This window comes from Lacerta agilis, chromosome 2 (assembly GCF_009819535.1).
Source record: "Lacerta agilis isolate rLacAgi1 chromosome 2, rLacAgi1.pri, whole genome shotgun sequence".
NCBI classification, from domain to species: Eukaryota; Metazoa; Chordata; class Lepidosauria; order Squamata; family Lacertidae; genus Lacerta; species Lacerta agilis.
Window position 1 is genome coordinate 47,264,213 of NC_046313.1, and position 69,863 is coordinate 47,334,075.

Here is a 69,863-nt window from a genome sequence, read left to right on the forward strand (position 1 = left end):
GGAGGTTAATAGGCAAAGGTCAGTCCTGACAGTTCCTCCGGCTAACAAAGAAGCCAGTACAGCAGATATGGTTTCTGGTCGCCTGCCCCTGTTGCATTTGAGGAGAGAAACACAAAACTCAGTCATGTACGGATGGGAAACATGAACCCATGTATGGTAGGGTTTGCACTCAGGATGATTTAATTACCAGCCAACTGAAAACCCATGAAAGGCATTAAGGTTATAGGAACTCTGGATCAGCAGTTCCTTGTGCTTTCGTTCACCTTGTTCTTCTGATCACAGGAATGTCTGTGAAAATCCCACATATAGGAATCGGCTGCTCCCCCTAGTGCTGTTGCCTCCCTTTCCTCAAAGCACTCACAGTGCTGTCACAGAAGAGCGCGGCTTATGCATGAGGAATAAGACAAAGAGAGGAAGAAGAAATGATTTCTAGTATAGTTCAGGGCACAGATTTTCCACCTCCGTTTTATAACTTGGCTAAGTTATGTGTTGATCTGGGTTGCCTTTGCACTGCAGCACTGGGCTTATTTTTGTCTTCCTGGCGCTCCCTAGCAGGTAATGAGGCACATATGTCAATGGGTTAATCATCTGTTTTTAGTTACCGCTCTCCAGGTAGCTGATGCATTTTCCAGAGATGTGTTGCTAAAAATAGGTGTGATTATTGACCCCCTGCCCTCCACACACCTTGTATGGCTTTGGCTTGCAAGGTGGGGAGCATCATGAAGACAAATATAGCCCCTTTCCCCAAGGCGGCAACCTTAGGGGTCTAGAACAAAATACCTGATGTCTTGAGCTGATGCCTTTTGCACAGCCATTCCAAAAGCACATTTTCACATTCAAGGGAACCTTAGCAATTCTGTACCTAGAGATGAGGGTCTTTGCTCCTCAACTGCAATGCAAAGGTAGCTGGGGGAAATAATGTGCTTGATTTTCAAATCCTAAGCCTGATATTAGGAGCACACATGGTGTGTGATAGCCTAGCATGATGCATGCAGGGCTGGGCAGTTAATCCGCTGAGATCCACAAGGATCTCTGTTCCAGCTAATAACAACTTGCCATGAGTTCGTAGCACTGATACTGGAACGGTCTGCAGCTCCTTTGAAGGCATGAGACTATTTCACACAGTGGAATCTCAGGAATTAGGGATGGATTATTACGGCCAGGGCTACATTTTTCTTGGAAATACAGGCCTTTTAAAACAGCCAATATCCTTTAGAGAAATCCCACCAGTCCAAGGGTGAAGGCAGCCTGTTCCAAAAAAACAGCTTGTTTACACCCTTCCCAATACCTTCAGGAATCCTTAACATACTTCCCTGGGCATTATGGAGTCCAGAAAAAAGCCCTTAAGGGCTTCTCTTAGATGACTTATTTGCTGAGCATTCTTGCTGATTGGTTTGCACAAAGTTTACAAGGATTTTAAATTATATCCAGGCTTTGCTGAGCATTTACTCTGATTAATTTGCAGAGTGTTTACATGTTCATCCCACGTGTTTCAATGCATGATAACGTCAAGGTTGTAGGTTCAATCCCTGTATGAGATGGCTGCGTATTCTTGTATTGCAGGGCGTTAACTAGATGATCCTCAGGGTCCCTTACAACTCTACGATTCTATGATTTCACCTTCACTTTCCTAACTTCAAAAAGTCTGTTTCTTTTTTAAAGGTGACTTGTTGTGCAAGGGCATCAGAGCACTTTAATCCACTTTAATTGCTCAAACCTGAATTTCCTGGTATGGGCTCCTCTTATCAGTTTTTCTGGAATGCCAGGGGGTTCATAGATCCAATGCTTTACTCTACCATTCATGCTAGCTCTTGAAAATAACTGTAAAACATCTCTATTGCCCCAAATAGTCAAGGATTGAGGAATTGCCCCCTCCGTGCTCCGAAATCTGCAACCATGTTAATTGCTGCCGTGGTGTTTTGGTTGAAAGTACCAAGCAGCCCATTATTAGACCAAATTTGATGCTTCGTGTGACACATCCATCTACGTTTCTACCAGTCAGTCATTGTACTGGAAAAAGTATATCTACAACTGCCAGAGAAATTGCTGGCTCTAAGTCACAATTCCCTTTGCGCGTGCTCTCTCTCTCTCTCTCTCTCTCTCTCTCTCTCTCTCTCTCTCTCTCTCTCTCTCTCATCTGCATGTGGCATACAATGATACAAAAATGTGGTCAGGCAAGGTTTTGCAGGAGTCAGACATCTTGCTTCTTTGGGGTTTGGTTCAGGCACTTGTCTCAGGGCTCTTCCAGACTGTCTTCTGTGCTATTTTTCTAGGCACACCTCTGGCCTTTAAAGTGCCCTGTCCGCCCACCACTGGTATCTCACTCCTTCCAGACTTTCAAAAATGTACAAAAGCTTAGCAAATGTATGCTGGAGATGTGGAGCGAATAATGGGGACATGATTCACATGTGGTGGCGGTGCGGAAAAATCAAGGTTTTTTTGGGGGGGGGCACTATATGAGGAATTAAAAAAGATGATGGGGGGTATCTTTTACTAAAAGACCCGAGATATTTCTATTGAGTATGGTGGACAAAGAAATCCCAAACAAATCAAGAGAAGTGTTTCTGTATGCAATAGCAGCGCCCGAATATTGGTAGCAAAAGGTTGGAAAGATCAGGAACTACCAAAAATTTCAGAATGGCAGAGTAAATTACAAGAATTCACTGAGATGGCCCTATTTACTAATAATCTTAGAGGAAATTCCAAGCAGAAATTTGTGGGAAAATGGGATATATACACGAGATATGTGCAAAAATGTAATAACAGCTTTGCTTCCATGCCAGCATTTGAGTGCTAAATGAAGGATAATGAGTTGGAAATTTACGGATGTATAATGTTTTAAGAATGTACTGGAATATATATATATATATATATATATATATATATATATATATATATATATATATATATGAAGGTTTATTGTTTGGACTACATTCTGAATTAAGAAAGGTAGATGCAAATGGATTTGACAGGAAGTCGGATTTGTGGACTTATTTTTGTGGAAATATAAATTAAGCTTTTACATAAATATGGTTGTTGTTGTTGTTGTTTTGATAGGGGACCATTCAAGATAGTAAAAACAAAACACAGACAAGATAATGCTGTATGTAAATTTTAATTTTATTTTGTAACGTTATACAATAACAGTTGGATTAAGATGTTCTTTTTCGTTAAACAAAATTACTCAATAAAATTATTATTAAAAAATAATAATAAAGTGTCCTGTCCAAGCATTTTACTGCTGAATCAGAGCAAATGGCAATTAGGTTGCCATTTGCTCCAATTCAGTGGTAAAATGCAGATTTTTTTCCCAGGGAAAGCACTGGGGCCAAAAAAAACAAAAGCCGCTCGGACACAGAGTTTTAAACCATGGGCCTGTGCCTGGAGAGTGCAGTGCAAAAGGAAGTCTGGATAAGCCCTCAATCAATACCAGGTCTTATTAGCGCCGCCAAATGGATGAGGGGCATAAATGAAAGCAGCCGAGCAAAAGGAACATAGGAAAGTGTGTGACAAGAGCACAGAGTCAGCAAAGAAGTGCAATGAACCTAGATGGCGAATCCAAACAACAGTTGAACACTCTCTTTACTTTTGCTTAAGCTATGCCCATTCTGCTCAAAAACTTCACAATTCATGCTATCATGGTTGTTGCAAAGTAGGAGATGTCAGTCTCAGGGAGGTAAAGCCTTCCAAGAGCATTGGCCCGCTGTCATCACATAAGTGGGTGGCAAATGGAGGAACGCAGGAAGCTGCTTTGTATGTACTGAAAGCATTCATCCATCTAGATCGATATTGACAGGAGCCACTTCTCTAAGGCTCCAGACATTGGGACATTCCCAGCCCTACCTAGAGATGCCAGCAGTTGAACCTGGGACCTGCAAGGCTGAGGCTCTGCGACTGAGCTACAGCCAATTTCAGGCAGAGTCTTTAAAATCTCCAAGTAGCTCTTTTCTGTTCTTTACAACACGCTTCTCTGCAGAGGAGGTTTCTGTTCCCATCTCGTTCTTGTGTCTGCCCTGTTTCACCTACTCAAGTTACCCAGTTAGACCACTTCTTACAGTGATGGGCTGGTGCTAGCAGAAACACAAATATACTCTGCCATTAAATACCTTCTATAATTAGTAACTCGATTTCTAAAATGAAGTGAAAAATGTAATGTTCCCTCTTGTTTGCTCACTAGATGCTAAAATCTTGTTCCATGACCCGACAGGGCCATGCCCTCTATTTTCAAGAAGACTTAATAAGGTAATGTTTAGGATGTTACTATCTTTACAGCCCTTGTCTTATTGCAACTGTGTAAAATAAAACAAAACATTCTGAGTGAAGAAGAATTTCAACAGAGTTCATTTTTTTAAAAAAAATTGTTTCTACACAAATGTACCAGAACAAAACTCCATTGTAATCCATCTGGGCTTGGTGTCTCCATCAACCGTGATTGCCTCTCCTCCTGCCTCCATAACCATTAATCTTCCTGACTTGATTGTGGTTGCCTACGAACAGCTTTCAGTTTGAAATTCAGGCATGTTTTATCACTCCCAGTTCCTGGATCCCATAAGAAGCTGTTTGGTTTTTTCAACCAAAAGTCTTGCAGCAATTGATGTGGACGCAGGCTTTGGAACAGGGAGAGAGGGGTCCTAAATTTTTTGACCATTTTGGGCAATGGAGATGGTTGTACAGCCATTTTTAAGAGTTAGGGTCTCTGAAGACATCCCTTTTTATTGTGCATTCATGATTTTTGGTGCTCATGATGTTATCAGGACAGTCACATATGATTCTACTTTCAATACTATTTGCAAAAGTTTTGTGGCTGTCATATTGCTTCATTTCCAGTCAGTGTATATCCTATAACATCCTGCTGTGGTCCTGTAACTTTTCATACCACAAATGTCCAGGGTTGTGTGTTTATGCGTGTCCCACTTTTGTTGCACTCTAGCCCCTCCAGACAACAATGATGTGGTAGCATTGGGAAAACATCACAGAACAACCAAAGAAGCAGAGTAAACCTACCACTGATGCACTATTATTGTGTCAATAGCATAGTTGCAGAATATACCTGAAATAATACTTGCCTTCAGAAAGGTGGAATGGCAGAGTAGAGCTTGGGATCTGTGAAGCCCCTGGCTTTCTGTTGGTTCCCACCATTCACCATGATGTCTCCATCATTCAGCATGGCTGACGAGGAGCTGTGTGACCTGTTCAGTCCCTTAAGTCTGCACAGCTGGTTTACTAGGCTTCCCATGGAAGGGAGAGATCTGGGGGGAAATGTGTCTGTGTTTCCTGGTGATGCCTTCCAGTTCTGTACCAGGAAGACAAGAAGCTGCCATCTACATAAAACCAAGGTGGACCATGTTTGCTCTTTATGGATCTGGTTTAAGTCAGTCTCCTTTGGCTTTCCTCTCCAGTCCTGTCAAAGTGAAGCATTACTCCTAACGATAAGCTTCTCAAATGGTTGTGTATCTTGAGGGGCGCTGCTACTGCTGCTGGAATGTCAAGCGCTCATGCTCAGACAGTCTGCTCCTGCTGTGAGTTGGCTCAGAAGCTGTAATGCAAAAAGCCTGCTAGTTGCTCCTGCCCAGTGCTGGAGAGCCATATGCATCTGATTCTGACCTCCTCAGCTATTGATGTCTGAACATGCTTCAGTGCATTAGGACAGGGCCAATCAGAAACTGTGAAGGTGCCTGGCTGTCTGCCTTCATGATATAGCTCTGCCAGTTAACACCTGTCCTTTCATCTACCACCTTGACAACATACTTAATTATTCCAAACTTAAAATGGCACGGCATTATTTTAATATGATTTTGGGCGGAAAGTTTGTTTTGCATCCTTTTCCAAGTTGTGCTTGTGGCAGGTGCCCTATCATCATCCTTCCTAAGTTATATTACTGGGTAGCTTTGGAGCTTGGCTACATGTTAGAGAACTGCTATGCATTCCCCTAAGGGTGAATAGACTTTCCCTATAGCCTAGCAAAGAAATGGTACCTTCTTAAGCCAGTGGTGGAGAAACTGGCCTTCCAGATGTTGGCTGGCTCCAACTCCCACCAACCACAGGCAGCATGGCCAATGGTCAGTCCAAAAGCATCTGGAGGGCCACAAGTTCCCCATCACTGTTCCAGGTAGATCATACAACTAGCACTTAGAGAAGATTCTACTGGAGGAAGTGCTTCCATTCACTTAAATTTACACACACAGGCCTAATAAGGAAGTATAGTCAATGCTGCTTTATAAAGACTGAAACACAGTTATCTTATTTTGGACAGGTCACTGAATACAAGGCAAGTTATTCTTATTGTGCCCACCTTGCTATTTAATTTAGTGTACATCTGTCTCCAGAGCTGCTGGTTCAGAATTTCCCCCCAGCATACTATATTCAACAGCAGTTACAAAATGTGAAATGTTATTCCTTCTCCAACATGTTTTTGTGTATGAGCAGACATAGGCAGTAGGCTTGTTTTCAATGTACCAGGGCAAGCTTCTGAGAGAGGAGAACCAAGCACAGGATACGTCTGTGTCTGTGCACGCACATTGGTCCTGTGAACCCAGACAGAAACCGCTGGCCCTGATAAGGAAAGCCTCCCTCTTGTAACTCCGAGTCATTGTACAAACACATTACACTTGCAGCGCCTGAACCAGCCACGTAACACCAGCTGAGGGTGGATTGTTTAGCGATAAGCTGGAGTTTCTTGGCCCATATATTACCTGAAGCAGCTGAAACAAGAATCTGGCTTCCCTTTTAAAATAATAGCAATAATAATAATACTTGCATGAGCTGCCAAGATTAAATGAGTGGCGAGTGGCATGATTAATGAGTGCAGCAAGGTCAACACACCCTTGCAAGGTCACATTCAGAACATGGCTGTGGCTGAGTTTTATGCTAAATTGAATCTGCACACGCACACACACAACTAGAGTTTTAAGTCGGCTTAAAAAGTATTCCTGTTTGGTCATCTCTTTATTGCAGCACAAACATGGGTGGTGGGTGAGGTTTGCCCGTGTCAATTTCCTATAGGTCTTTCACACCACTGTTATTGACTACAAGCCTTAAGTACCATAGAATCATAGAACTGTAGAGTTGCAAGGGACCTCCAGGGTCATCTAGTCCAACCCTCTGCAATGCGGGAATCTCAACTAAAGCATCCATGACAGACGGCTGTCTGACCTCTGCATAAAAACCTCAAATGAAAAAGAGTCCACCAGCTTCTGAGGAAGTCTGTTCCACTATCAAACAGCTCTTACTGTCAGAAAGTTCCTCCAGATGTTTCGTCGGAATCTCCTTTTTTGTTTTTTGAATTCATTGGTTTTTTTCCTACCCTCTGTAGTAGGAGAAAACAAGCTTGCCAGCCCAACTGCTGGACAGGATAGCAAGGCTCACCTTAGTAATGAGAATACTCAGTTTATCCTTCTCTGAAAGGCATTGCTGCTTTTGAGCCAATATGATCCTCCTCATATGCATAGTCACAGTCATGCACAGAAAGAGCTTCTTGCACTAGTGTTGAGACCGCCAGTCAATAGGACTGCTCCGGAGGAAGATTCCTTGAGGGGTTTGCCTAATAGGGCAGTTGTCAAACATTGCCCTCTAGTTCTTTGAAATGGCTGGGCAAGTTGGGTGCAGAGTGTGTCTAGGTCCATTAGCTGCAACCTGTTCCTCAAGAGACAGTGTGATTTGTTTTGGCTGAAGATGACTAAGAGGGGAGCTTAACAATCCATCTCAGAAATCCCTGGGTGACAACTTAATGGTTTGAAGTGAGTGCCAGGTACAGGCATAGAAGTAAATGTTAGGGTTTTGGGAGCCGTAAAATCTTTCTGCAGTCGGAGTCTTGGCTGGCCTTGCTCAGGGTGTGGCCAAGCTCCACTGGGCAGACAGGACCAATTAGGGAAGGATCTGGGGGCTTTGTTTAGACTAGTTTGAAAGCAAAGCTTGAAATGCCCACAAGGCCTACAAGAAACATGTGTAACTTGTGAGTTGACCCATCCAGCCAAAGGTGTCCCATGAGAAAAGGATGGTATTTTTCTGTTGTGAACCACCCTGGGTCTTTGGATAAAGGGTGGTATACAGATTTAAATAAAAACAGACAACGACAACGACGGCAACAACAACAACAACAAAAACGTGTCTTCATAACTTTCCTGTTTTACTCATTTCTTTTGAACAAAGACATGGGGATTGCCAAGTCCTTGGAAGGTGAGATGGCATCACTGGTGGTGTGCCTGGGACATGGCAGACAGTCCAAAAGAAAGGCTCTGAGGTGGGTCAAGTCTGGTTGAGCCATCATGATAAATGGGAACCATGTTTCCATGATATTGTCTTTCTTGCTTAAACCTCTGATCAAATGACTATATGAAGTTAGTGCAATCTGCCAAGTCCTGTTGATTTGGCCTGAAGTTTCCCATCCCTGACTTAAGGAGAGGAAACTGTTGGTGTGACAAATGGGTAGTATCTAAATGAGAAGGATGGTAAATGTATGACAAAGCCAGACCAACATTGCAGCTGAGTGCTCCAGACCTTAAGCACAGCCATGGCTAGTATTTGGCACACTCTAGGACCCATGTGTCTGATGCACATCACAGCACTCTCAAGCACAGCACTACTGTGCACAGATCTGCAAAGGGCAGAACTAGCTTGACTGTCATGCTTCTCAATAACTTGTCCATCCATCTGATCCAATTTGCCTTCCCTCAAATTGCACGTTAGCTTGTCTGTCCAGTCTTTACTGTCACAAAATTACGCTGCCCCCTGAACTGCACTTGAGCAACACTTTTGTAGACAAGTCTACAGCTGTGCATGCTTGCTTGTGTCCTCGTCTATTTGATCTTTGATAAAGATCATCAAAGGAAGTCCAACCCCCATCCTGTATTTCTGCAGCGACAGTGATAATTCACAGGCTTCCAAGCCATTATTTCTGAACAAATCAAACTGCAACTTCAAAAGGAGAAGGGAGACATAGTCTGGACCATTTCCCTATGTGCACACAAAACAAATACCTATGGACCAGGTTTCACAATATTGCTTGCCAGCCTAATTTGTTTCAGGAACATCATGGAGATTGGCAAAGAATTTTGAAATCTTCCAGCTGTCTGAACATCAAGTTCTAGTCAACTCTGATTCCTGTGGCAGCTGGATTTCAGGATGTCACACATATCCCTTTTAATTGTATTTTATTGCTGAGTGATGTAGGTGGTGCCTATCTTCCTTTGGAAACAAATGTTAAACCACACAGGGACCACTGGCATGGAAAGGATGCTCTGGAAGGGTTAGGTGAGATGGTTGAATTTAGCCCAGTGTCCCCCGGGAATGCTGCAGCTGCATGGCCATGACACTCTGCAGTACCTTTGCCCCAAAAGGGAATATCTGCAAAGGAGTAGCAGCTGTTATATACTATTGGATCCAGGGAGGGTTTCCCCACTATCATCTTCTTCAAGGCAGCCGGCACCACCACCTCATGGAAAGATGCATTAACCACACCTTGAATCCACCCAGGCATGCCCCCAACCCAGCTAGTTTTCATCAGTCATGAAGGGCAAGGGTCAAGCGGAGAAATCATTGGATGCATGCATCATCTGCAAAAATTGCAAAAACTGAAACTGATTCCAAAAAGCATGACTTGATAGGGCATTGAATGATCCCTGCCTGAACCTCTGGAGAGCTGCTGCCCGACACAGAGTAGACCAGAGGTACCCAATGCGGTGCCCTCCAGATGTTGCTGGACTACAACTCCCAGCATCCCTAACCATTGGCTATGAAAGCTGGGGCTAATGGAAACTGGAGCCCATGAAAACCTGGAGGACATTGTGTTGGCTACCCAGTAAACAATACAGGCGTAGATGGTACGAGGCAGCATATTACGAATTTAGACATGGGTTGTGTGCAAGGCGCCCCCATTATTGGTGCTCGCTTATGCACATCTTATGCTTCCTACAAGCAAGCATTGTATCACAATTTTCCTTGGCAGCTGTGAGTAACATGGGGTGTGGTTGGGGACAGGAGGCCAGGAGATGCAGGAAGCAGGACGGAAGTTTCTGTGTGCAATCATTCACACTGGCTAATTTCCCACCAGGTGCTTGGGATCAAGGAACTAGAAACAAAGACACACAGAAAGGAAGAACAAAATGGCTGTTAGCAAGAAACCTGTGCATCTGGAACATGTAAGGGGATAGGTGATGTAAACAGCAGTGATAAATGTGCTCAGGCCGCAGCAGCAGGATATACACGACGCCTGGATTCACCATTTCTCTCCCCCAATCCCCACTTCACTAATACATTGTTTATTGACAAGGAACATCATATTTCTTCCAAGAGCTTCATACGCAGATTTGTGTGTTCTTAATGCATTGCCAGGTGTGAGGAGGAATGGGTCATGTCAAGAAGACCAAGGACAGCTGGGGGTGCACAGCAGAGCAGAGAGACTGAGATTGCCTCATAAGGCTCCAACACACCCCTTGGTGGTGTCCACAGCCTTTTGGTTCAGTGGTTAGCATGCCAGGCTTATTTATTGTTGTATATCAATCACCATGTGCTACTCAAGGCAGCTGACAGCAATTTAAAATCCTCTGTGTCCTAAAAACCCATTACACCATAAAACTGCATCAGAAATGCAGCATTAAAAATACAACAAAGGCAGAGGCCACAGATAAAACATGGCCTTAAATACAGCCCATGCTTAGCTGGCAAAATCTGTCAGAATAAAAACGTTTTTACCAATCAGCAAAGCACCTTTGGGGGGGGGGTGTGAGTGTGTGTCTGTACTTCACAGGACAAGGAGTCCTGCAATAGTAGTGAAGACAGTGAGAAGTATTGAGAAATGTGGAAATTCTGCAAAGACCATTGGCATAGCGTGGGTTGCCAGTGCCTAGAGTTGTGTGGGAGGGAGAGAAATGGATGGAGTACGCATGCACATTCAACTGCCTAATGGCATCTGCATCACCCAGGAGATTGCAGCTGCAGAAATAAGAAAAGTATAGTCATTCCATTGCCTGAAGAAGTCACTTCCTGGCTCTCATGGGGTGGGGAAGCTGTTTTCAACAGAGCCCAGCAATGGAAGTGCACAGCTGAATCGAGGCAACAATGGGTGTTGAAATTTTGTGCCCCTAACAATTTTGCACCCGCGGCAACCACCCCTATGTCCCTACCACCATACTATGCCACTGGTATAAACATAAGAAGAGTCCTGCTAGAACAGGCACCCGCGGCAACCACCCCTATGTCCCTACCACCATACTATGCCACTGGTATAAACTATGCCACTATGCCACTGGTATAAACATAAGAAGAGTCCTGCTAGAACAGGCAAAAGTTCCTCCAGTTCAGCATCCTGTTTTCACAGTGGCCAACAAGATGCCTATGGGACGTCCACAAGCAGAACAACACTCTCTCAAGTTCCCAGCAACTGGTATTTGGAGGCATCCTGCCTCCATCATTGGAGGTAGAGCATAGACATCCTGGCTAGTCGCCATCCTCTCTTAAGAACATCCAAGCTGGGGGCCACCATCACTACAACTTTTAGGAGTCAGTTCCATAGTTTAACTCCATGCTGGGTGAAGAAGTACTTTATTTTGTCTCTCCCAAATCTTCCAACATTCAGCTTCATTGGATGTCCCCAAGTTCTAGTATTATGAGAGAGGCAGAAAAACCTTTCTCCGCTGCCCACCACCCAAGACATCATGTTCACTTCTCGGATGAGTGCTGTGTCTGATGATGACATAGTACTTCTATGACAAATGTTATCTGGCTCCAGCCACAGAGCAAGAGGGCTGGTGGAACTCACAAGTCTTGCTTGCTATTCACCCAGACACTAGTTGCTGGGCTGCTTGCACAGGGAAAGAACAAATGTGCAGGTTCCATGCTACAATGAAAGAATGCTTACAGTTCTGTCAGCATTCATTATTTTATGCATTAAAGAGGCACAGAAATTCTAAATCCCACTGGAAATCACATGGGAGAAGCCATCCAGGGATTGGGAACTGGCCTCCTTTCCTGTCCTACTGACACTCCTGATGAATGTCCAAGAGAGGACATTGACCTCTGCTGGGTGCCAGCAAGAAATTCTCCCCTGCCCTCTCTCCAGATGGGACTCGTCTCCATGTTTATGCAACCCAAGGAGTCAGTAGAATTAGTCCCTTTTCATTTTGCCCTTTTTTGAGAACCGAGAGTTTAATTCCCACCAAACAATGTTCTTTTCCAACGAGCTTAAAATAAGCCCTTTAGGCTGCAGTGGCCTGTGAGTTGCTAGCATTGTGCAAATATGGACTTGTGCAGAGAGTGCCTATGACACAATGAGAAGGCTATTTACTGGTTGGGGGGCAGGGAGGAGGAGGAGGAGGAACGGAGGGGGGGGGAGGCCAGGAAGTTGAAGGGAGGGGCAGCAGGAAAGCTTGCGATCTTCATGCCCCCATATGGCCATTCTCTAAACAGCAAGAGCTTTGTTCCAGCGGACACAGGAGGGTGGTGAAATGTAACTGGATTTAGTGCATGGGAACTTGTATATTGAACATGGGGCGGAGGTTATGCTGCGCTGGCTCTGCAGCTTCATAAACTGCATTCCCATGGTGAAAGGGCAGGGCATAGGTTCACATGTTATACCTCCACATTGGGGGAACTCAGGCACACCTATCCATGCACAAACATTCACAAACACAGGCACGGTCTTCTAATTTGGACTGTAACATCTCATGTGAATCAATTACTATCTCAGAGACAGGAGTTGTTTGGCCTTTCCCAAGCTGTTGCCCTATGGATGCTCTTCAATTCGCATCAGCCAAAGCCAGTATGGCCAAAGATCAAGACCTGTAGGGACTGGAGTCTGGAGGGTAGCTGGTTGGGGAAGGCTACTTGGATGGATGGTGGCAAAAGGCAGAGTGGAAAGAAAACAAGGGGGCCATTGGCATTTAAACGTGTGTTCAGTGGATGGGGCGTGTGCAGCTGTCTTCAGAGTGTTCCATTTATTTAGCTGGCTATTGACATACCGATCAAGTCTCAGTCTAATCCTCTTCACTGAATCAAATAGATTTACAAATGTTTTCATGTGAAGCGATTAAGACTGCTACATGTGCATGTGATTAAACACTGGAAAAAGGATCCCCGACCCGCCCTCCAGCCATGAAAACAAGCCTCTTCTTTTCCACTCTGAGGCAATTATCTGAAAATCACAACCACTGCCCTGCACTACAGCCCCCATACGACATCCTTCACAGTCCTTTCCAGTCTCATACACTTTTGAGGATTTGCCGCTATTGGTCGATTGAACACACTCGGCGGTTGCCATGTGCAGTTGTGCACTATGCGGTTAGAGTTTGCTTAAACTTTCTTTCCCTAGATGGAATTGCCAAGACAGCTGGAGCATGTTGAGAGTATAAGCTGGCTGGTGGCAGGCCAACTGATAGAGCAGGCTGGGTGGGCTTGCTCTCCTATGAAAGTTACTGAAACAATGCACAGAAAGCCAAGTGCCCAAATTCGGTAGGAGTTGGCTGTAAGCTCATTTGTAATTATGTGGCTGCAGGCTCCCCGCACAGTCCAAATAATGAGACGATTCAGAGTAAGCCCTACCTGGGTTTGGTTTCCTTTGGAAATGGATTGAGGTGTGGGTTTTTTTTGTAATATTTGTTTGATTTATACGGTAATCATTCAAGCAGAACAAACAGCAGGCTGCCCTACATGGCAGCAAATCCATTACCCATCATGCATCAGATCTTCAGAGACCCCCCCTCACACACACACCCTATTCCCTTCCCTTAGCTTAAGGTGGGATGCCATCATCCTCAATCTGTTACGACTGTATTTTTGTAAACGAGAGAGAGAGAGAGAGAGAGAGAGAGAGAGAGAGAGAGATCTCCAGTTCCAGAAGATCATCTCCTACCACTCAGCTGTCCATCAGCCAGGCATTCTGTACTATTAACAAGCAATTTCCACCCAAAAGGTGTGGTTGGCCCATAGCTGTAACCACTGTAATATTTCCCAGTAAAAACTGTCAAATTGTACTGAGTATGCAGTATGTTAGCCACTGTATAACTGGGACAGTGTCTCCCCTGCCCTTACTTTTCTTGAGACCGATCCTGAAGAACCACATAAGATTAATTTGTGCATCGGTATGATGTTGGAAATCAGACCTGGTGCCAACAGTCAGCCAGGTTGGGCAACGGCTAAGGCTTCAAAGGGCTTCTCACTTGCCTGGCCCCACACCATTCAGAACTCTCTCTGCTGGGAATCAGGATGCTTTTCAGTAGCAGGCAGTGGTGACGCTGTTGAATGGGGGGGCAATCTCAGCTCCCACCCATGGTGGCCACCCACCATTTTAAATTACCCAAAATGAAATGCCCAAGGCTCCATTGTGTACTGATTTCATAGATCCATGGGGCTGGGGCATTGGATTCTGGAATGGTGGGTGGCTGCCACATACTGCAACTGAGCTTAGCTCCCATTCAAAAACACCACTGCTCATCCACCACTGAAGTGGGTTTGGGAGCCAAGTGGAGGAAGGGGATAGTGCCACTGCCATCAAAGCAGCAGTGGCAGTGAAGAAAGCATGCGGCAGCCACCACTGTCACAAACAGTGATGACTCCCACTCAGATTGGGTGGATGTTGAAAGGGCCCATAGTCAGCACTGAGCTGAAGGTCTCTTGAAATCTGGAGCCAGGCCTGGGGGGAATGTTGGTGGCTAGAGGCAAAAACTTCTGCTCTTACAATTCAGTACTAGATGAATTTCTTTCTATGAAAATACTGAACTTCGTTTTTCTACCATCAAATTTTAAGCATCAGAAAGGCTGGTGAGACTTTTTTTTGCAGATTCTAGCCAAATTACAAGGAACTGTGACCCTGGTGTAAATTGTACCTTTGTATGCCACTCCATAAGGCGATCCATTTTTAAACAGAATAGATCCTATTGTGCAAGTATGTAGGCAGACTTGCTCACTGAACTGCACGTCCTTCCCTAAAGTTGATGTTTGTGGATGAGAACATTGTTTCTGTCTTTCAAGAAAGCTGGTCCTGAGCACAGATAATTTACCTGTGATGAAAGAGGTATTTCACATTTCTCTCTCCCCGAAAGAGCAAAACTCCAAGGTTCAAGCAGAGCTGAAGACTCAAGTCAAGTGTAAATAGCATTTTCAGCTGTTGGCAAAACAAAGGCTGCTGCGAAGAATCTCATACACTTCTGTAATACAGACTAGGACAAACTGGACCAATGTCCCAGAGCCTGTTGAGTGGAGGAGGGGAGGCAAGATTATGCCTGTTCAGGGAAAGGGGAACAGTGTGAACTTCTACTGGGTTGAAGAATACGAGAAGGCATTTGTTCTTTTAATTAAACAATATGCTAAGGGAAAACACACACAAACACATGTTCTACAATCTGTTACCAACAGTTCAAAATGTGCCTCACCAGCATGTGAAATGGCAGCATCTACACACAGTACCCTCATTATAAATGTATATAAATGTACAGGGATGCAGGTGGCGCTGTGGTCTAAACCACTGAGCTTCTTGGGCTTGCCAATCAGAAGGTAGGTGGTTTGAATCCCCACCATGGGGTGAGCTCCTGTTGCTCTGTCCCAGCTCCTGCCAACCTAACAGTTCGAAAGCACACCAGAGCAAGTAGATAAATAGGTACCGCTGTGGTGGGAAACGGCGTTTCCATGCACTCTGGTTTCTGCCACAGTGTCCTGTTGTGCCAGAAGCAGTTTAGTCATGCTGGCCACATGACCTGGAAAGCTGTCTGTGGACAAACACCGGCTCCCCTGGCCTGAAAGCGAAATGAGCGCCACAACCCCATAGTCGCCTTTGACTGGACTTAACCATCCAGGAGTCCTATACAGTACCTTTACCTTTCTGCCTTGTACATGCCTGTGCATTTATATACAGTGGTACCTCGCAAGACGAATGCCTCGCTAGACGAAAAACTCGCAAGACGAAAGGCATTCGCTAACGAAAGGGTGACTCGCAAGACGAATTTCCCTATGGGCGCGACTCGCAAGACGAAAAATTTTCGCGATCCCCCCCCCGTCAAACCGCTCTTCCCCCGTCCGTGCTTCGCAAGACGAAATTTTCGCTAGACGACAGCACTCGCAGAACGAATTAATTTCGTCTTGCGAGGCACCACTGTACATGTATATTAGAGATCAGGCAGATCTACCTCCATCCCATTCAAAGAGTTACTTTTTAGAGACCCTGGGAGTGAAGGAGGTAAGAATCCCGAACTCCAGGAAGCAAGAGTAACGAGATGTTACAAATACATTCCCAAAAGGCAAAGCTGATTTCCCAGAAAATAGGAATGACTGGAGAATATGCAATCAATCTGATGATCATCTTTGCAAGGGATGAGGCCAGGCTGAACAGAGAACAGGGCAATTTCATTCTCATTTGCTTTATGCTTATCTCTGTAAGCAGTGGGGCATTTGCCAATAAGCTTGTCAAGTCTTCCTTCCTCCTCAGCTGAGGCTTCCCTGCCAGGTTGGCTGCCATGCTGTGAACCATTCCTTCCAAGCTCTCCTATAGGCAGCTGCCTCATCTCTCATCCGCCCAGGGAACGGGAAAGGAATTTTTAAAGTTAAGTACTGGAGCCTCTGCTTTTAAGAACAGTGTTTGGTATCCCTGGTGAGGCATTTCTGGACACATCCCTTTGTTTTCTGCCATGCCTGACTAGTCGTGGTTTAAAACGGTTTTAAATGACGACATGTTTTGCAATGAGTTTCTAGAGCTTGAGAAGACTGAAATACCAAGACCATCCATGGCGGTGTTGTGTGAGTGGGGGGTGGGGTGGGGGGTCACAATGGTGACAGTCATTTGCCTTTACTCTAGCACCACCCTGTGGCAGCTTTCTGGAAAGGCAGGAGTGACTGATCCAGTCCCACCCCAGCTGTTACGTCAGGCCAAGCTAAGCCAAAGATCCCAGAGAGTTGCAGATTTAGAATGTTTTGAGGCAAGACTTAAATCACCTTTGAACCTCTAGGGTGTACTATTTGTATGGATGTGTGGCTGTTTTTAATGTAGAAGTGAAAGCAGGCTTCAGAAATTAAGACACATTTCGTGACCAATATAGGTTTAATGTTCAGATTATCAACCACTTTAAGCGACAGCAAAAGCTGACAAGACTCTAAGCTTACATGTGAAAAGAACTGCTATTTTTCAATGCCCCCCTGGAATAGCAGCTACAGAAGTATTAGCTAAGATGATTACATGAATAAAGTTCAGGCAGTTCATCACATGATACAGGGTCAGGAAGGCAGCTTTGATCTATTCAAACCAGCTGGTCCAGAATGCCACAGCCAGAATATCAAGTGGGGCAGTTCTGGGATGCATGTGACTCCTATGTTACAACAACTCCACTGCTTACTGGTCTGTTTCGATGCACAGTTCTTGTGGGATATAGCCAGCTTAACTCTAATGCATGAAGGGGTTAATACCATAGAGTAAGCTGTCCTGTCAGGCTTAACTAGGTCACACCCACTCACCTTGGAAGGATGGGCTATCAAACTCTTTGTTCTCCCACTTTCCACCATTCTGTTTCTTCCACCATGTGAACTCAACCCAATAAGGACATCTATATTGGATGCTCCAATCTTAGGACTCAACTACATTACTCCAAAAAATAATTTGAAATGCGTTATTATAACACTGTGATAGCAGATGGCGCTGTAGAGTTCAATCCTTTGGCAATGTGATTCCCCATTATGAGCTTTACAACGCATTTTCCTGAAACATTTTTTTTATGTGTCTAGATCCAGCCTTAGACTTCGTTGGCTTTAGCAAGCCATCTTTGTGTTTCTATACAAATAATTTAGACTCATTTCACCACCTTTTGAAACTAAGTTGTACTGCTGGTCTTTTCTTGCTGCTGCACATGAATGCGACCTTTGAAGAGTTTGTAAGTAAACCATTTTTAACTTACCAAAGATGTGGTCTCTTTCTATGCCAAGGGAAAGCGGGGAGCTTTTGGAAGAAACTTAGAAGGGGTATTTTAAAGGTCTAACAGCCTTTATTTCCTTGTTTTACTTTGCTGCATGTTTTGTGATTTTAAATCTCTGCCAGGTCTCACTCACCAAAGAGAACTTGCCCCAAACATGCATCTAGGCACCCAGGGAATTCTTCTTTCATTCTTTAACCAAATTACTAAAAGCACCAGCAATTCTAAATGCTAACAATGACCAGGCCTACAGCTGACAAGACTTCAGAGAATACAGCACAACTAGAGAGCAGCAACTAGACAGAGAAGCTGTAGTTCAACAACAGCTGATGTGTCTGGTCGATGGCGGAGGAACCCTCTCCGGCACCCGGGGCGGGGCAGCCCATACGGAGTGTGCATGCGCAGCAGCCTGTACGGTCGCCATGTGAGAGGTAGCCCATATGGACGTTGTGCAAGTGGCACCCATATGGACTGCGCACATCCTCAGCCACTCTACAGCTGGGGGGAAGCAGAGGCCATCTTGTCATCTCCCCCTAGAGTGGCACATGGGGAGGACCGCCCCCTCCACCCCCCACTTCGTATGCCCCTGTGTCTGGTTCCCAATCACTTTGCTAGTTAGCTAGGCTGCATTTGTTGAGCCACTGATTTATTGATGTGCAATGCATTAGTACACCACCTTTATTAATAAAAGCTAGTGGGTCAGATGACCATCAACTATCTCAAGCCTTTGTCAACTTGGTGCCCTCCAGATGTTTTGGACTACAGCTCCCATCAGCCCTAGCGAGTCTATGCTGGGGATTGTAGTCTAAATCATCTGGATGGCTCCAGGCTGGTGAAGCTTGAGCTAACTCATCCACCATACTGTATATAAACAGTTAAAATGGGTTTATTTCCCTTCCACTGATGTCGAACCTGAAATAGAGGCAAAAAGGAGAGGAACAAGAATTGCAAGCCACAGTTGGATCATTTCAAGTTACTCTACAGCATTCAAATGTTAAACCCATCCCTTAGGTATAATTTAAACTGAGCTTAGAAAGCAAACAAACTTTTTGGCCAGGTTGCTGTAAGGCTGCCTAGCTTGTGTGAGAGATAGAAGAACTCTGTGTGTGTACTCCAGAGAAAAGAGAGTGAGTGTAGGCAAATATAACTCGCTATTTTATATAAAAAAGCAAACACATTTGTGAAAGATTATGACTTGTTTTCATTTGACTGTGTGTGTCTTGTGGCTCTGGGACCTGTGGAGTTTTTGGTATGCAGACTGCAGCACTGGGGAATGTGGTCATACACACAACCCATCCCAATGTCTTACTTGAGCATTTAAAAAAATAAAAAGACACAAATTTTAGTTATTTAAGGAGGAGGGGGTCTTGTATTTCATCAAGAGGCTTTCCTTGCTTAATATATTGCTTGATTACGCACTTCTTAACCTAATACACTAACTGATGAAACCAAGGCAGAAGTATTCAGCAGGGCCTGAATGCAATCTGTTGCGGGGTGTGTGTGTGTGTGTGTGTGTGTGTGTGTGTGTGTGTGGCAATGTTAGCATTCATTTGGCTTTTGTTGCTGTTGCCTTTTTGTGTGCAGAAGCAAATCATTAGACATTTCCTAAGAAAGATTGAGGATGGAGACAATGTATATGTACTCCATGCAAGATAAATTAAAGCCTGGCTTCATGGGATGGTGATTTTCCCTCAGAGAAATATTGGAAAAGCAGGAGAAAGAAAGAAATGAGATCTGTATTCAAGGTCAAGCAATGGGACCTATAAACCTGGTCACTTCTTGCTTCTATCTTGGTCCATCCAAAGCCCAGACTTACACTCATTCATTCATTCATTCATTCATCCCCCCCTCCCCAACAATTCTATATACTTGGGTTCTCCATTAATAAATAAGCAAGCAAAAGGGAGACTTCGTTCTTCTTCTTCTTCGGCGATCACTCGTAGCCGAGTAAGATTGTTTTCCATAAACACAGTTTTAACAATGAGTCCGTAAGTGACTGTGGAGGCCAATTCTGGATCCACACGTCCTTCCACAGTGGGGACATTGGTTTCCAGGAGGGAGTTGATCACTGTGTGGATTTGCCAAGCGTGCCTTCCTCTTAGCCCGTTTCTCCCTTACGTCCTGAGTTTGAGTGTATTCAAAGCCCATGACACCTTTGGCAAAGGCTGTTCTCCTACAACAGCAAGTCAGTTTATTATGGCGTAAACTTTAATGGATTACAATACACTTCATCAGATGCATGAAGTCTTATCCTGCATTATGGGTGTTACACACACATACACAGAGAGAGAGAGAGAAAGAGAGAGAGAGAGAAATAGTAAACAGTGATGTCAGAAAGAAATGAAATGCAAAAAAAAGTGCAAGTAGTGAGATTTTTCTGCATTTCATTTCTTTCGGATAACACTGTTTACAATCCTCTAAAACTCACCATTTTTACTTGCAACTCAGGGTAACACTTCACGCATCTGATGAGATAGACTGTAGTCCACGGAAGCTTATGCCATAATAAATTTGCTAGCCTTTGAGGTGCCACAACACTCTCTGCAGTTTTCATTGCAGACCAACACAGCTGCCCCTCTGGAAAATCATTGTCCTAGGTGCTCAGTATATAAATAAGCAAGCAAAGGGAGACTTCACTGACTTTCTATTCCTGCTCCTTCACCACACCACATGCTCCTGTGTTTCTAAACTGGAGTGCAACCTTTCCATTTTGTCCTTGTCCCTAAGTGGCCTTTGCGCTGCCCCAAAGTCCCTTCTGGGATGCTGGCTATGCTAATTGCTTGACTTTGGGGGATGGGGTGGGATCTATACCTTCCAGCCCTTGGACAAGCCCTGCATTCAACAACCCACCCACTCAAAGCCAGGCCTCCCAGGTAGCACAGAAGGCCCTGCTCTCATTCCTTCAGCCTGGAGAAATGCTCTTCACCACTTTCCAAGATCAACATTCAATGGTCGTTCCTCTTGCCTGAGAAATTTGGAAGTCTTTACAATGGAATAATACCTGGCTACCCCCAGCCTTGGGGAAGTCTGCCTTCAGAAAGCTCCTTTTCGCTACCCACCCTGGAGTCCTCTAAGCAGGTGCTTGAAGCCAGCCAGCCTGTGGCCACGGTTTGCGCTGTCCCTGGGGGAAACCTACATGCCTGCTAGGAAGTAGCATGCAGCATTGAGGGCTGTCCCTCCTGGCTGTCAACAACCTAGCTGGCACCCTGAGGAAGTTTCTTGGTGCCAGACAGGCCCACCTCCCTGGCGATGAAGCAATTAGGGGCTGTTGCTTCTCTTTTAAAAGCACCCAGCCCAACTCGCTCCCTTCATTCAACGCAGAGGGAGGGCATCTGCGGAGTCCTCGCTCACCCACCCGCACTGCTATGGAGTGGGCTTCAAAACTGGTAGGTACTTGGATTTCTTTTTGCCTCTTTTTATTTACTTTCTATTTATTAATGGCCTGTCGGCCTTGTTTGCTTTGGGAAGCATAAACTTTGCCTGGGTGAACTATTGCTTTCAGGGCCTGGCACTGAGGAGACAAAAATGACCTCCCAGAGGGGGGGGGGGCAGGAGAAAGAAAGGATCCCATAGAAGGAAGCACAGATGGGGACAAAATGGAGAGCAGTTAAGAATGTCGTGGGAATGGTTGACTTGTGTATATAAAGTTCTTCCGCTTATGGTGAGGCACGGGGGAGAAATTCAGTTCACTGCACGTTAAAAGGTGAACCGACTTAATCCACACATCCCAAGACAATATGCAAACCAAAACACAGCCATCCTACAAAATTCGGACTTCTCTGAATTTTGCAGTGCAGTTGTCCAGCCAGGTAAGTAATGTGTATAAAGCTGCATATATAGGGTAACACACCCACAGGAATGCATATTCTATTGGAAATAGAATAGAAAAATGCATTGTATTAGGGGAGATTGCTTTGCAAAATGTCCATTAGGCAAGATCTCGTATAAAAAAGACTGTGTCTATGAGGAGAAATTTCCACTGAAAGTGCTGATGAGGATGATATTGAAGAACAATTTGCAAACTGAGATCACCTTGATGCGGGAGCATCCTCTCTCTGGGCTCTTCCACTCTGGTCTTCATTCATTTGTTGCTAGGGAGGTTATATGACAACAAGCATTCGTCCGTATTTGCTGATGGGCATTTATACATCTTCCTAATAATCATTTGTTAATTCCACACTTTTCAATGTTTCTCCTTGCCACTTTCCTAATAGCAAAATAATTGCAGCTGCACTAGGGTGACAGAGTGCACTAATCCACTTTAACTATGTAAACCTCAATTTCCTCATAGACAATTTCATCCCGCCTACAAAATACCGACAGTCTGGGAGCTCCCTCTCTCTCCCAGCTTTGACTAAATTACTTGAAAGGGGACACGTGCTAGTGCAGGCTTCCTCAAACTCAGCCCTCCAGATGTTTTTGGCCTACAACTCCCATGATCTCTAGCTAGCAGGACCAGTGGTCAGGGATGATGGGAAATGTAGTCCCAAAACATCTGGAGGGCTGAGTTTAAGGAAGCCTGTGCTAGTCACTAGCTATACAAGGGGTGGTGAACCTTTTGCCCTCCCAGATGTTGCTGAACTACAACTCCCATAAGTCTTGGCAAACATGGCCAATGGCTAGGGAAGATGGGAGTTGCAGTTCAGTAACCTCTGGAGAGCCAAAGCTCCCCCTGAGCTTTATGATGAAAAGTACCCAGTGTGCTTTCTTTTCTTCCTCTCTAGATGGTTTTCTGTGCTATCTGCCTTTCCTTCACACTTGATGCCTCCAGAGAAACAAAAGAGCAAAGCAAGGGAGCTAAAGGAAAGAAGAGAGGATCAGCAAAAGCCAAGGTTCAGCACCTGAAGGCTCAGGAATCCTCACCTGACCCGGTGCTGAGAGTAAACCCAGAGGCTTCCACAGACTACACCCTTGTGGAGGATTACGAGCGGAGCATCCATGAGATGGTTAGCCAGCTGAGGAACAGCTCCGAGCCCCCGGAGAGCAAATGCCAGGTCAACCTGAGGCTCTGGATGTCCAACAAAAGGAGTCTGTCTCCGTGGGCCTACAGGTGAGATAGAGCAGGTCTCAAGGCACTGTGGTTGCCCCACACAGGTCTTCTTGCAAGCCTATCTGTAAAAGACAAAAAATTGTGCTCCGGCTGCATTTTGCTTTCTATGTGGTATCCAACCAATCTGTGGCCTAGAGCAGTGGTTCCCAATAGGTGGTCCGTGGACCCCCTCTGTGGCACCATTAATATAACAAAAACTACCACAGAGATCCCAAAATTGTCAAAAGTAGGGGGTCCATGGCTTGGCTTTTGAAAACCTAGCTAATTGGGAACGACTGTCATAGTGCCAACAGCATGATAACTGATTTCTCTGTTATTTGTCTGTGTGGTGGTGTGTGTTGGGGGGGGCATATTTGCTTCTCCTTTGAATGCAGACCCTTCTGCTGGAGACAGAAGGAAGTGGGTTGGCAACAAGTGCCCCCCACCCGTCCCATGCAGGCTACATCCTGCTTCAACACTTGCGATGCCATTACCCATGGTCAAGAGGCACCTTGGATCTCTTAGCAAGGAGCACCACTGGCACGCTAGGATTTATTTGTAATTGGTTTAAAAACAATTATGTTATCTAATCAGCCGTTTCCCACCCTATTGTGGCCTATCCAAGGGTTGTAGCATTCCCATGTCACTCATTAGCATATGCTAATTAATTCCTATATTTAATACTGCCCTAGCTTAAGACTCAGCCAAGAAAATGCTAGCGAGGTAGCAGAAAAACTTGGTAGCATTGGCCCAATTTTGTGGCACTCTATCACCGCCTTGTGGTGCTCTTGAAAGTGCATGAATGTGTCGCTTTTCTGAAGGTCTCAACCGAGACATTTCACTCACCTTTTTAAGAACCAGAGAACACATAACTCTGATGGATTCAGCACTGCATAAATCAATTCCTTTCTGGGCCTTGTGCTTGTAGTTTGATCATGATAGGAGGAACAAGTTGGACTGATGCAGTTTACCACATCATGTTACCTGGGACCTTTGGCACATGAAGCCACTGTTGTTTCAACGACAACATCTGGTTTCACCAGCTCAATGAACTGCCCTCTGCATGGAGTGACTGAGCAGTTTTCTTGAATAAAGCTATGTTTGTGTCAGTGGGCAGCACCAGTCTGAGGCCTACATTCAGACAGAACCATCTGAAGCAGTAAAGACTTCCAAGTTCTTCTGAATATGCCTCTGGCACAGGGACTTAAAAACAGTAGCATGCATTACAGTTAGGACCACATGTGTCTCTGTTTTCGGATGGGAAACAGATTCTACTACCTCATTTCCAAGCTATGCAGAGTGGGGCTTGGCCCAAACAACACAGCAGAGGCAGTTAAAGAAATCTACCCCTGGGGCACAGCATTCTGATTATTTCTGAGGCCGCACTAAATGGTCTTCTGCAAGCCTATGACCACAATGTTCGTCAGGACATGCCTGCAAACATCACTTCAAAGGTGGGTGTCGCAGGACACCCCTCCATTTCTCTCTGTTCACAGATGTTTTGCTCTGCAGGCACCATTCCTTTCTTGCTATTGTCGTGGCATGAATGCCTACCATTGTATGACCATTAGAAACTGGAGCGTGAGCATGCACCATGGTGCTTGGTGCCAAGGTCTCCTATCAAGTAGGGCCTCCTACATTTTATGGGCCTCTCTGGGAGGATTCAGCAAGTCACCTCCTGTCATACCTTCCAGTGCATATCCAAGTTAACTTGACTGAGCTAACTTACACATGCACTGGAAGGTGCTACAGTAGACGGTTGTTGTTACCCCCAAATTCTGGGGCACCTCTAGGTATGTATGTGACTTGCCTTCCTATCCTCGGTAGCCCCACCCCCGATGCCCCCCAAATGAATGCGCTTGTTCTGATGTCAGCATGTTTCCTTTCCAGGATCAACCACGACGCAGCACGAATCCCAGCCAACATCCCAGAGGCACACTGCCTGTGTGCTGGGTGCATCAATCCCTTCACCATGCAGGAAGACCGCACCATGGTCAGCATCCCCATTCACAGCAAAATCCCAGTGCGCCGACTGCTGTGTGAGCCAAGCAACCCCAGCCGGAAGAAGAAGAGGTGCCGCAAGGAGTACAAGACCGTGATGGAGACCGTTGCTGTGGGCTGCACTTGCATCTTCTGAGAACCCCCAGAAAGCAGAGCAGCTATTCCTGCTTCAGGTTTTCTAAGGGTTAATAGCGCTCCCGTCTTCCTAGCCTCATCTCCCCCTTCCGTTCTCCCAGAACGTGCTCTTTCTCCTGCCAAGATGAGGGAAGACCCATGCGCTTCCAGAGGCCAAAGCTGCTTTCATTGAACTCCTTCTCTCCCATAACCTGCAGAGAGGTTGACAACACCACATGCACACAGCAAGAAATTAGAATTGTAGAGCTGGAACAGACCCTGAGGATCATCTGGTCCAACTCTCTGTAATGCAGGAATATGCAGCTGACCCAAATGCGGATCAAACCCACAATCTTGAGTGCTTTCTGTGTTGCACAAATGGTAATTAACTGTATCCGACCCGGACCCAGAGCAAATTGCTTCATTTCACCCGAATAGCTCTGAATCTACAGTCACTGGTGCCAGTTTTTACTCTTTGCAAGGCACGCCTGCTCAGTCAGGAGTTCAGCAGAAAGGGAAGCTGCTGCGTGGCTGCTGCTGCGGAGGAAGGAGATCCAACGAAAGTGGAGCGGCTTCAACCATCTTGCCCTCCATCTAGGGCTCAAAGGCCTTTAACACTGGCTTGACGGCTACTCAGTTTGCAAGCTTACTCTGCAGCCCATAGAATGGAGTTGCTCAGGGCTTAGGCTAGGATGACGTTACCATGCAAAGAGGCCCTTCCATGTCCTCCTTCCTACTGGGTTGCACTACCAAAATGGAGGCTTTGATAGGAAACATCTTCTGTGTCAACTGAAGGCCCAAAGCTAGGCCACGGCTCTTTTGACAGTGCCCTGCTGCCTTCTGTGTGGGAGCGGGAGAGTCTGTACTTGCAGTGCTTGGTGGAGAAGGAGAGGCCTTTCAGTCCAAGGCCACTTGGCAGGCTCTTGTACACCTCAAACAAAACTAACAGGGATATGTCTTACCAAGCAGTTCTAAGAGTCCTGTGCTGGCAGCCCTACTAACAGGGCCTGGGTATCAGCAAAATGCTTGGCCGGGGAACAAGCACCGGGCTTTGGCACATGTACCAAAGACTAAATAGACTCAGGAGGCAGCAAGAGAGCCTCAGGCAACCCATTATTAGTGACAACCCCGAGACAAGGACAATAGCCGTTTTGGGAACCCACAACCCTTCTGCACATATCAGAGGCAGCATCCCTTGGCGCAGAGCCACAGCTCGCTGACAAGAACCCAGGACTTTTTTTGTATGCTCAAAGGTGCCAGGTTCAACCACAGGCAGCTCCGTTAAAATGGTCCTCAGGCAGCAGGGCTGCAAAAAGATCCCTGTCCGAGACTTTTGGGAAAGTGCAGTCAGTGAACACAGACAAGGCTGGTTCTGATGGGCCAGTGGTCTGCCTTCGTGCAAGGCAGCATCACAGGCTACGAAGTCCAGGATTAGGAAGAGTGGCGGTGGAGACAGTTCTGGCTTGTGGAAGGCGAGACCTTTAAGCAAAACAGTGCAAGAGAGAGGGAGCCACATGCTAAGGTCAACCTGCAGCCCTCCAGAGGTTGGTGGACTACAACTCCCATCCTCCCTGACCACTGGCTCTTCTGGCTGGGGCTGATGGGAGTGTGAGTCCAGCAACACCTGAAAGCCACTCCTGAATCTAGGCGGGGGTTGCCTTTGTGCCAGAATGCCGCAGCACCGGGGAGAAAAAAACAGGCAGCTTTCCTTTCAGTTTGCTCCAGTTTCCCAGCATTTCAGAGCAGCCCCATGCAGGCGCTCAGCTCAGCTCTGCAGGACTTGATTAGAGAACGATATCAGCTCCTAGTATCCTTGCCCTTTCTAGGAAATGGCAGAACTCACTGTCTGGTAATTTTGCTCAAGAGGAAGCTTTGCTCTTGACAACTCAGCAAGCTATCCCTTGACCATAGAAAGGAATTTGGGGTGAGCAGGGCTCTAGATCAGCAGCACGGCAAGGAGTACATTAGTCACCATTTCGGGAGCTACAGAATCAGCTCAAGGAAACAGCATACAGTACCAAATCAGGAAAGGTTCCAGGTGTTTATACAGCAATTCCTTCTGGTTTGGAAACAATGGAAACCATCTTCTTTTTTTGCCATTAAGGGGGTTATACCCGTCCCCCGTCCCCCAATCATACGCAGGGCAAGGCAACATCAGCCATTAGCTGCAAGGATTTGAGGCGATCAGGGCAGTGGTTTATGCAGTTTCACATATGTACAGGCAGTCAGAGTCAAAAGGGTGTTAGAACCTGAGCTTTAGCCAATACCAGGAGACCCATCTCAAGGCTCTCTAGCTGACTACAATTAGAGGCAAGTTCATGAAGCTTGGCAACAAAGCAAAAGGAACAACATTGTTTTGGATGGCAAAACACACACACACAAAGACACAAGAATGAGTCACATCAGAGACAGCGATCTGCCTGTTCCCTTGAGTATAGAGGCCTATAAGAAAAAGGCCAACACAAATAAATTTGGGGGTCAGGACTGCAGTGGCTTAGGAGGCAATCCATCCATTCTAGGACAGGGTTTAGTTTTGCCCTGAACAGTCATGGACAGTGGCAGTGCATGGATATGGGACAGCAGGTAAGGAGCACTTAGCCTGAAGCAGAAAACCAGCCCATTGAGGCTGGAATCAGTATATGATGCTCCCCATTAACCAGCTCAGGTCCCTTCCAATGTTATCTCAAGAGGAAACCTTACTAGCTGGGCACATGTAGATATTGGCTCACACTCTCTGAAACATAGCAGGAAGGGGGATGCACTTATTGTAGACAACAGACGGATGGGGATGTATGCCAAGTCTTCTGTTTCTCTCCTTGCTAAACCTCCAGTGTAATCCTTTAACACCCCCCCACCCCAATTCCCACCCTGCATGCACTAAAGGAGAGTTTCTTAGAAAGTCTTCTCTATCAGCAACTGCTATAAAGTCACAGCTCGGTCTTCACTTTGTGCATCAGGTCCTTCTGGTCTATTTTCTCTAGGTCACGATTCCAGAAGTTGTAGGCTAAGAGGGCCACGTTTTTGGCCGCCACAGCAGCCATTTCCATTGAGCTAGCTGCCCACTCCATGCTGTTGAGGTAGTAGAGGTTATTGTGGAGGACAATGGGCGGGAGGCTCTTGGAAGACCCATAGTCAGGATAGGCCTGCCATTCTGTCACCTGGACAGAGTAGTAGGAACGGAACAGAGTCTTCAGCTCTTGCTTCTCCAAGGGGTGCTGGGAGTGGACTCGCCATATGGCTGCCTCTTGGGGCTGCTTCCGCCTGAAGGTACTGGATATGTTGATGGGGCAAATGTTGTCCATGGAACTGAAGAAGAGGACAGGAGCATCTGTGGTGAGGATGCTGGCAAAAGGGAAGAGCTTTGGATCTGGGAAGCCAAAATAAGAGGAGTTGAGGTAGCCATGGATGACGGAAGTGACCGTGGTGTGGAAGGTCCCTGGGAACTCAGCAACGGGAGGGTCGAAGTTCTGGAAGCTGATGTTACTCTTGCTATTATGCAGTGGAGTAGCAATGACCACAATGTCATAGAAGCTAGAGCCTTGGCCTTCCTCATCCTCATAGTGCACCTGGTAGAAGGTTTTTCCATCTGGAAAGAGTGGAGAGAGAGAGAGCACTCAAAACAGCAACTCAAATACTCAACAACTACCCTCACATCCTGCTGAAGGTTTTCACAAGATGAATGGGGTAAGACCTAGTAGTTGGAAAGCTTCTCCAACAATCTGCTAAGGCTCTGTGTTTCTCCATGTTCCTTAGTTAACCCCCCCCCTCTGTTTCTTATTATTTTCTTGCTGCTGCTGGCTTAAGCTTACAGACCCTGCCTGGTGAGCTAGACCAGACACATAGAGTCAATATACATTTTGCACAAGTGACAGATATAAGAGTAAAGAGCGACTTTATTTCTGACTGTCCACTAGTAAACAGGTGGGGAATCTTCTCACCTTCTGTGTGCACAGATGCAAATGATACTAGGCAAAGCCAAAATATTGGAGCATATGAAAGCGAGGGTGTGTACGTCTACGGATGTCTCAGCCGTGGATACACCATGAAAAGGAGCACTGTTAACCATGAGGTACACCAGATCTGGCTGATAAGCTGCAAGAAGGGGTGGCCAAGGTGGTACTTCTCCAGATGTTGTTGGACTCCAATTCCCATCAGCCCCAGCCAGCATGGCCAATGGTCAAGGATCATGGGAGTTTGTAGTCAAGCAGCATCTGGAGGTACTCAATAGCTTGGGGGATAGCAAGCATGAGACTGTAAAATGAAAGCATGTGAATGCAGCAGCAGCAGAACAATTGTGTTTTTTTATACTGTAATTTTATGTTGCGAACTATCCTGAGATCTATGGATATATGGTGGCATACAAATTTAATAAATAAAATAAATATAACAATGATGTGTTTCAGCAAACTCTATTGGGCTAAGGCCAACTAAGTCACACTCAAGAGTATACCCACTGATGTCAATGGATTTAAACAAGTTGTCCACTGATGTCAATGGATATTCTCTGAGTATGGCTAATGCTGGATATTACCTACTGCCTATATAATTAACAAAAATAATGAAATATAGGAAGGGATGCAGACAAGATGAAAAGGGTGAGAGTTAGCCTATTGTAAGTGCTCAAAGAGAAATATATTTTGATAAAGATTCCTACTGTGAAGAAAACATTTTTTTAAAAAAACGATTCAATGCTAAATGATCCAGGTACATAAGGAGAGAGTTTTGCTGCTCCTCATTGACTGCATCACAAAAGAATTCAACTTGTCACACCTGCCTGGCCACATCTACATAAAGCAATCACAATAGTAATGAACGCACAACCGAGAGAGAACACTGGATTTTCCCAAGTATAAATTTTGCACTTTTTAGTGTTCAGAAAACATGACGTCCCTGCAACAGAACAGTGGAGAAATGCAGAATCTGTGCAGTAAATATGCATTGTTTATAATTTCTTGTGCAACCAGCTGATCATCTGGAAAGGCACTGAGACAAGTGAACGGCCAAAAAGGTCCCAAGACCCACTTCCTGCAGATCCTTGTCTGCAGGCATGTTCTGGCTCCTTCTTTGCAAGCATTTTCAAGACACAAGTAGAGAAATGTAAAGTTAAAGTGATCCCTCAACTTTGCCCCTGCCATGCAAGGCCAGTGGTGGTATACCAGCTGCTGTCCATAATAAGGTCTCTTAAGAGAAGTACATCTGAATTGGAAAGTTTTAGTTCATGGGTAGGCAAACTAAGGCCCAGGGACAGGATCTGGCCCAATCACCTTCTAAATCCGGCCCGCAGATGGTCCGGGAATCTTTGTGTTTTTACATGAGTAGAATGTGCCCTTTTATTTAACCCATCTCTGGGTTATTTGTGGGGCATAGGAATTCATTCATTTCCAAAAAAAAATATAGTCGGCCCCCCACAAGCTCTGAGGGACAGTGGGCCAGCACCCTGCTTAAAAAGTTTGCTGATCCCTGTTTTAGTTCCTTAGGAGATCTGAGCTGGTCTCCTTCTCATCATTGTTTGCCAAACCCTGTCCTTGCCCAGCCGGCTTGGCCAATGGCCAGTGATGGATGGGAGTTATGCTCCAGCAACATTTGGAGGGCACCAGGTTGGTGACCCCTGATCTAGCTAACTTGATCTTCAAGGTCTCAAGCAAAGGTAGTTACCCAAGATCTCCTGGTTTTGCTTCAGCTCCGGGCAGCTTACCTGAGTTGTGCAGAGAAATGGCTGTCACAGTGGCCTCAATTATGTTGGCTTTCGTCAGCTTCAGCAAGCCTGAACACACCAGGTTGTTGCCACCTTCCACAGACCACATGTTGCCCTGTGCCCCTGCTAGGGACATGGCCCCTGAAGATAGAAATAGAGAGGGGTTATGTGTCAGAATAATAATAATGAAGACACCACTCCGTCTGGCAACATGCCTCGGTCTATCGAGATCAGTCAGTGTTCCACTGGAAAGAGACACCTTTGGCCTTGCTTGGTAAGTATGCAGCAAGATAGCAAAAGGTGGCACTCACCTGCAAACGCAGGCACCAGTGCTGACTGGCCATAGCTGGCACGGAGAACGGCCACAATGACCTCGTCAATGAAGCGCTGTGTGATGCCCACCTCCAGCAGGGAGTCTGCCACAGAGCGCTGTGTCATGTTGACAAACGTGTCCCCACCCAGCGAATGCAGGAGCTCCTCAAGGCGAGAAAACGCATAGCCGTGGGCCTGGTATTTGTAGATCCTACAGGACACAAAAAAGGAGGAGACAAATCTGGAGCAGTCAGATCCTTATGCCAGGAGATCTAAAGGTAGTTCAGTGCATCTCTTCTGCCTAGCTGGACACTTTCTGGGCTTAAAGGAGAAGGAAGACCACCCTCTTTTCCTCTCCAGAGGTCCCACCACCTCTGTCACATACCTCATGAACTTCTCCATTACCTCCTCCACCCACATCTGTAGGCGCAGGAAGCTCATGCCGTAGTGCCACCAAAGTCGGAAGAGGTTCAGCAGGTACCAGTCTGTCTCCTCTAGGGCAAACTGCTCCCCGCTAAAGATGGCGCTCTTCCCGGCCAATTCTCGACGGTGCTTCAGCCCTAGGACAAGGGGACAATGAGGTAGAAGAGTAAGGCTACTTTCTGTCCTCCTTCATGAGCCAGGGAGCGCAGGCAATGCAGCCTTCTGCTTTTACAGTACTGTTTTTGCAGATTTTGTATGGGCTACAAAACTTGGCCCAAATGCAATTGTTTCCAGTGTGATTGTACCCACACTCACCCAGCAGCTTAACAAAGTCCTGCATGTGTAGATTGAGGGAGTGAATGGAGGCACCACCGATTTCATACTGCTGTTTGTTGACAGTGACTGTGGCCAGGCGGCCCCCAACGGTGTCCTTCTCGTACACGTCCAGTTGCACCTGTGGCCCAAAGTGCTGCTGCAGGAAGTGGGCCACCGAAGAGCCACCAATCCCAGCTCCCACTACAGCTGCCAAGGCAAAAGCAGAGGGGCGAGGATAAGGAAGAACAGATGCACGCCCACCTCCGACCACCTGTCCCACTCCCCAAAGGACCAGCAGGTTGCTCATCTTACACACAAAGACCCTTAAACAATCCTTTGTCCTGCAGGGAGGAAGCAGCACAGTGAAGAGGAAGGTTTTCCAACCCAGTCATTTGGCCTAATTTTTTACCCATGTTCTTCGCCAAATGAAAACAGTTGCTATGAAGCAAGGGAAAGTTCTGCAGAAGGCCACAGCAAGCTTTCATCTGAATCTCTCAACATGGTTAACTCATGTGTGTGTGAGAGAGAGAGGGGGGGGGGTGTACCAAGCTGCTGCTTTATGCCAAATATCACATTAATTACTTTACAAGGCAAGTTGCTGCTGTCTTCATATGCTCAAAAAATGTAGTAGTATTTTCTTTTAATAAAAAAACCCCACAGAGCAAGAAAAATCCCATCATGAATGATTTTAAGATATTGATTAGTTCCAAAATGGTAGCCATGGAAGCATCTAGCAAAGTCACCCAAGTCCTGTGGACCAACAAATGCTCTCATGATCTTGTGCTCATTAAGTACAGGAAATCTTCATCCAAGTGGTCAGGTACACGTTTCCTGGCTACGGAGTTAAGGCACCTCAAGGGTATAATAATGATAATGATAATAATTTATACCTTGCCCATCTGGCTGGGTTTCCTCAGCCAATCTGGGCGGCTCTCAACAGAATATTATTATTAATAATGAAGTGATAAAAACACCTTGTCCAAGCCCTGGTCCATGCAGGAAACCTGCTGCCACAGCATTCCTCATACATGGCCAACCAGCCTTTGCTTAAAAATGTATACTGAAGGAGAGGCCACCATTTTCCAAGGCTTCCTGTTCTGCTCTGTTCCACTGGCAAACAGCCCCTACCACCAGGAGATCCTTCCTAATACTGTCTTAGCTGAAGCCCCCTTTCCCATTATCTAAACTCACTCAAGTACAGACGTCAGGGGTCATGAGTGGCTATAGAAGGAACTACCGTATAAATTAGCCCCACATTCCTCTGGCTACACCTGAAAAACTTGCCGTCTTATTCTTGTCAACAAAGGCTTTGTGTGCCTTTGTTATGGTGGCTGATATTATTATGAACAACTGCAATAATGACGAATCCTGGGACAAATGTCACACTGGAGAATTTGTGACTAGCAGGCAAACACGATCTGTGCTTAAGGGGAAAAGGCCACCACTCAGCTGCAGAGCAGGTTCAATCCCTGGCATATCCAGGTAGGGCTGGGAGATGTCCTTGTCTGGAAGCTTGAAGAGCTGCTGCCAGTCCGTGCAGACAATCCTGAGCTAAATGGACCAACAGTCTGGTTCAGCAGAAGGCAGCTTCCTATTTCGCCACTACAGAAGCATCCTTAATGCCAATTATTCAGCCCTAGCCTCCTGCATGCCCTGACACGTCCGTGCAGCCTCATCCTCGTGACTATTTGTTTCGTATCTTAAACACTTGTCTTCCGATCCCGCCGCCCAGGAGGCCTCGCTTAAACCCAGGCGTCCCGAGCTTACGCGCCCGTGATTTCGACAGCAGCAGCGCCTACCTATTTTGCCGGGCGGAGCATCCCCTGCCGCAGCGATGGGGGGCTGTATCACCCCTACAGCTATCGCGGTGAGAAACAAAAGGAGCCGGGGCGCCCATGGCAGCCGAGGCGAGGCTGCCATCATGGTGGCAGCGGCGGCGGCAAGCGGCAACGCAAAGCGCGACGTGCGCAGTTTACATCTCCGCGCAGCCGAGCTCCGGCTCGCTCGCCTGCCCGACGGATTCTCGGCCGGCGGGGGAGCCTCTCGCCTCCGCCCACTCGCACGCAGCGCTTCCCGAAGGAGCGAGGAGGGAGCAAGGCATTGGCTGCGCCTCTCGCAGCGCCGCCTTCGTCGTGGAGAGCAAGGGGCGAGAGGCGGCCTCCTTCAAGAGACGCCCCTTCTGAGCCGAGGATGCAACCTCGAACGGAGAACCCGCGGCTCGGCAGGCTTTCGGACTACAACTCCCGTCATCCCCGACCGTCGGTCATGAAGTGCAAGGGCTGACGGGAGTTGAAGGCGAAGCGCACCTGGAGGGCCGCGGGTTCCCTTTGCCTGCAGCACGCAATGGCCTCGAGGGCTCCCGCGATAGGCTTTTTTTTTTCGCGAAGCGCGCAAATGCTTAAACAAATGCTTTTAGCTCTAAGTCTTGCTCTGATTCCCCTCGCCCCGTTCTTCATTTGCCATGCGGCCTCCCCGCTTCTGAACTACCATTCATCATTTGCTGTTTTTCGAAGCTTAAAACTGGGAATGGTACAGCCAGCCGCAAGCACGAGCTCTTGCCTTCCTTTGTGGTCGGCCGTGGATCGGCGTCTTTCCTAGGAATACACTGGTTCTTTTGAACTCAGCTTGCAAGGAGAAGGGCCCCACTCTGCTGTCCGTCTCCATCTCTGCATCTCCTGCAGCATTAAGAGGATTGGGCCACCGAGATGCCATTTTTGTCAGCCCTGTCTTGGGTGTAACTTGGAAGGGTTGGTTTGCTTTTCACACTCTTTGAAGCTTCCCGTGCAGGCATCACTGAATAAATATAGGATTTTGACATTCGGGTTGCAAGTGTAAAAAGCACGGCCCTGCCGAGTTCAGCAAATGCTGCTGGCGCAATTACACCTGACGGCGAAGCAGCGAGAACTGGCTTCAGGCACCTGGACCTTTGGCAGACCAACTCAAGCGTCTGAAAACGTGACATGAATGCTGGCAACATCAACCTCGCCCTGTGGGAATCCCTTGACAACCACAGTGCCTGGTGGCAGTCAGTCAGGTCATGTATTCACAGCAGTAACCAGATGAGGCATTATATCAGCAACAAATGGACTCCTCATAGCATGATCTTTCACATGCAAAAAGCGAATAATAATTCAAAGCATTCAGCCAGAGTGCATTTTAGGCTAGTGTGGTCTTTTATTTAATACTGCAGAAATTAAACACTGTATAGTGACTGTCGTCACGGTGCCTGCAGAAAATAACCCCTCTAGCATGTGTGCTAAATCAAAGCACACACAATTAAATTACCTTTCCCCCCAAAATTCTGGCTGATTTCAAAATGGCAAGAAATCAAAACATTTCTAAATTTCTGACTGGGCACGTCCTCTTTAGGAGGTATTCAAAGTCAGTACACATGTTTCAGTCTTGTAAAGGTAACTTTTATTTGTAAGAATATGGTGCAGAGTGATTTCAAGACATTGTTGTGTTCCGAACAACTTGAGTTTTCTTCCTTACCCTGCAAAAGCCAAAACTGTTGGCTTAATAAATGCAGCATTCAACTGTACAGATTTGTATTGTACACATAAATAGCTCACCACTTTTTTGAGCAATTCAACAACTGGAAGACAAACACTGTAATCTCTGTGTTTTCTTGGAAATAAGCCCATTGTACTCAGCGGGTATTGCTCAGGGTAATTGTTCACAGGATTGCAGTTCAAGATGCAATTTAAATCTTATTTCCTATGGAACTTCTGAACAAACATGCGTGACTGTGCTAGAAATTTTTTGTTCTTTTGCCCGGGGGGGGGGGGAATACACATCTTAAATGTATTTTAAATTAGAAATGTGCTCTAACAATCTCTTATATTGCTCTAAGGATCATTCACTTGTAGCCCAAAGTTGCCCCCCCCCAATTTGGTACTGCAGATAACCCTTTGTGGATTAATTCAGTTCATGTACATCTGCCTGAGAATATGCCAGAGGTGGGTGGTTTTAGGGTAGCGTGCCTGGTTTGGCTGCATTGGCTGCCACCCTGCAGGGGGCGCCACACCAATGCTGTAGAATGAAGCGCAAGGAGTGAGAGGGGGCACTGAATTTTAGCATTGCCGCTGAAAGCTGAGAGCCCAAAGCCCACCGCTGAATATGCTCGTATGAAACACCACTTCTTTCTGACTAACAAACACAAGAATGCATATGGTAGGGAGGAAATCCTGGAAATAAATACCGACTTGAATCTTTCATTTTTATAATTTCAGAGTCAAGAGATCTCTCTCTGGACAGTACAGACAAAGCTAACACAAATAACACGGGAGCCAGCAGAGTCTGGAACTTTCAGCTGACAAGATAGCAAGACAGGACAAAATTCCTCTGAAATAGAAAGTGGGTGTGAGTCTAAAATAAGGCCACCCCCACTGAGATTCATTTTTTGAACTTTCAACTAGGATTCAGAATGAAGCCAACATGTTGGGTCACCTCAATCATCTCTCAAATAGTTAGGATTTTTCACGCTTGCATGTTTAGCTTACCTGTCGCACAAAAACTGATCAGAACCAAGCACCCACTTGTTTACCAAATGATACCAATTTATTCTCTAGCTGGAAGTCACCTCATAACTTTGGCTAAAACTCTGATCTGATATTTTCCCTGCTATTTTTACTGAAATTAGCTGAAGTGCACTTCGTTTAGACACTTTCATATGCATATATATTTATTTTAAAAAACTAAATATAAAACAAAACATATATTTTGATATCTAATCTAGTAGTCTCTGAATCCAGATTTTTCACAGTGCCATTTGCATAGCAATTACTTGTGAGCTCAAACTCAAAAGACTACACTTCCCTTTTGGAGTACAAGACTATTCCATCTCTTCCAGTTTCGATAACATAGCAAATTGTACTTGAAAACTGTGGTACATAATTTGAGGGAGAATTTATGGCCAATAAACCTGAATCTTCACAAAAAGTCTATTTCGTTCCCTTAAACTGTTGAGCTACTGGCCCATTTTGTCCAGTATTTTAAATGGCAATGAGAAAGGACTCATCCATACCCTTATACGTACCACAGTGGAGATTTCACAGGGTTGAAATAGCCAAGTAGCCTGAGGAAGATCTCCAACTGCAGAAAGAATTTACAAATTAACACCTCCAGACATACTTCTGCTGGGTATCAAAGCCCCTTCACACTACTCATCACTCGTTTTCAAAACGCTTTACAGCTGATAAATAATAATTGTAGCATTTCTGGGAGGTAGGCAAATATATTCCCACTTTACATATAGAAAAGTAGAGGTCCAGCAGCTGAACCAAAATTCAAGGAAAGCAGAGTGCATTTGTAAGAACACAGGAAGTTCTAATTTAATCACTTCTTATACCAATTCAGACCACTGGTCAGTATTATCTACACCATGGGTAGTCAACATTCTGGACTACAGCTCCCATCAGCCCTGATCATTAGTCATGTTGGCTGGGGCTGATGGGAGCTGTATTCCACAGCATCCTGGAGGACTACCCCTTTGTCTACCCTGATTATTTTGAATCCTGCCTTGAGATCCCAGGGACCAAAATGGTACCTTCTGCATACAATATGTGGTCTACAACTGAGCTACTTCCCTTCCCTTCTTGGAATTATGGCCTTTCCCTTATCATTAGGAATTATTAGGAGTCCTCCTTCCCCTCAAAACCCACAACAGAATTTAATGGAAAACCAAAACCAGAAAAGTCACAGCACTACCTCTGACTGAGAAACAGCTGGGGGGGGGGGGAGAAAACAAACACCATTTATGACAAAGAACAAGTAATATTAAATTAGCTGTACATCTTGGAAGTGAAGATCAGGCCATTGCACCCCATCCTGAGAGGCCAGCAGGTAACAAATTTGGGTTAATAAATAAAAATCCATGCTATAGCAGCAACAGTCACATGGACAGAGAAATCAGTCCATTAAGGTCTCAAGTATTTATAAAACGTGTCCACCTCATTCGTGTGATTCTACTGCCACACCCACATGTGCATGTCTAATAGTGCGGCCGTGAAGTTTATAACCATCCAGAGTCACTAATGCCACAGTGCCTGGCTCCATTTCCTCTGCTGGCACATGACAGACTATTTCATGATCGTAGGGGTCATATTTGCCACCAATGGGGTGCATTTTCTGCAGGCCATGCTTCACAAATATGGTTTGCAGTTTGGACTCTAGGAGAGACAAGCCTTCACATATATTCTTGAGAGTCAGGGTTGGGTCGTTGTGTTCTCCACCTGTGGTACTCTCAGTGGTCTTCTCCAAGATATCTGCCACTTCTACCAGGTCTCTACAGAAACTCTGGATGCCTGTAGATACATAGATCAGAAAGGTGAGGATGACTGTTCAAAGGGCAGGCACAATGCATTAGAGTCCCAGTCCTTATAACATTCTCTGTATAAAAGAATCAAGGTCCAGCAAATACTGACAAACCTTTTTTATATATACATATAGTCCCTGATAGATGTACTGCTATTTTAATTAACGTTTGTGTTATTTGCTCATTGATTTTATTTGCAACATAAACCACCCTAAGATAAACATTTTGAAGGGAGGTACCTGTATATAAATGCCTTAAAGAAACAAATAAAGCAGAGCACATGGGGTGGTAGGTAGAGCTTGTAGCAAGCTCTGCACAATACCAGCACCCTTTTTACTCACCAAATATCTTAGCATCCTCAACAAACTTCTGTGTCCTCCGCCTAACATTTTCAGAATCTGTCAGGGCTCTTTGGTACCGTTCCTGCACACACAGTAAGAAGCAGAGTCGGACAAGAACACCACCCAAAGCAACAGGGCAATGAGCCATCTATAATGCAAGAGGGTTGAGCGCAGCTTTGCTTGACAGGCACACCCTTCAGTTGCTGCTCTTAGCTAAAACACATTGCCTGTGTGGCTTCCTGCTGAAATGAATGGGCCATATTGAAAAAGACGTAAAGCTCTCCTCACCCCACTTCATTACCCTCTTCTTCTAACAAACAATGGCAAGGAATAGCTGCAGCAGATGTACATGCATGCACACTTACGTAGCAGAAAGATATTGGGAAAATGTGAAAGCAGCATCTCCTAACATCAACAATGCCTTATTTATTACATTTATTTCACAAAATGTATATACAGCTTGATGGTAATAAAACCTCAAAGCAGTGAACAAAAAGACAAAAACCCTAAGGTTATCAGTAAAAACACAGCTAAAAGCAACTACTTAAAACATTCAAAAAATACTAATAACTAAAATCAGCTGAGAATTAGATTAAACACACGTATCAACACACTGCTGGTCTGGATAGGCTTGCCTAAGCAAAAATGGTCTGCTGCCATTTCCCCTCCTTATGCTGAGCACGGGACAAAGTCTAGTGACAGTCTCTAGACACTGTTGCTCATGCTATTCGGAGGGTATGCAGGTAGACTTCCCCCTTGCTTACTGAATACTGATTGACTGTGAGTGCACAAACTCATCCCATCACAGTGAGCATTTAGTGGATGACAGGAAGGACAGGCACTGCTACACAGAACGGTGCTTTCCCCCTGTGTGGAAAACAACAGTTTAGAGTTGTTCCTTCTGCCTGGTCCCTCTTTAAAGAGCCCAGGCAGGCAGCAGTGATGGTCACTAGAGATGTCACCAGCTGGGTATCTGCTGTTCTGGAATGTTTTGACTATTGTCCTGTGAGGACAGCTCTACGTTTGGAAAAGTGACGGATACACAATAAATAGCCTGGGTATAAAATGCTTAAGAGTAAATTCAGTGCATGTAATGATGACGGCTGCAATGCTGTACACCAGACCTAGTGTCAGCTCTCAGCATGGTCAGGCAAATGCTGGGGCTTGCACACCCTGGCAGGGCCCCCTGGAACTGACATCTTGCTGGTATATCTTTGTCACCATCCTCCTTTTTCTCTATCAACCGGAAGGGACCCAAACAAACAGACTCTTGTTCTGATCCGCTTTCACCACCAGCTAGCCTGCCTGGAGGAGGAGGAGGCTGGCAATAGTGGCAGGAGGGGTTGCGGGGAGAGAGTGGCAGCAGGGGATGCTATCTAATTCTACTCATCTGATCTTTTGACTACTGCATGCTGCAGACTTTGGGACTGGGTATTTAAGACACACAAAAGCTGAAACCTTAAAAAAAATGTGTTAGGGCAAACAGCCAAGTTAAGGATGGTACATACTGTTAAGACACGGACTTGTTCTTCCAATTTGGTGGCTTTGAGCTCTAAACTGTTCTCGTTCAGATGTCTAGGCTCATCAGGAGGGTCTTCCGGACCACAGTCATCGCCTGTGCTCCTCTGCTGTGCAGCAGTACTGAAGGCAAAGGACAAGCCTCTGAAACAACACAGTGGCAAACAATGAGGAGAGAAGCAAAACACTTTCAGAGGTGTCTGTTTAAAAAAGTAAAGAATCAGCTAGCTCCAGCCTTGTGTTTTCCCACCTGGACTTGGGTGGAGGCAGCAGTGGTCCAGGTCAAAGGAACACAGGCCTCAGTCTTGTGCTATTGGGTGGGAATTTTTATTCACACCTCCTTCCAGCAGATATAGATTAATCTCTCTCCCAATCCTGTGAAGGAGAAAGACTGAAAAGCAACAGCCTTTTGCATGTAGGTTGGAAAACTTTATCCGGGTGTCATTGACTAGCGGAACAACTTGCTCCCCGCCACCCCACCCCCCTTTTAAAGCCGCTTCTCTGTGACACTAAATGCTGGTTGGCAAGAAGAGAACTTATATTGTGCACATCCCTTTAGCATTTACAGCATGTGTGTGATTATGATTACAGAGGGAGCTTGGCGAACCAGCCATTTGCTACACTTTGTGCTCAACAGCATGGGAACCCAGGTCAGGTTTTATGTATCAATGCTAGTTATAGCAAGAATGTAAGAATGTTCTGCAGGACAAAGACTCTTTGAAATCACCTCATTCAGGGTGTTGGCAACAAGCCACATATCATAGCAGACTGTGTACACTATTGTCCAGCTGATGTGAATGCACTCACCTGAAAAGCATCTGGGGCAGTTTTGTAGACATGCAAGCTGTTTTTTTGCCCATAAGGGAATGCTGTTGCTAATATGAAAACTATATGGGTGCTATAAATTAATAAAAGAGGAATCTAGCTGGGCTCCCATCAGCCCCAGTCAACAAGGATTATGGGAGTTGGATTAGAGTAGTGTCTGAATGCCCGCAGGTCCCATGCTTCTATTATAAACAAAACTCTACTCTTTCCTCTTTAGGTGAACAGGGCTCAATGCTTTGCCAGCATTTTTTAATATGTTGCCAAGCTCTGAATGAATCTTGCTGCTCAGTTCCTAATGGAGAGGAAGACTTTTACATTAACATTTGTTCTGTCCTGAAGCACTCAGTTGAGTAACAAAACTGAATCAGAAGAAATTGCTTCCTTGAAAGTTGCCCTAACGCTTGACTCTATTTATCTGAAGTACACGTGAAAAGAGGACCGATGTCTACGTTTGGAGACGACCAACAGTGCTGTGTTTTGAGGTGTTAACTACAAATTCTGATTTGATACACTGGTACACAGTTGTGGGCAGCAGCATAAAATGTAGGGTTTGTGGCACAAAACAACACAGAATTTGGCATAGGTTTTGAGGGAATACCAGGTTTGGGGGTTTATAGTGAATGCTGCCTGCAAAGAAAGCATAAGCTGCCATTGTTAAACTGGTTGCAGGGATTCCAGGGAGCAGGGAGGGATCTGAATTAGCACCCCTGAAAGGTAGGTATCTAATGCTGCACACAGGTCTGATCTACTCTACACCCAAAGGGAGTGGGGGCTGTGTTCCACCACCTACACAGAGGTGATTCATGGAGCTGGATTTGGACAGGGGGAAAAGGAAGTTTCGCTTCTTGTTGAAATGCTGGGTTGGGCAGGGAGTGTGTGACTCTGCTACTTGAAATAAATAATCTCCAAACCCAAAGGCAAAGTTCTATTAATTTTTTTTTGGGGGGGGGGGGGGGTAAAGAGCTGAAGTAGTGTCTTTGCCTTTGAAAAGTGACACACACATTAGAGGATCAAAAGGGCCTACCTAGACAGCAGAATTGCAGCATTTGAGTGGCATATGTTCCCTGAGTGACATTTTGTCCTCGTAGCTGTGGGTGTACACAAACATTGCATAAGGAAGGAAGGAAACAGCATCTGAAAGCACTTGCCTGAATGACAACAGCTTTAGGAATGATGAACCATTCTCTTCAACTAGACAATCTGGGTTCAGTTAACAAATCTGTCATTAAGAAGGCCAAAACTCAGTGGACAGACCATTCAAATCAAAACCTTCCCTTGTCTTGCAGCCCTAATCACTTACTGGCTAGACTAAAGTTCTGTACCATGCTCTGCATTGGGCTGCCCATGAAGTCAGTCCAGAAGTAAGGTAACATCAGATGACATTACACAGATCCTTTACCAGCTCCAACAGTAAGCAATTTGCTCCTGGATTGGGGCAGGTTGGCAGCAAGGTCAGGGCTGTGCGGGTGCAGCAGGTGAACTGCTTCGGCTTCACTGGAAGTGGCAGTGGCAGCACTGTTAGACATATTCACTACGCCAGCTGTTCCTGCTTCCCCCTACAAAGATCTGTGCAAGAAATCTACTCGATTGGGAGCCGCCCAGAGTGGCTGGGGAAACTCAGCCAGATGGGTGGGGTACAAATAATAAATTATTATTATTATATTATTACTCCACTTTATAACTCTGGGGGGGGGGTCCCTCACTACTGGTTGCACAACAGATAAATGAGGCCTGTCCAGAAACATCAACAATATTTAGAATGACCCCCCAAGGGAAGAGCACTGCCTGCTTTTCGGCAGACAGCGAAGACCATTTTATTCCAACATGCTTTCTCAACATTGTGCTATTAGTTAGGATGAACGTCTGCTGCTGCTGTTTCAAAAAGACCAGATCAACATATTAGTGGGTTATGTATAGTTTTTTTTTAAAATATTGTTCATTTGCATTTCGGTGATGCTTGATAAATTCTCTTTGTTGTAACCTGCCTCACTGAACACTCCCATAAAAAGAATGGTGCAATAGGAAGATAAAAACACCACCACACAGGACAGTATAAAATTGTACTGAGAACCAAGTTACTAACAAAATCAGATGCACTGATGACACAGCTTGACAGTATTTGAACAGGACACAGATCTATCACATGCTGGTTATTCATCCCTGCAGGTACTGCTCTACAAAGTTCTGCAGAAACTATGAGATCACTTCCTTAGATGGGGTTTGTGTGTGTGTGTGTACATGTTCTGAGCTATGAATAGCCAACAAACCAAGCATCAACTACTTGGATTGCTTCTTACTCTTGAGTCAGTGAAGTCCAGCTTCTTCCGCCCACTCCACACCCCCTTATCCCCACTGCAAACTATGGCCTTTGAAAATGTCTAACCCATGTCTTCATCCAAGGGATTCCAAGGCAACATACACAGACATTCCAAACTTCTATACAATATTAAAACAAACAATAAAAATCAAAGCATTAATAAAAAATTCAAAATGCAGGTACCAGTCTGCCAATATAATTGCCAGACAGCCAAACTCCAGGAACTTTAAAAGAGGACGCTGAACTAAATGGACCTTTGGCCCGACCCCACAGGGCTTTCTTATCATCTCAGTAACTGAGAGTATCTCAGTATCTCTCTTATCAGCTGCACAGAAAGGAAATTTCACCAGGATGCTTTCATTCTCCCTTCACTGGAGGAGAAAGAAGACACAGAGAAAAAGGCACAAAATTGGGTGCAATCCTCAGAGACGCACTGATCTAAAAATACTACATAAAAAGCACCTCGAGAGCCCATTTCGAGCGCCTGGGTGCTGTGGCACCTTTTGAGTGCTAACACACCTCCAGGCAAGAGAGAAAACACCTCCAAGGAGGGAACCTGGGAGACCTCGCAAATTCCCAAGAGCTCCATGAAGGGGGGGGGGGCAAAAAGGGGAGAGGATCTAAAGCCGTGGTTCCCAACGTGGGGCACATGCCCCACAGAGGGTCAATTTGATTTTTAAGGGGGGAAATTCGAGAATGAGTTGTTAACAGTTAATGGCCTTTTAGGCTTCCTCCACGTAAATAGTTCACTTTTTGAACAATAAGAATTATATGTCACAAGCGGGGTGGCACCAGGATTTTAGAGATGCTTACTTAGGTGGGGCTGATCACCGAAGAATTGATGCTTTTGAATTATGGTGCTGGAGGAGACTCTTGAGAGTCCCATGGACTGCAATAAGATCAAACGTATCCATCCTTAAAAAAATCAGTCCTGAGTGCTCACTGGAAGGACAGATCCTGAAGCTGAGGTTCCAATACTTTGGCCACCTCATGAGAAGAGAAGACTCCCTGGAAAAGACCCTGATGTTGGGAAAGATGGAGGGCACAAGGAGAAGGGGACGACAGAGGATGAAATGGTTGGACAGTGTTCTCGAAGCTACTAACATGAGTTTGGCCAAACTGCGAGAGGCAGTGAAGGACAGGCGTGCCTGGCGTGCTCTGGTCCATGGGGTCACGAAGAGTCGGACACGACTGAACAACAAAGGTGGGGCATGGCCAAAAAAAGGTTGGGAACCACTAATCTAAAGCAAAATGAAGCAGAACCTCCCCATCCCCGCCAAAAAAGAGTGCCGCCCCGGGAAAACTACACGGCGACTACACACAGAAAAAGGAGAGGATCCAATCCTCGGCGGCCTGCGCAGGGGCTCGCCATTGCCCGCCACCCACGGGGGGAAAGAGGGCGACGGCTCCACTGAGGAAGGAGGAGGATTGGAAAGGAGCCCATTTCAGCCTGTCCCCCCCCATCCGCCCCCCGTACCTGTCGTAGCGCAAGTGATGGTGGCTAAACTGGAGCAGGGGGCTGAAGCAGCGCCCCGCCGCTCGCGCCGACCTGCCTGCTGCTGCCATAGCCGCCCCGCCGACGGACGAAGCGTGGCCGACGCTGGACCGCCAGGCGCCGACGGTGGGAGGAGACAAGGGCGGCGGCGGCGGCGACTACATCTCCCGTCAGGCACCGCGGCCTCCCACGCCCGCCCTCCTCGCAGCGAAAAAGGGCCCCGCCTTTCAGAATCATAGAATCAAAGAATCATACAGTTGGGAGAGATCCCGGGGGTCATCTAGCCCAACCCTCTGCCATGCAGGAATCTTGTCCACGGAACCAGTGAGCGAGAGGAGTTGCCTGGGTCACGCCTTGGCTGTAGCATCTCCACGCGCAAGGCGCCTTCTCCGCTGTGACAAGCGAAATTTCAGATTCAGGTAGGTAGCCGTGTTGGTCTGACGCAGTCGATATATATTATCCAGTAGCACCTTAGAGACCAACTGAGTTTGTTCTGGGTATAAGCTTTCGTGTGCATGCATCTCCCAGCCTGGAGATTTATTTATTTCTGTGCCTCTGTTTCAAACCTATGTGAGCATCTTCCAATTCTCCAGGCTGCAATTCTTTATATTTTTAATTTTTTCCACTTTTATTTGCAAATTAGCAAAAGGAAAGAATTTACTTAACCAAATTCATATGCTGCTTAGACCTTCTTAAATGATTTTTTTAAAAGCACTGGCAGCTGACATTAATAAGAATGTTCTGTTACTCTTCACCGAGATGTGTATATTAATCTAGGCTGTCCAAATGGGAATTGAAACAATACTGATGTAGAAAGGGCTGCAAGTTCTTCCCAGACCACTGAGTAGTAGATGGTGGGTGTTTGTCCTTCCAGTCTTGAAGCATAAGTCTCTCAAACATGAGGGCTTGCAGAATTTGTCTTCAGTCCCCCACACCATATAATTTGAGTGTGTGTGAATATCCACAAATATCAAGGATTTATCCAAGGCAAGGTTAATATGACCAATAATTTCTGACCAGAAAGAAAGCATCATTCAGAAATGCCCATATCATATGCCTCACAGAAGTGTTTTCTGTGTTACATCAACATTTATCTGAATTAGCCAGTTCCTTCCTATAAAGGCCCCCCTGTGGAGTCCAATATATCCGGGGGTGGTGGTGGGGGATTGTTTACTCAGTCTCAATTTAAAATCTAAAGAAAGACTATATATAAATACTAAAGCAACTATTCATTGATTGAGCTGATGGGAACACACTTGAATATTCCATTCATCTTTAAGATCCTGGACATTCACTTTATAACATTAAAGATCCATTTATTTCCTCCAGCACTATAGGAGATGCAGAGTCACTCAGAGCTAATGATCCAAAATAGACTCTAAAACTGCTGTAGTTGACAATGCAATACTGTCATTTAACACTACCAATATTTAGACTACAAAATTGAAAACAGCAAAAATCCTCCATCTGGTCTTGTTAAGTGATCTAATGTGTAGATCACACTAGAACCCACTTCTTCCATAAGAAGACTGCCTCTCCATTTTCAAATCTTTATGACCCCATAATGTTACCTTGACTACATGGATCAAAATGTAACTGAGAGGACATTATATGAGAACTCCTACTAGCCACTGTAATTACAGGTGGACATGGTCCTTTCTTGAGATTCTGGAACTGGGATAAAGCATTATTGAAGGCCGGGAGATTTCTATATATACATGCATGAAATAATGCTGTTGAACTCAAATACAGAAGTAACCTATTTTTTTCTAAGATATTAAATATATTAGATAATATCTGAACTCGCAAAAATGTTACTACTAACATTTAGGTAACATTTAACAGGTCAACATTTAGCAACTTAAATCTGTTACTAACAAGAACCACACGTGAAACTCCAGATAAGCACAGTCAGAAGAGATTTTTGGAGTTATTTGAACAAGAGAAAAGGCAACTAAGGTTATGTACACATTAACAACCTAAAACACAGCAAGGTAGTTTCCACTCGCTGACTTTTAAGTTGCATTGTTATGTCGCGATATGTCTTCACGTGGTGGGCATTGCCCAATTTGTTTTCCTGTGCATGCATCCCCCCCCCTAAAAACTCCTTTTCAGTGAAGCTGTCATCTGTGCATGTGCGATGGCTGTCTCAAATGCTCACATGTTTAACCATGGCTCATGTTCCCAAATCAGAGAGAAGCTGGCTTGAGGGAAAGCATACCAAACAGCATTACTACTCAAGAAACTACAGGATACAGGTGGCTAATGTGGCAAATGGCAGGTATACTCTGCTTCCAACACCAGCAGTGGGAGAACATGGGAGCCTGGAAAAAAATGCAATGTGTACACAGCTTACATTGCAATCTTTAGGACTTCAGTCCTGATTTAGTCACTTTCCTACTCTTTCCTCACCCCTCTCATTTACTCCCCCACATGCCCTAACTTTACAAAATTGCCTTTAGACAGCTCGGGAGTCAAATAACTCCATACCCTCCAACATTTTTCCAATGAAAATACAGTAGGGACATCCTAAGGAAAAGTGAGATATTCCGGGATCAAATCAGAAACTGGGATGTTTTCTCTAAATCAGGGACATCCCTGGAAAATAGGGACCCTCAGAGGGTCTGGCATTATACCTGGTTCCTTGCTCTGTTGAAATCAATGTGCTTATGATTAAGGGGTAGGCTTCTCATACAGATGGTACAGTTTCTACTTTGTCTATTCTTGTTACAGATAGTTTCATCCCCCTGTAAACCAGAAAAGATCATGATTCTGTCTTAAGCTTGCGCCATTTTGGAAGCATCAAGCTGGAGCCAAAGTTGTTGTGAAGTATTACAGCCACTCTCCTACCAAAACCTAGGAGATAGATAATGTATGCATACACATTTCTATGTGAACCATAAGTAACAGGCAAGTTGCTGCAACTTCTACGTTTACAACCCAAAACTGCCTTGAAATTTAGAAGAAAAAATGAACACATACAGCTCTGTACAAAGATCATATTTTATTGGGGGGGGGGGCAACAGAGGGAGGGGATCCAGATCTTAAAGTGCAGACAAATCTTAAATAGTAAAAATGTATGCCACAATATGCACCCACAAAGAGATAAGCATCCTACCCACCTCCCCCTATAAAAGAAAAGTAGGTCACTACAGCTTTTGGTCTGTTGGAATGACACAGCAAAGAGGATCACTGCATTTGCTGTAGGGTTCACCTTGGGGCCTCTTCTGAAGGTCTCAAGTTTTAGATTTTGTATTCAATGAATGAAGCAGGCCTGAAACTGGCCAGACTCCTTATACACATGAAGGCAGCTGGGCTCCCCACACTGCAGAAACAAGACCCACCCAAAACACTCTCCCACCCATCCCACCCGTGATCGGAGAGACATATTTTTTAGAAATGGCAGCATAATGTCTGTAATTTAGTGCATGCACATACTATCTTCTAGTGGCTGATTCACAGAAAGGGAAAAAGTATTCAGCCACTGTTCTGCTGACTAGAGACAGCACCCTTGAAAAAAAATAGCTCTGCAACAGGGATTTTTTTTTTTTTTTGCAGAAGCCATTTCTCTAGCCACATCAGTCCATTTATTCACTCCCCTTTCTCACTTGCAAGTGGGAGTCTAGCTCTGCTGTGCAGCAAAAACGGCGGGGGGGGGGAGGAGGCAGGGAGTGGGCAAATGGATTTGTTACAACACTTGGGCACTTTTAGAGTCTGTCCTGGGGGAGTGGGATGGCGGATATTACTCCTTGCCCTCCGGAAGCTATTGATCTTATCCAACACATTTTAAAAACTTACATGGCAGCCTGAGAGAGACTACAGAAGTTGACAGGAGTGCTCTGGCACAGGTCAATATGAAAAGCCCTGAGATTTAAACTGAACCACCATGTGGACAATGTCTTCTCCCTGTTGTGCCCTTGCCTCTGGGCCTAAGTCAACAGTAGTTTCCTTGATCTGGTTTGGCAGAGAGCAGGACAGGGAAGCAGGCTGACAGTGTCAAGGGCTGCAAATAGCATCTTTCGACAATCGATTGCAAGGCACTTCTGTGTGTCATGCCTCATTTCCTTGTGGTGAGGAACACTCACCTGGTTTCCAACCCAAGAGAGGAGCTGCAGCAAGAAACGTTAAGAAGTGACTTGCCCAAGGTCTTTGGTTGACTTGAATGAGTGAGGATGTCCGAACCATCTCATCATCATCTCTCCCCACCAGACCAAAGTATCTACGTTCCAATTTTTTAATGGCTCTTTGTTAATTTCATTAACCAAGAGCAGAATCTAGACAGCTGGCATGCCAGATCTATTTGAGGTGCTCCTCACAGGCCACTCAAAGAGGAGAATTCTGAGGACACACTTAAAAAAAACCAACATCCTTGAAAGGATTTCCCTTACCCACCCTGCTTCCCAAACTCCCCCTTCCCTCCCCTTTTACCCACATCAGTTTTGCTTGGTAATCCTTCATTTGCGGGAGGGTGGGTGCTCTCCCTGCTGAAGAACCAAGTCCCCCAGCATCCTTCTGCGGTTTCCTTGAGGGATGAGAGGCTCTTGCACTGCTCTAGCCTTTCCCAAATGTGTCCCAATGCTCGAGAGGGGTTCTTCCCGGAGATGGAGGCCCAGTGACCCTTTTATGATTTCTTCATTTCCCATTCCTAGAAAGAGGGAGAAATAGCGGAGCTGATGAGTCCTGGGTTGCAAAAGAGATATGAAGCCTAGAAAGAGACTGCTGAGCTCTGGATCCAAAATGGAATTCTGGAGATTTGGGGCCCAGTTCCAATGAGTCTTGTGGTTTGACATTAACTGCAGGATTTTACTTTTACATAGATGCAGCAGACCAGGAGAGGGGAAGAGCTGGATCAGCAGTGAGCAAAGGATTAGGATTCCCCCCACCAAGGCCCCCAATCCAGATCAGGCCTCTGTGCTGGGAAATTGCGAAAGGAAGATTCTACGTTTAAGGGCAACAACACCCAACGACAGTTTACACTCTGTAGTACACACTAACATATGATATATATGTCACAACACCCTCGTCAAAGGATTTCGCTTCCACTAGGATCAGCCTGAGGGCCACATCCCCTTCTGGGGGCTGTATGCTGGTGGTGGGTTGGGCCAGAGGCAAAAATGGACAGAGCAGTGCATGTGAATTTTACCTTTGCACAGTAAATTGCTTTGTTTCTACACATGTTCAAACATGCCTCTTCACCTTCCATCCAGGTAAGCCAGAGGCATGATCAGAGTTTGGAGACGCATCCCAGCCAGGTGAAAAACACCCAAGATCGATGAGGAGGAGCAAGGCTTACGAGAGGTGTAGCCTGTGCAAAGCGGGTGTGGCCTGGGAAGGGCCTCAAGAGCCAGATAAAGAGGGCTGCATTTGGCCCCCAGGCCTGATGTTCCCTACCCCTGTGTGGGTCCTGAAGATTTTGGGAGCAAGTGAGGAGGAGGGGGTGTACTGCTGGCGCCCAGCTAGGGGAGCCGAGCCGAGCCTGCTGTACCTTGGCCTTCTGCAGCACATTCCCCTTGTGGGCAGGAAGGAGGGAGGGGCTTCGCTTCCTCATTTCCGCTGCGCAGTTAACCGGGACCAAGTGCTCAGGGGGGCTTCCACTTGACTGGGGCTCAGGCTCCTGGAAAGAAACATAACAAGTGACTGAAAAGTTGTTCAGAGATTCAAGCAGGGGGAGATACTAGAGAAACTAGGTTGCTATCACTAAAATGTATTTTGGCCGGCATTAATGGTCTCTGTGAAAATGGGTGGAAAGCTTAGTAGGATGGGTTGCCTTCTCTCCCACCCATCTACCTGTCAATGAAGACAATCTTTAGAGGCCTTTGTGGAGCTGGCCCCAGTCTTCTGAGGCTTGGTGGAAAGCAAGCAAGGTAGGAGAGGCACTTTTCAGCTGTTGGATTTCTTTTTACACAAGACTTTCTGTAAAACAGGCCTAGCCATCATGGTGCCCCCTCCAGGTGTGGTTGGACTGCAAGTCCCATCATCCATAACCCTGGTCCATGCTGGCTAGAACTGATTTGCAGTCCAGCATCATCGCGAGAACACCACACTGGCTACCGCTGCTACGAACGGATTGCGGTTTGCTCTGCTGCTCCACTTGTTTCTCCATTGTTTATTATCATTCTGGGACTCATCCTGGGGGGAGTGGCAAATGCATGCCTTAAATAAGTACGTATTGTACCCCCTTTCTCTGGGGCTTGGAGCAAGGCTGAGGGGGTTGGGCTAGATGACCCTCAGGATCCCTTCCAACAATTCTATGATCCCCTGGGCACCCCCATCAAGGTCAGGTTCAGCAGTTACTGAGAAGGTTAGGGCAAGCTCCTTTGCATTCAGAGGATCCTTGGTTCAATCCCTGGCATCTCCAAGTAAGACAGGGAAACATCCCTTTCTGAAACCCCGGACAGCCCCTGATAGTCAGTGTAGACAATACATAACTAGGCAGACTGGTGGTCTGACTCAGCAGAAGTCAGCTTCCTGTGTTCCAATAATCCTGGCTCCCTGGGACTCTATGTGCGCCCATTTTTGTTCTGCACTTATGTAGGAAACGATCATCTCGACTGAAGCAGCCCTAACCGTCTAAGTCTAGAAGAGGAAGCAGCTGTGTCCTCCTCACCTTGTTTTCACCTTTGCTGGTCACAGTCAGCCCCAGAGCCGGCCCTCCTGCCAGCGACTGCTTCAGCCTGTCTTTCACCTCTGTGAGCTTGAGCTCAAGGTCCACGCGCCTGGCCTCGTTGGCTTTGCACTGATCCTCCAGGGCCGCAACACGATGCTCCAGCTCTTTCAGGTCTTTCCCTGTTTAACAGATACATGGGAGCAAGGTCAGCCTGTGGCTCCAGGCTTGGAGAAGGGGACACATGCCAGGGAGCTTAGAGAAAGTGTGAGGGTGGGCAAGGGCAAAGGGAATCTCTCCCCCGCCCAATCCCACCGCCAAGGAGACATTTGGGAAACAGGAACTGGGTCAGCGTTCTCGGCAGCTGATGCCTCTTTCTTAATGTGTCCACGAGAGGCAAGGCAGCTCACGTTCTCCACATTATCTGCAACGCATCAAAAGCAATAAGGAAGAAAAGACCTGGATTCTGCCAGCTCCCAGGCAATTAGCTGTGCAATTTCCATTACTAGAATTATTCTTCCAGTAGATGGCGCGCCTGGGCTTTCCTCTGCGGAAGGAGCCTGCAACTGTTTCTGTGGCTAATTTGAAGCTACTGCTAAAGCTGGCAGTGCTGAGCAGAAATAAATGTGTTTTGTAAGTAACCAATATTAGGGATATATCCAGCACAGGGCATGTCGGGGCTGAGAAATAAGATGCAAAACTACACAGCAGGTTTGATGTTGCTATTGAGGCAAATATTTTGCAACAAATGCCTCCTACATTGGCCTTTATCAGCAGCCATCCTCTTTCATCAGGAATAACAAGAGACCTTCTTTTGTTCCTGACTGCAAGGAGTCCTAGGATAAAGGGGCAGGTGCTTTAGCCAAGGCCACTGTGAGCTCAGCGTTCTACTGGCACCGACACATTTATCTGTCTGAGAAGGAGCAGGAGGAGGACAAGAGGGTGCCTCCCCACCCACAAATTAAATGAACAGAAGTTGGCAAAATTTTCAAATATCAACAAAGTGGAAGTGTATAAAAATAAACATTATTTTCCATCTTTAGGTTTGATTCATTTCGAAAAATAAAATTTTATTTTACAGTTGATTGTTGTTTATATTTTGAATTATATATATATGGGGGCATTAAAATATTTTAAGTGCTTAGGGTCTCTAAAGGGCTTAATCTGGCCCTGTATACTGGACTTTATGTGGGAGTTAAATGCAACTCGGGAGAGAGGTTTCTCTGCAAAATGGTCAGGGAAAAAGGGATGTGGCAGTGGGAGAACTGTTTCTCCAGCAGGGGCATATACCTGAGCTTCCCTTCATAGCCTCTCGGAGCTCCCGCTTTTCCTTCCGCAGGCCCATCAGTTCATTCCGGATAGAAGCTTTCTCTTTCTCCAGTTTGTCCTTCTCAGTCAGGAACCTCCTGGCATCTTCCTCAGCCCGGTTCTTGCCGTACTTGTAGTTATTGGCATCTGCAAGGGGAGGGGGATAAGTTAAGAGACACGGCCCTCAGTTAGGCACCTGAGGTAAGAGTTTTTGTTTTTTTGTTTAGCTCTGCCTTGACAGCAGATGATTTTAAATGCAAGCTCAGGGCTGAACAAGCTCAAAGATGCACAACACCAGACTGTAGCCTGAAATGAATTGAACCAACAGTCAAGAACCAAGGCACCTGCTTTCCCAACAGAGCTTCTGCATTGCTGCCCAGAGATTGCTGATTATTAATGTTGCTGGCGCAGGAGAACTCGCTTATGGGAGCACAAGCACACATCCAATTATGAACTGGAGCTGCTAAGACTTCCAGCAAAGTTTGGCATTCTTGTAAAATTGATTTAAACTGTATTGATACAGTTACAATTTACAGCCACTGGAGAGCTGCCTGTGCAAAACAATATAATTAAGTGGAACATGGTGTTCTTGTAGCTCAAACTTCAGAGGGAGCTAATAATAATAATAATAATAATAATAATAATAATAATTTGTTCCCTGCCCATCTGATTTGATTGCCCCAGCCTCTCTGGGTAGCTTCCAACAGAATATCACACATCAAAAGCTTCCCGATACAGGACTGCTTTCAGATGTCTATGGGAGGTCATATAATTATTTATCCCTTTGACATCTGATGATAGGACATTCCACATGGCAGGTGCCACTACCGAGAAGGCCCTCTGCCTAGTTCTTTATAACCTCACTTTTCTTACAGGAATCCAAGATGGATTCAGCTCAACGTTCCTGGAGCATCATAAGAGATTCTAAAAAGAAACTTGGGATTCTCTACCAAGGTCAAGGAACCTTTTGCAGCCTGAGGGTCATGTTCCCTTTTGGATAACCTTTTTTTGGGGGGGGGCAGAAGCAAAGTGGGAAGAACAACAAATGTGGATGTTGCCTTTGTACACCAGGTTAGTTTTTACACACACACAAACACCTTTCTCTATCCTTCATCCAGGAAAACAAGAATCACCATAAGAATTCAAGGTCACACTTCTGCCGTGCAAAAAACACAAAAGGGTGCAATGCAGAGGCAGTGAAGGATGTGGCCTGAGGAGAGGCCTTGGGGGGGGGGGGGAGAGAGAAACCTGGAGTACTGCATTTGGCTTCCTTTCCAGGAGGTCCCCCAACCCTGCTCTGTGCAGAGAACAGTTTTCACAGAAGGAAGGAGACCCACCTCTGCAATCCTAAACACGTGTGCTCAGAAGCAGTAGCTACAAATGGGAAACACTGCCAGTACAGTTGTACCTTGGTTCTTGAATGCCTTGGAACTCGTACGTTTTGGCTCCCAAACGCCCAAAACCCGGAAGTAAGTGTTCAGGTTTTTTAATGTTCTTTGGAACCCAAACATCTGACATGGCTTCTGCTTGAGTGCAGGGAACTCCTGCAGCCAATCAGAGGCCATGCCTCGGTTTTTGAATGGTTTTGGGAGTCGAACTGACTTCCAGACCAGATTATGTTCAAGAACCAAGGTTTGACTGTACACCAAATTTTCTATTGAGATTTCCGCCTTCTCAATAAGAAATGTGGGCAGGTTAGAATTTGCTGTTTACCGAGTCGGGCCATTGGCTCCATCTAATTCAGTATTGTCTAGTGTGACAGCAGCTCTCCAGGGTTTCAGACAAGGATTTATTTTCCCTCTGACCCAACTTGGAGAGGCAAAGAATCCTACTACAGCTGTACTCAAAAGCCTGCAATTTTATTTCCCTTAGGTTTGGCTGTTTTGGGTTGTCAGAACGGCTTGCCAAAACAGGGGCCTGGACTCCCAAGAGGTACAAAAAGCTGATGAAATGTTTCATCAGTGTGAAGCCGTTTCCGTTACCCTCACCCATTTGGCTGGTAGTTCTTGCAAGGCTTTTAGCAACCTCTGATCAGCATTGGGAAAGACCACCAGGGTGTGTCTGTGTGTGTAACACAGTGCTGATCGTACATGTTCAGGGCCATTGCTATCTGGTAAAGCTCCAATCAGTTCCTGATAACAACAATTCTGCCCTGCGAAGGGGAACGGTTGGAGATCACAGAATCAGTTTTGATGCAGCTCCAAAAGGAGAAGCCTCATTTTGACACAAGGCTCAACTGAGCTTGAGACCTACTGCATTCAAAGCACAGGTCCTACCAACAAACAGAGGCTCTTCCTCTGTCAGCCATGTTCTCCCCATTTCATGCTTGAACCTCAACTAAGAGAGAAGCTGCAAAGGCGAATAGGTAGTACTGTGCATTAAACCCATCCAGACTTTGGCCCGGCCTGCAAATTAGCAATCCTTGTCCCATTAGAAAACAGGACACAAATAATGAGAAAGCAAAAACTGAGACAGAAGTGGAGCCATCAAGCAGCAACTGAGTGTTGTATAAGCTTATACTACTGGAAATGGCTCTTTAGGGATTGCCAGCTCAGAGTCTTTCCCCTCCCCATTCCAACTGGCTGATAAGAGAGCCACCACAAGCATCCCACGTCAGGATCCAAACCTACTTGACGCATGGCGCTTGACTTTCACTTGTGGATCCACACGGCGCGATTTCTCGCTGCAAGAGGAGCCATGGCGCTTCACCTGGGACCCCGACGGCCGCCCTGATTTTTCTAGCTGCACACAGAAAAGCACAAAGAAGCCATTTCAGAGGGTGTCAAGGAGGACCAATAATGATGGCCAACATGGGAAGGGTATTTCTAGGATTAAGGTGAAACATTCTTTTTGCTCTTGGTGCTGTGTGTTGTTTAAGTTACTGTGTTATATTTATAGTATTGGAATGTGGGTTTTCTTTAGCATGTTATTATGTTATTAATATGTTATTAAGAAATTGTTATTGTTGTATTGCTATGCTATGAAATTGTAGCTATGTTATGTTTTTGCTATGTTATGAGGAAATAGTTTTTGTAGTGTTTGTTTGAGATGCATCCCAATTTCTTTTTTTTTAAGCCACTTTGAGCATTTCTTTTTGTGGAAAAGTGGCATACAAATAAAACTGAATGAGTGAGTGAGTGAATGATGGGCATGAGCAATAAGTCCAGTTTCTTCCCATGCAGCATAGCTGCTTGAGAAGCAGGCTTCTCCAAGTGCCTCTGCTTGGGCAAAACTGTTTGTCAGTTGCCAAGCACTTGGAAGCACATGCAGGCAGGGAGAAGAGTGCTGTTAGGGAAAGGAAGCAGTGGAGAGAAGAGGGTTGTGGCAATTCTGCATATCTTTTTTCAAATACCTCCACCTTCTCATAGGGAACTTCATCGTATAATACACGGGAAGCATCTGTTTGGTTCTCAAGGGAGGAGCTGGCCCACCTGAAGAGGCAGAGAAACAGACAAAACATGCTCTATATCTCTAGTGCTGATTGCAAAATCTGACAGTCTTTACCAGCAAGAACGATTGAGATCTTCCTGCCACTCTCTGCGATAACAAAATGAATCCAAACACAGGCCCTCCCATGTTGGGTTGGTAGATACTATCGCACCATAAAACTTCTGCCAAGCCCTGTATTTTGGGCAACACAAGAGTGGTTATACCTCACACATATCATGTTGGGTACAAACCTGAAAAATGTTGTTGGAAATGTGGAACACATATATTAAACCAAATCAAGTCAAAAGGTGAAGTGTGCATCTAAGAAGTTAAGAGTGACTGCAGTTATCCAGGAAGCAAGATGGTTTCCACACCCGGCTGCGTCACGGAGTGCTAGCGGAAGAAGCGCTTACATGTAAGAGTGTCTCACAGCATTGATGATGTTGGCGATTTTCTCCACATCCACATAGTCATAATGCAAGGCTTCTGGGGCTGTCTGGGAGCCAGTTTCAACCAGCAGGAGCCCAAGCCAGCGCCCCAGGTCTTCATAGCTGCTCGCCTGAGGAGTAAGACAATAGTTTAAAGTGAAAGGAAGCACACATATTGCTCTGGGCAACAGCCAAGTCTACACTCTTCCTACAAGGAAACATGGTCAAGGACATGTCTTTCCAGAGTGCATTGTTCCTTTACACCAGGTGCCCCATTTCCCAAATTTACAGCTGTGCCCTTCACCATAGGGATATTTGAAAAGGCATCCTGTCTGTGCAAGGCTGAAACTGCCATGTAAGCGAAAGGTCTCTAAAGAAGCTGGGGAGGACGTGAATTCTGAATATATTGTGTGTATTATTGGAAAGGGCCACAGCTCAGTCACAGAGCATTTGCTCTGCGTGCAAAAGGTCCTTGGTCTAATCCTCTGCATCTCCAGGAGGGATAGGAAACATCCTGGTGAGCCACTTCCAGTCAGTGTGGACATCACTCAGCTAGAGAGACCAGTGGTCTGACTCTGAATAAGGAAGCTTTCTATTATTATCCATATGCCACCAGAATATCTGGCTGTTCAGGGCTGTCCCACATGACCCTGAAAACGGGTTGTGATTTGGGTTGACAGTGCACAGGCAGAGTTGGGGGGTGAAGGTGGGGGGAAGTACATTGCAATCCTAGGCATGTCTACTCAGAAATAAGTCCCGTTGCATTGAGTGTGACTTAGTCCCAAGTCAATGTGCCTAGGATTGCAGCCATAGTCAGGCTACTGCTGCATCATATACATCTTCTCACCTCCCCCTTCAACACAGGCTGGTGTTTTTATCGCAGCACCACAAGGGGAAGCCTTTGCAAAAGCGTGACAGAACCTCGGCCCACAATTGAAATGAATAAATCAAGATGGGCACGTGGCCAAAGAATACCATTGCTTCACCACGTGTTCTCAATCTCTCTCTTGGTCTGCTTAGAGATCATGTTTTATGTATATGTTTTCAGTATGATCTTTATATGTATTCAGATGTCCAAATATCTGCTCGGATCCCGTAAGGTCCAAGTGAAGTTATAGCGCATTAAGTGAAACTGAGGCACATTTAAGCTTTCATCATACTTTATGAAACAAGCAGCATGAAGTAGGTTAACTCTGTTAATATAATAAATAAGAGAAATTATTTTCTGCCGCTGTGAGGTACAGTTGTACCTTGGAAGTCGAATGGAATCCGTTCTGGAAGCCCGCTCGACTTCCAAAAACGTTCAGGAACCAAAGTGCGGCTTCTGATTGGCTGCAGGAAGCTCCTGCAGCCAATCAGAAGCCCCATCGGATGTCTGCCTTCCAAAAGAACATTTGAAAACCGGAAACACTCACTTCTGGGTTTCAATCATTCAGGAGCCAATTTGTTCAGGAGCCAAGGTGTTCGAGATCCAAGGTATGACTGTATACAACCCATACTGCTTTAACAAATGCCTTTGCCGCAGGCTGAATTTCATGTATCTTTGTACCGCACATGAAGGGCTCTAGAGAGTTCTTCCAGCATTCAAGGCATTGCTCTTAAATGCTATGTTCTGCAGGATGCCCAGGTGCCCAGCCTTGTCTGCCTACACCCTGGTCGTTGGCCAAATCAAGGCCCTGCCAACGGGACTGCAGCTTCCTCAGCAGAGCCGTCCAGAGTGAATCCTCGCTCACCTCCAAGGCAGAGACCTCTTGGCTGTTGCGAAGGATGCGGAACGCAAATGGGTGCTTGGGGCCCAGTCCTGGTGCCACCTCACAGCCCCGGAGGACGACGGCATTCACGTGGGTCCTTAAGTCCGTCCGGTCCTTGTGGAAATAGAGGGTGTTGCCTTTCAAACGACACCAGCGCTCCTTCCAGCACTGGTTAACCAGAACATTCAAGTAGCCTGCCAGGAGATGCACAAAGACATTTGATCAGCAATACAGTGACCATTATGGGATAAATAAGAGCCTAAATCTTGTCTCCTAGGAAACAAGGAAATGCTGAGCTTAGGCATGACAGATTTCAAATCAGAAGATCAGTTCCAAGAGCCAAGCATTACTTTTGCTCAATGAGATGTTTGCCTGAATGAGTATCAGCCAAGTCACTTGGGTGGAATCTAGACACATATAAAAACTGCTCTGAAAAAAAAAGCGTTTTTAAAAATGCATTGAATTTTCCATAAAGCTCACCACCTCCATCTAGTGCCACATTGTATATTGTACTTAAAACACACTTAAAACGTTTTATTTACAGGTCTGTTTTTGTGTGTGCATAAAATAGATTATGAATGTTAGTGCTCTTGTCTTTGCCATAAAGCAGCTGATTCACTCCTATAAGTAAGAAATGACAGCTGTACAATCAAACACTTAAGATTTAACTATCGGATATGGGGGTGGGCAACATATTTGCAGTGGTGGACTTTGCGCTCTCTAATTTCAGAAGCACCCTATACGATGCTAAAATTCGGCACCCCCACCTCTCACGCTCCGTTCTGCAGTATTGTTGTTGCATCCCCTGCAGTGCTGTATCGTCTGACATAACACAGTGCAATCGGAAACTGGGACAAGGGAGCCCAACTGGACCCCTCTTAAGGCACCAGCTAATGAATGGTTTGCATTTCAACTGCCCTCCTACTCCAGTACAAACCACAACATGGGATGTCTTCCTCCGTAGAGGATGTCTGGGTGTCCTCAGGGGATGGCTTCTTCTTGGAGAAACTGATTATTCTGGTGATTTTCCTCCCGGCTGCTCGACTTACAGAGCCTTTTAAGTCCGCCAAGCCACTTTTTTTGCCTTTACCTACAGGGAGAAGAAGCAGAGCTTAAAACCAAGACATGGTGTATCTGACCAAAACAAAGAAACTGTGAGGTAACTAAAGGTCTGTTCTCCCCCACCTCATACCTCCAGAACACACTCTCTCACTCTCTCTCTCACACACACACACACTCTCTCTCTCATCACCATCATCATCATCAGATTGAAAAATGTCATGAAGAGGATAAGGGAGGTCAAGTGAAGGGATAAATATGAAAAACACTAACTAGTCTGAAATACAGCTAGAAACTACAGGCTGGAATATTCTCTTACGGGTATTAAGAGCCAACTGACCATAGCGGCAACACAGCAAATTCAGAAATACAGTAGAGTGCTTTAACCTTCATGATACAATTTTCACAGAACTAGCATGTGCAACATGACTCACTAGTCCAAAAGAAAAGTGCAGGGCGACCGACCTAGCAATTCTGGCACAATGGTAACTCTGCTCCCAATGGGAACAGCAAAAGGGGTCATTGTTACACAAGATGGAACCTGGGTTTTGTTTTGCTTTTAAGCCCAGGAACTATTTATTACATTTATCTCCCATCCGTTTTCCAAGGAGCTGAGGGCAGCATTTAAGGTCTTTCCCACTTCACAACAACCCTGTGAGGTAGGTTGGGCTGAGATGCCGAGACCTGTGTGCATTGTAGTCGAGCAGGGATTTAAACCCAGGAGCTCTAGTCCAAGTGCTGCATTTCTTGCTGCCTCAACCAAAAACAACACCTGGCTCTTAGGGGAAGAGGAAAGTAACCAGGGACTCGCCTTGCTCATGGGCTTCTCTCCGAGTCACGGAAGAGCAGTTTTCTGCGGTTGCCACACTGTCTGAGTCAGATGTCTGTTTGTCCTGAGATGACCTCTGGGCAAAGGAGATTTTTGTTGTGAGCACAGCAGGGGAGAAAGGGTTAAACTCACAATCCCTTGGCTGCTCAGACCCCCTATAGCAGCTAAAAGAAAAACTGTGCACACGGATTGTATTCATTCATTAACATCACTGCTACTTTGGCTCTGAGCGACAAGCTACCTTGTCATGGTCCACCTTGCACGTAAGCAGAGGAGATGTAAGAACTTCTGTTCCACTCAGTCCTCCTCCACTGGGACTGCTCACTTCCTTTATCACCTGCAGGAGGAGAGGGTTGAGTGTCAACACAATAGAAACACTGGTAGCCCATCAGCTGCAACTGAAAGCTCACTTTGTTGCAAAACATCCAGCAATGGCTTCTCAGCAACAAATGTGCCACCGAGTCTCAGTTACCAGACAGAAGGGAAACAGTAGCTTTCAGTACTGAAGACTAGCAGTCAAAGGGCCAAACTGGATTCCAGCAAGCTATCTATCAGGCCCTTAGTCAGACTACCAATTTTTTAATGTTTGCCCATTGTGTGTCTTGTAAGCAGTGCTGTTTTTCTAGGGGAAAAGGTGCCAAAACTGAGTTCTGGCTGGAAAAAAAGCCCTTCTTATAAGGAAATGGATAGAAAACGTGTCCAATCTGGGAGAGAGAGAGAGTTATATGCCAACCTTAACTATTCATTTCTCTTTGGGATTTTTTAATGCAATAAAGTGGCCTCTGAGAATACAGAAGCAGGCTATTATCCCTGACCTAAATAAAGTCAGTTTTTGTATTTTGTCCTAATTTAACTCAAGGCCCATTAGCTTCCAATACAATTCACTGGCTGGTTGTCAATTACTTTTGCTCTTCCTATCTCTGGTTTCTGTAACATTTCAGCCATGGGTGTTGACACAAGATGTCCCACGGAAACCCAAGTGAGGACTGGGGGGTACAGGAAGGCAGACTCTCTTTTATTTCTTTTAACAGACCCACTTCCCACCCTGTCACCTTCAGAAATAGGTTGTCTTCAGGCTTCAGAACAGGTCTGGGTGAATTAAATTCATCTGCTCAGGTATTCTCATTTCAGAGACTGCAATTTCTGAGCCGCAAGTGGGGTTTAGCCACCAGAGTGCCTATTGGATCAGTGCCAACAGAGTATTCACATTTCTGAGGAAGGGAGGACCTGAAGAGTTGCATCCCAGGCCAGCGGGGTGGAGATGCTTTGAGCCAGTGAGTGATATGGAGCAAGGGCAAAGTCAGAGGAGTTCTAAAAACAACCAGTACAGGGAGGAATGGACGGTTTTAATAAATGCTGAGGTTCCTGACAGTACTCATGCCAAAGTACACTTGCTCTGCCAAGACGGAAAATAAATTGAACCACAAAATGCACAATCCCTGGACCCAGAATGCCATTATAATAAACTACCTAGCCTGCGTGTTGCATTGTGCTTCCTCCGGTTTAACCTCCAGCATCCAAGCATCAATCCCAAAAAGAGAGCCTGGAAAGGTGCGGCAGCAGGGAGGTGTGTCAAATTGAAAGAGTCACCATTTGTGCCACAAAGCTGAGCTGGAGGGGTTAAATCAATATGTCTTTCATGGAGATCACCTGCTGGTATCCATGGCAGAAAGCCATGAATGAACAAGCATGGGGCTATCACAATGTTGTTGTAAACCACTAGCATCTGTTAGCTAGAAATTGCCACCACACCGCGTCCAGATGTCAATGGACTCCAGCTCCCATCAGCTCCAGCAAGCCTGGCCAGTGGACAGGGATGGTGGGAGTTGTAGTCAACTGGAAGGCCACAGGCTTTTGGGGGGGGAAGGGGAGGGAAGAGAAAGAGCAACTGAGAAAGCCAAGTATCAGTGATGCAGCATATGCGCGCGCACACACACACACACACACAAGCCCTCACCCACTCTGTGTTTTGGATAGGTAGGAATAGTGGCTTCTCTGAGACACTACCATCAAGAAGCACTGAAAACGCCACCTTTTCCAGACCCCGCCATCAGGCAGAATTGGTGATTTCATCTCACAGAGCTTCCTACTGAATCTGCAGTGCTTCAGAACAAAGGCAGGAAAGAGTGGGGGGTGGGCGGGCATGTGTGAATCAAAACAGCCCCTTTCCTGCAGCCCTGCAATTCCAGACTATAGGAAGGGGGTGTCAGGGTCTGCCCTGCTGGCTGGCTATTTCTCTCCTGCAGCCAGGCAGGGGGTGATAAGAGGCTGAGTAGGAAAGACCCCTCCTCCCCACTGGAGAGATAACAAGTGCTTTTCCCACAGGGCCTGATCACACTTGCCCAGATCTACCATGGTCAGGGCAGGAGGGCTGTTCACATGGGAGGGCATTAGTTGGCATTTGTGTTTTGATTCTTTACAACAATGGACCACAGAAAGAGAGGGTTTCTTTTTTAATTGGGTGTGTGTGGAACTGAGCTCTCCTGCTGTCGAGGGAAGTACCTTCAGCCATTCCTCGGCCTGCTCTTTGCTCTGCACGGCCAGCACCAGGGCCTCAGCGCCCGGCAGGGAGAAGCGCAGCTCGTGCTTCTTGCGACGCCCGTCCTTCGGCACGTAGACAACGCTGCAAACGCTCAGTGGCACCTCGAGGTGTGGCTGCCTGTGCTTGGAGCTTTTGTAACACTAATGTTTAGAAAAAGAAAAAGAAAAAACACAGTGTCCATCACTCTTTCCAAGTTGGGTCATTTTCTTGTACTTTTTTGTGGCTGCTCTCAGCACAGATAAGAAGCAGTGGGAAGGTCCCGTGTGGTTGTGGGGAGGAGGAGGTGCACAAGAGGAAAGAAGAGAAATGTTTGGGAACTCCCACTGCTTAACCAATACCGTGCCTTAGAATTGTAGATATTTTACAATCAGAACAAAAAACAGAAGTGCTGAAATCTTACCAGTCTCAAAGAAACAGCAACCCACCCACCCCCCACTTAATTTTGCGTCATTACATACAGATATGTGTCCTGTTGCCCTAATGGGTTAAAGGGGGCTGGGAATCAGGAAAACCTTTTTCCAAAGGTTTGATAGGAATCAGAGCAGCAGCGGCGGGGGCGGGGGGCGGTGCTTAACTCTTCCCCCACACCACATAATCATTTGAAATTGTCACATGAAGAAAGGGTTGAACTCTCCCCTTCCTCCTGGTGCTTTTCAAATTCCCAATAAAACTTTCAGAGAATGAACACCAATTGGAGCATCACATCTGAGTCTTTCACCACCACCTTAAAGAAGAGCCACACTGGGCTTGGCAGATAAATCTGCAACAAATCTACAAATACTGTTAGTTACGGACCAGCTATTTGCAAGGACAAAAGATGTGTAAAAAACAAAAACTGTGATATACACAGTGCACAGTATCTTTGACTTGGCCAGCAAAGGGAACCATGCAGCTATGTAGATCTGTTGACTAGTCCTTCCTTTTTCATCAAAGTTGCCAACTCTACCAGTCAGTGCCAGCTAGACCCCAAGGAGAGTGGGCCTTCCCAGCCATGCTCATGCATGCAAAGTCAACTGATTTGCCAGGCATCTTTGGCTCATTAGCAGGACTCTCCAACTTTTCTCCCCAAAACTTCCCCTGCTTTCCTGCATGTGGCCAGGTGCTCCACAAGCCACCAACTCACCAGGAGCTTGTTGTCCTTGATGACCGTCAGCTGCTTGGCCCATTGACCAAAGCGCTTCTTGCGCAACAAGAAAGCACATATCCTGCAGTCCTTCACCAGGTTCATGGAAGCTTCCTCTGATGGCCATTGGTGTGTCAGTCTCTGACCTTTCCCATCCTCTTCCTCCTCATCGTAGGACTCATAGGAGCTGCTCATGGCATCAGAGTCATTGTCTACAAGGAAGCAGAGAGCCCTTAATCACCCAAGGTACCACTGCCGACACCATCAACGTCCTATATGTGGATGCCATCCCTCTTCCAGTTGGAAGCTTTGCAAGAGGAGGCACTTTCTGGAACACATACGGTTCTGCATTTCCTTTGGCTTCTTTCCAAGCTTGCCTATGACACTGACAGGCTGTTCCAACTCCCAAGCTAGCATTTATGGATCTCAATAGGGCAACTATATCACTGCTGAGTTCTTACAAGGCATGTTAAATGGCAGAGATGCAGTTGGTAGTCCTACGTTCTACCTCCACTGGAGCCAGTTTCCCATGAACTACATAGGCACATGCTTGCTATCATGCCTCAAATACTCTGAAGTCTATTTTTTTCTCCTTACAAGCTATGTTCTGAATTTATTAAAGAATGGGCTTTCCACTGCATTTTCCAAGCTACTTTGTTTTTGGTGGTGGGCAAGGTACTTATAAATGCATTGTGTTTCAGGTCACAGTAAATATACCAGTTCATATTATTTCTGTAATCTAAAGCTCAATGCAGTGATAGCTGTTCTTTACATTTCCTGCAAATTAAGATAAACCCTGACTGAGGCAATTTTAGCAGGCTGTGGGAAAGGCTTTCACTATTATGCAGACTGTAGAAAATCCCAAAGCTCTCTGTGAGGTGGAGCTTCCTTGGGAGTAGCACCTTTTTAAAAATTGGGTATGCTTTTTCATAAAGGCTCTTAAGAGTAAGTGCTGCAAATATCAGATCCATTGGTCCAGCGTGGTCCCTGAGGCACCCTAACCCCAGTGGTAATATTTAAACAGCAAGTTTCCACACTACAAGGTTGCAGTTCCTAAACAGGAATAGAGTGTGCCTACCACTCATGCAAAGATTTGGTTTCAGGCTCCATGTCCAAAGGCAAAATTGTACAAAGTCAGGAAACCCCAGAATTATCCCCTGCAAGGCAGAGGGCTGCTTACCGGGATGTGGGAAGGTTGCAGGGGGTCCCTTAAATCTTCCCAGGGTCCTCCTGCAACCTTCCCAGTCCCCAGTGAGTGAGGAGGCGGTGCCGCCATGCTTACTGAGCTTTGGGAAGGCAGCGAGATGGCTCCAGCAGCATCCCAGAGCCCTTGCACCTCCTTCCCAAAGCCCAGGACCCTGCTTTGGGAAGGTGGTGCGAGGGCTCTGGGGCTCTCCCAAAGCTCAGTAAGTGAGGAAAATCTGCTGGTTGCATGGGAGGGAGGAAATTAATAAATGGAGAGTGGAGAATGGTGGGTTTTCCCAGCTCTCAATTTATTTATCTCCCCCACCCTCCCATCTGTGTAAGATTGCGATCATGTAAGTAAAGCATGCACAAGTTGTGGGCTTACCGTAATGAAAGTTGTATGTACCAAACCTATGCATATAACCTGCAACCAGGGGCGTCGCTAGGGGGGTGCGGTGGGGGCGGTACGCCCTGAGTGGCAGGTGTGACAAGCGGCGGGTGGGGGTGACAAGCGGCGGCCCCTCCCGCCACTCCCCACACAACGCCGGTCACCCTGGGAGCAGCAGCGCTGCACGGACGGGGTGCTCCCTCGGCCGTGCGCTGTTGCTCCCGGGGCGACGGAGCAAGCGGCGGCGCATGGGGGTGACAAGCGGCAGCCCCTCCCGCCATTCCCAAGCGCTGCCGCTCCCTCCATCACCCCAGGAGCAACAGCGCACGGCCGAGGGAGCACCCCGTCCATGCAGCGCTGCTGCTCCCAGGGTGACCGGCAGCGTGGGGAGTGGCAGGAGGGGCCGGCGCTTGTCACCCCCACGCGCTGCCACTCGCTCAGTCGCCCCGGGAGCAGCAGAGTCGGACCGCCACTTCCACAGCCTCCTTTTGAGCCGCAGAGCTTAAAAGCGGGCTCTTCGGCTTAAAAGGGGGCTGCAGAAGCGGCGGCGGCACTCCCGGAAACGCCCCGCCCCCAGGGCGTTTCCTTTGCCACCCCGGGTGCCGCGGAGCCTAGCTCCGCCACTGCCTGCAACACTGTCTATAGCAGTCCACATTAATGGACAATTTGCTCAACCTTACCATGGGTCAATGTGTGTGTGTGTGTGTGTGTGATCTTTTTGATCCCGAGGGCCACATTCTCTCATGGGCAACCTTTTGGGGACCACACACCCATGATGGACAGGGCCAGAGCCTAAAGTGAGTGGAGCCACATTGAAGTCAGAGGTTCCTACACCTTTGGCTTCCTGCATTCTTCCCCATTCACAGAGCCAAGGGCTTAGGGCAAGTGTCTCATTCCACCTGTGGCTATGCAACACATGTCTTTGCAGCACTACTTACAAGAGTTTTTCTGTTCTCCATTTATTCTGGTGAGGGGATAGTTGCTATCTGCATCTTCGTAATACCCATCCTCTATGGAGTTGGGAGGACTGGAGCTATCTGTAGAAGAAGCAGATTACATGTTAGACCATTGCATGAACACACACACACACACACACACACACACACACACACACACACAGCTCATCCGCACTTCTGTTTGTCCGGTTCTTTATTCTGTTTGCCCTGTGATTTCTAGGCACATATCCAAGAGAGTTTTATTTTGTCCCACCACTTTCCCTGGGAAAACCCGCTGCTGACTGCTGAATCAGAAAACCTGATGGATGTTTGTTCCGAGTCAGTGCTAAACAGCAGGTTTTCCTGGGGGAAGTGGTGGGATAAAAGAAATACTTCTTGGACCCGTGCCTCGAAATCATGGGACAAATGCAAGTGTGGATGAGCCCCAGAGGTATCCACTGTGTCTGTTCCCTCTGTGGCACAAAGGCTGTGAGGAAGATTTTGTTGGAAGGCAGTGCTGAAATAAGGCGATCCACTTCGAGAAGGTTACACAGGACAGCCTTTACCTCTAATGAAGATAGAAAAAAGGCAGGCAATGGGATTAGGGGGCAACAGGATTCTGAGGGGGGAAACTGGAAGCCGTGCCCATGGCTCTCCTTCGCCATTTCCCAAATGGCCACCAGACACCAGAACCCCACACACATGCATTTAATGGCTTCTGCTTGGAAAAAGCGCTCTGCTTCCTGACACTCCCTCCAACACATATCCCTCATCCACACACAGGGCAAATGAGAACTCAGTTCTGGTCCCTTCAGTCTGGTTTTTCTTACATCCCACCAGGGCACAAAACACTCCTAAAGAAAGAACTCCCCTCCCCTCCCCTCCCCTCCCCTCCCCTCCAGAACATCTCCTTCTTGTTTTCTTCTGGACTTTGCCAGGGGTGATTTTTCTCTGAGTCTTGCCTGGCAGGCCTCACTCATTCCTGACATTGCTGGTGGCTTTGATGCCATGAGGCACACAAGAAATCTCTCAATTTTCTGTCCATGCTTTGGGAGCATAACTCAGGGCCCAGTGCAGTGGTGGGTCAACATTTTGGGGGCCCTGAAGCTTGAACTGTTATGGGGGCTCCTTTGCAACCAGTGGTCTGGGCAACCACTGCTATCTTCTTTAATGGGGTTGTTCCACCACAGATCTCCACACCTTTACAACCTATGTGGGATTGCTGAAATATATACAGCAAACAAATTAATTCATTTGAGTCATGCAACTCAAAAATTGGGTCTACTAGACCCAAAGCTTTTCAGTAAGGTGGATTAAAGTCACTTCTGGGGGCCCTGCAGGATGAGAAATCCTGAAGCTTCATTAGTTTCATAGTCATTTTGCCTCTGGCTCAGTCTTCTATCAGAGGCAAGGGAAACAAGAGTAGGTGCTCAGTTGATTTCTCTGCTGTTCTCTAAGAGAGAGATTGCTCAGGCCTTTCACATTCCTGCCACTCAGGGTTTAGGGACACATTTCCAGGCAAGTCTGAGCAAACAACTGCTTGTGACATCTGAGAATCTGGGGGTGGAGAGGGCAGGGAAGCAGGAAAAGGGAGTGTGACAGCCCAGCCCCCCTCCGCAGCACCATTTCCCTCCCTGGGGCCTATAAATTATAAGCCTGCCACTTGTCAGACACCTGGGAGGAGCCTTTGTTTTCCTAGGTCGATATGGGAGTGCCAGCACACAAAGTCACGTCAAGACCCAGACAGCTGGCGCTCTCTCTCTCTCTCTCTCTCTCTCCCCCCCCCAATTAGACTTACTGTGGGATGTGATGTACTCCGGGGCTTTGCCTGGGCCCAGTGGCAGGGCTTCCTCATAATAATCTTCCGGAGGAGGAGTGGTGGGCAATGGTGGAGGTGGCTCCCCAGATACCTGTGAGAGGGAAGAAGAAGCATGGAGAGTTCTGTGCTGTTGTTTCTTTCTGGGCTCTCTGTTATAAATCTGGCAACTGGTTATGCCCATGCAGTCCAGTATTCTGTCCCCACATGGGCAAATCAGATGCCTATGGGAATCCCACAAGCAGAACCCAAGTGCTGCCGCGCTCTCCTCTCTTGAGATTCCTAGCAGCTGGCATTTGTGAGGCACACTGCCTCTAACAGCGAAGGTGGAACACAGCCTTGTCCTCCCCAAAGCACATGGGTCTGTCTGTGACTCAAAGCAGGAACAGGCTTGCATGATCTGCCTTGCATTTTGCTGGAATCCCAAGATCTACCAACTTGAGCCAGGTGCCAAAGACATGCAGATTTAGAATGAGCAGCTGCTGAGAAGGGGGATCTCTTTTTTAGTATCAAAACTGAGCTGAGCACAACATACTTCTACGCAGACACCCATTCCCAGTTACCCTGAGCTTGCTTCATTTCAGCAGTCTATTTGAGGGAATGGGAGTCATTTTGTTGTTCAACAACTGAAAGTCAGAAATCCTTGCTGATCTATTGGAAATTATATATTTTGTGTCTTTATTTTGTGAATCACCCTGAGATCATCGGATGAAGGGAGGTATACAAATTTAATAAATAAGTAAAATAAAAATCGCCAGGTGTTTCTGGTGCTACCTTCTGCCTATTCCTGACTTAAGAGCACTGAACTGGGAGCACAGGAATATAATTATGGGTTGTGTCCAACATTAGCCATATTTGTAATAGGCCCACTGAAATTACTAGACATGAATAAACCCATTGATTTCAATGGGTTTACTCAGAGTAGCACTTTGTTGGAAACAACCCTATGCATAGCTTGCTTTCGGAGATTGCTGAGCAGCAAAGAACCCCTCCCATTCGGACAACTGATGGGCAACTTCTGTGTTTCTTCGCCACCTCCTCTCTCCCAGACATGGCAAATTGCCACCAAGCCTTCTCTTAGACTGGAGACAGACAATTCCCTTTAAAAAAAAGTTAGAAGTGGTTGGACAGAGGCTGCCCTTCTCATGGTGTAGTTGTTGCACAGACACACATCTTTTGTCCCACTATTGCTTCTGGCCAAACAGGTTTGTTTAAAACAATACAAAATGCTGACAAATCTGTTCCTCGGAGGCAAGAGTGGGATGAGGGAACACACTACAAGTAGCAATGCCTCTTTCAAACTGCCTTCAGCTCTCCAGGGAAACAAGAAGAAGAAGACTTATTGTTGGTCTCCAGCCTCACCTTGTGTCCTCCAGTGACTGCACCCAGGTCTCAATGTAGATCAGGTGCATTTCTGAAAGGGGATGGGCAAAGATCAAATGCACAGCTAGGATTTTTATCCATGGAATGCATATGGGAGGAGAAGATGGCACAAAAATGTAAGTCTCCCTTCCTTACTGATCTGCTCCTGCTAACCGCAGCACTGGAAACAACATTAAGAAAACTGAAATGAATGCCAACACAGCTTTCCTCCATGGTAAGCTGTATTTTGCAGAACCTTAGCAAGGTGTTCTTTGTAGTTCCCCTCCAGATATCAAGTGCTCCACCATAACCAGTCACAGTGTCATTAGAGCCTAAAGTGGAATAGGTTAGCGGTAGAGCATATGATTTGCATGCAAAATATTTCAAATTCACTCTCCAGCACCTACAGGCAGGGCTGGAAAAGTTTCCCTGACCTGAACCCTGGAGAACTGCAGCCTGTTAGGGCCACAGGTATATTGAACAAGACGGGCAAATGGTCTGACTCTGTACGAGGCAGCTTC

General features: G+C 46.2%; 4 protein-coding genes and 1 long non-coding RNA gene across 5 annotated transcripts in view; 2 read left to right on the forward strand and 3 right to left on the reverse strand.

Annotated features, from left to right (window-relative positions):
* The first annotated feature begins 8,180 nt into the window (after window positions 1-8,180).
* Window positions 8,181-10,289, forward strand: LOC117042917. Its single transcript, XR_004426114.1, has 2 exons — window positions 8,181-8,239; window positions 10,049-10,289. It is a non-coding gene; the product is annotated as an uncharacterized LOC117042917 (long non-coding RNA).
* Window positions 10,290-20,383: 10,094 nt separating this feature from the next.
* IL17B (interleukin 17B) lies at window positions 20,384-25,082 on the forward strand. Its single transcript, XM_033142548.1, has 3 exons — window positions 20,384-21,268; window positions 22,607-22,932; window positions 24,802-25,082. The coding sequence occupies exons 1-3, from the start codon at window positions 21,248-21,250 to the stop codon at window positions 25,046-25,048; spliced, it is 594 nt and encodes a 197-aa protein (XP_032998439.1). The 5' UTR covers window positions 20,384-21,247; the 3' UTR covers window positions 25,049-25,082.
* Window positions 25,083-27,179: 2,097 nt separating this feature from the next.
* On the reverse strand, window positions 27,180-33,709 carry PCYOX1L (prenylcysteine oxidase 1 like). Its single transcript, XM_033139913.1, has 6 exons — window positions 33,571-33,709; window positions 31,772-31,978; window positions 31,419-31,593; window positions 31,033-31,244; window positions 30,722-30,862; window positions 27,180-28,612 (listed from the first exon to the last, which is right to left on the reverse strand). The coding sequence occupies exons 1-6, from the start codon at window positions 33,692-33,694 to the stop codon at window positions 27,954-27,956; spliced, it is 1,518 nt and encodes a 505-aa protein (XP_032995804.1). The 5' UTR covers window positions 33,695-33,709; the 3' UTR covers window positions 27,180-27,953.
* A 1,456-nt stretch (window positions 33,710-35,165) lies between these two features.
* On the reverse strand, window positions 35,166-44,724 carry GRPEL2 (GrpE like 2, mitochondrial). The gene is made up of 4 exons (XM_033139914.1): window positions 44,566-44,724; window positions 39,937-40,090; window positions 38,429-38,510; window positions 35,166-38,076 (listed from the first exon to the last, which is right to left on the reverse strand). Exons 1-4 carry the CDS (start codon window positions 44,652-44,654, stop codon window positions 37,724-37,726), a joined length of 678 nt encoding a protein of 225 aa, XP_032995805.1. The 5' UTR covers window positions 44,655-44,724; the 3' UTR covers window positions 35,166-37,723.
* Window positions 44,725-47,568: 2,844 nt separating this feature from the next.
* Window positions 47,569-69,863, reverse strand: part of AFAP1L1 (actin filament associated protein 1 like 1) — a 73,498-nt gene continuing 51,203 nt past the window's right edge. Inside the window, exons 5-19 of the mRNA XM_033139916.1 lie at window positions 67,963-68,074; window positions 66,168-66,266; window positions 63,657-63,868; window positions 62,494-62,673; window positions 60,233-60,328; window positions 59,974-60,067; window positions 59,041-59,193; window positions 58,086-58,297; window positions 56,338-56,483; window positions 55,848-55,926; window positions 55,126-55,237; window positions 52,478-52,642; window positions 51,191-51,369; window positions 50,069-50,197; window positions 47,569-49,228 (exon numbers count right to left, since the gene is read on the reverse strand). Coding sequence (XP_032995807.1) covers window positions 49,205-49,228; window positions 50,069-50,197; window positions 51,191-51,369; window positions 52,478-52,642; window positions 55,126-55,237; window positions 55,848-55,926; window positions 56,338-56,483; window positions 58,086-58,297; window positions 59,041-59,193; window positions 59,974-60,067; window positions 60,233-60,328; window positions 62,494-62,673; window positions 63,657-63,868; window positions 66,168-66,266; window positions 67,963-68,074 — 1,992 coding nt within the window. The 3' untranslated portion in view covers window positions 47,569-49,204. The remainder of the gene's footprint in view (window positions 49,229-50,068; window positions 50,198-51,190; window positions 51,370-52,477; window positions 52,643-55,125; window positions 55,238-55,847; window positions 55,927-56,337; window positions 56,484-58,085; window positions 58,298-59,040; window positions 59,194-59,973; window positions 60,068-60,232; window positions 60,329-62,493; window positions 62,674-63,656; window positions 63,869-66,167; window positions 66,267-67,962; window positions 68,075-69,863) is intronic.

Bases quoted from the DNA above. Each gene is read 5' to 3' on its own strand.
- IL17B (XM_033142548.1), top strand. From the start codon at position 21,248: ATGGAGTGGGCTTCAAAACTG. The intron at 21,269-22,606 runs GTAGGTACTTGG...CTTCCTCTCTAG, and splicing joins TGGAGTGGGCTTCAAAACTG to ATGGTTTTCTGTGCTATCTG. The intron at 22,933-24,801 runs GTGAGATAGAGC...TTTCCTTTCCAG, and splicing joins CTGTCTCCGTGGGCCTACAG to GATCAACCACGACGCAGCAC.
- PCYOX1L (XM_033139913.1), bottom strand. From the start codon at position 33,694: ATGATGGCAGCCTCGCCTCGGCTGCCATGGGCGCCCCGGCTCCTTTTG. The intron at 31,979-33,570 runs GTAGGCGCTGCT...TTGCCTTGGCAG, and splicing joins TGCTCCGCCCGGCAAAATAG to CTGTAGTGGGAGCTGGGATT. The intron at 30,863-31,032 runs GTGAGTGCCACC...TTCTATCTTCAG, and splicing joins ACTGGTGCCTGCGTTTGCAG to GGGCCATGTCCCTAGCAGGG.
- GRPEL2 (XM_033139914.1), bottom strand. From the start codon at position 44,654: ATGGCAGCAGCAGGCAGGTCGGCGCGAGCGGCGGGGCGCTGCTTCAGC. The intron at 38,511-39,936 runs GTATGTACCATC...CTGTGTGTGCAG, and splicing joins AACAAGTCCGTGTCTTAACA to GAACGGTACCAAAGAGCCCT. The intron at 38,077-38,428 runs GTGAGTAAAAAG...ATGTATCTACAG, and splicing joins TGAGGATGCTAAGATATTTG to GCATCCAGAGTTTCTGTAGA.